This window comes from Nannobrachium achirus (genome assembly GCF_963921795.1).
Source record: "Nannobrachium achirus genome assembly, chromosome: 21".
NCBI classification, from domain to species: domain Eukaryota; kingdom Metazoa; phylum Chordata; class Actinopteri; order Myctophiformes; family Myctophidae; genus Nannobrachium; species Nannobrachium achirus.
The window spans coordinates 22109582-22181670 of NC_137828.1; the positions used below are offsets into that span (position 1 = coordinate 22109582).

The window sequence follows — 72089 nt, forward strand, 5'->3', positions numbered from 1 at the left end:
GGCCTCACATGCTGTATGCTGCTCAGAGCTCACCCACACCGATAAAGAGGTTAGCAGTACTCCAGAAGGTACAGTACAAGCAGCCAAAGACATCGGCCCTCATTTATCAATGGAGTGTAAAAAATTGTCTATTTTTTTCACCAAATTTTGCGTAGGGCAACGTGTGCACGGCATTTATCAATGCTTCCTAAACAGACACACCTGGCGTACATTTGATCCCAGCGTTGATAAATGCGCAGGCTGAAATTTAAATAACACGCCCTTAATTATTCTCGAAACGCCCCGATTTTACGACCAGAACAACCCGAATACGACCTAACAACCAAAGAAAAGCCATGTCCGCGTCCCACACAGACCACGGTCACCACGCACACATGCACGCATGCACGCACGCACGCACACACACACACCTACACACGCAACTAGGCTATACTTGGAACAGCAGCATTTTGGTTTACACAGCAGTCTTTGACAGTGGAAACGTGGGATTAACCAACGGTACAATCTTTGACAAGGAGGCTATAGCACCGCAGCCGACATGAATGACACAAGTCACTGCCATGAATACTTTTGGATATTAATTTAAACCATTGCCTACCCGTGCCGTGCGTGCGCAGACAGAGCGCGTTCATTTGGTTACAAGCAATCATAATTCCCCATGGCCATGATCTCAAGGTTCGCCACGTCGGGTTTCATCATTAACTCCAGCATAGTGTACAGTATCTACTGTATAAATTGAGAGACCCCACGGTTACGTTTTGGATATTAATTTAACCCAATTTCGGCGACGAGCGCAATGCACGTTTGAGTGCTTATAGCGAGCATGTACCGTTCCTGCGCGGGCTGGTCTTCTCCCAGGTGGGCCGTGGACCATCGCCGTGGACCCCCAAATAAATCATCCGTAGCGTGCGTGCGCGGGGCTGGGCACAGCCAGGTTTGGAGCTTCGGGTTTTATCCATATTTAAAAGGACTCGCGTCACTGTATAAATTGGAGGCTCACGCCTCACGGTAGATCACAGCGGCACCGCGCTGGTCCCGAAAATGCTCTCGCATGCGTTCGTAGGCTATAATGTGCTTGTTCTGAGCCAGGTCTGCAATCTTAAAATATAGACTGTTAAAGCACTTAACAGTATATTGCTTCCATGTTGCTAGATTTTGATTGCTTGTCATTATAACTTGGAAATAAAATCGGCGTGCATGTCCATGATGTAGCTGGCTATAATATACTTTTATAAAATGTTATATTTTCACAGGATTATTTATTATTGTGTTGGATATACATTTTCGAGTGGATACATGTGTCCATTGCCTGTCAAATAGTAAGACAATGCTGCTCCGCACGTCTACAATGGAAAAAGTGGTGTAGGATGAATCCTACACCACCTCAGGACCTGACGTGAGATTTGATCCTACCCTAGACCAAAGTCAAAGTCAAGTTGAAATGATAAATGTCGAGACTTCCCTAAATTTCGGTGTACACCCAAATTTTGATTTGCACCACGTTGATAAATGAGGATCATGTGCAGGTGGAGGACACAGTGGAAGGCTGCCCATTCCCGAGGCTCAGTCTAGGAAGCGTAAAGCCAAATCTCGTCAGGGTGATAGTGGGCCACCGGCTTACATGGATCAGCAGCGCAGGCAGCTAGATGAAATGCATGAAGCAGAGCAAAATACAAACACTAGGAGTATGCAGCATTTGTTATAATCTGCTGAGGGTACAAGAAGAAGCTGTGGAAAGGGAGATTGCCCGGCTATGCAAACTGAGCAAATAGCTAATAGCTACTACTCAGATGTTCATGCAATTACTGGGCACCAATACCATGCGTCCTGGTGTGTCACAGAACAATGGCGGTAAATAACTACTGCAAGTACCTTTACGGTAGTTTCAGGTAATTTTACTGAATAGGTTTTTCAGTAGCCTACTTTATTTTGAATACATTTTGAGCTTTTTACTCCAACTATTACAATTACAAGATTTGAAAACGTGTTACTTAAAGGACTTTGTTTGCAGATTAAGATTATTACATTTACAAAATATATAATTGACCACGTATATACTTTTGACCACCCTATTTTATACTTTGGCTATTTGAAGCAGATCTACAACCTACAGTAGGTGCATTGGTGTGTGAATGTACAGTACATGAATGGGATCTTTTCATAAAGATGCTGCATTCGTAAATGCTGCAAGAGTCTGGTAATGATGATGGATTGCCCACGTCAGGACATACAGTACAACACAACATCAGTGGTGTAAAGTAACAAAGTACAAGCACTTTGTTTAGTTTTTCGGAGGATCGATATACTTTACTTGAGTTTACACATTTATCACGACACTATTTAAAAAAAGAAATGTATACTTTTATTCCACTACATTACTATTGGACACTTTGTTCCTTACTAGAAAAAAAAAAAATCTGAGTATAATTGTAATTCTCTCATCATTATATTGGATTATCCGGACTGTTCGTGAGAACAAAGTTTGGTTGGCTGTGAAATACTTCACTGTGTTTAGAAACTGATTCGGGGGGAAAGTGCAACATCACTTTAGTCCACGAAACAAAGCAAACAAACCAAAGCAAGGGTCTTCAACAGGGGGTCCGGAACCCCTAGGGGGTCCTCAGAGTTACAACAGGGGGTCCTCCAAATTTTTCTCTGATAGAAACTTTTTTCCTCCTTTTTCTTATTAACAACTTGAACCCTAGTGTCCAAATTCTGAGAACTTTAGCCAAAAATAGCAGATCTACAAGCTCAAAACGCCTCGCACTGTGAAGTGTTGTGAGCTTGTATATCGTTTATTTTCTGCAAAGAGGTTTGGTGTATAGGGGAAAGGAGCAGACTAGTACAGAGTGAAAGGTAAGTTTATTAAGTATTGACGGTTCAAGTGGTTAAATATCTGAAAACACAAATTGACATGAATCCAAAATACACTGATGATTGTGCTGTCAAACAATGAAACTATATGGAATCTATGAAAAGGTTGTGGGGGTCCCTGCTTCATCTCTCTCTCAAGTTAACTACAGTACAGGGTCCTTGGCCTGAAAACGTTGAAGACCCCTGAACTAAAGGTATAGGAAAACGCCCTGAGAGGGTTGTATCAATGTACTCTTAAAAGCAACAACACCAAACCCTGTACAGTAAGCAATGTTTCACCCATTTCAACCAAAAGATAGCAAAAAAAGGCAACTCTTCGTGTTTACACTCCCTCTCCCTCTCTCTCTGTTATTTTTTCCTGCACTAGAATGATGGATCTCTCCATGGGAGATAAGTTGCTGTGCTCTATCATGTGCTGCTGCCACCTCCGCCCCACTTTCCCTGAGCTATCATGGCAGGCCTGTCTGAGAGGACCGTGATAACAGCGGGCCTGCGACGCACAGGTAAATCAATCTGAGCAGGGGACGGGACGGCTCTGTGTGTGCGACGTGTGTGTGTGTGTGTGTGTGTGTGTGTGTGTGTCAAGCCTGCATATCGTCACTGACGGGCAGAAACCTCGTATCTCCCGAGTTTCAAATGTGTCGATTTTTCGCAAAGCAAAGCCCTGCTTCATCATACAAAGGCCGTCGCACAAAAGTAGTGAAAACAGCTGATCTACAAGCACACAACGCCTCGCGGTGCGAGGCGGTGTGTGCTTGTCGATCGGCTGTTTTCACTAGTTTAAATCATTTTTAAAATGCTAAATGCAAAACGAACGGTTTTGGACATACAAGGTTTTCATCGGACAACGACGATATGATTTGACTTGGTTGCTATAACTGTCGGAGAGGTGCTGCTAATAGTACATGTGTATTATAAGCATTCTTGTGTGAATGTTGAAATTGTTGAGATTCAGGGCCGTTCTCATTCTCATGATGTTGCATCCTGATATTGTTTTAATCATGGACGGGCACAGAGGGGTGTGTGCTTGATGTGATGCCTATCAGAATCGCATATTTACAGTATGAAAATACATCTGTTGACAATCTGTTGAGAAGATTTGGGGGAAAAAAACACAAAAAGTCTGAAATGGCGCCGTGAGAACCACAGCGCCATTTCAGATTCAGATCAGATGTTGGCAATATAATACAGTATTATGTCTGTGTGTTTGTGTGTGTTTGCGCGCGCACGCGTGTGTGTGTGTGTGCGTGTTCATGCATGCATGCTTGCACACATTTGTGAGTGGGAGTGTGCATGTACCTGTGCGTGCGTTTGTGTGTGTGTGCGCTGTGTGTGCATGTGCGTGAATGAGTGGTCGTGAGCCTCATTAGCCTGGGTGACATGCTCCATTTTCTCTGCCTATAGCTGCAAATGAGGCCGCAGTGAGGAGGATGACATCACCCCCCCCCCCCCGCGCGCCCCGCCCCCTGTTCTGTCCCTGTACCTCCATTTGCTGTTCTATCATCACTGTCGGCTAGAAATGTCCAAAACAGTTACTTTTCAGAAAATGTGAAAAAAAGGACCTGCGTTACAATAGATCCAATGTAGTATTTAGTCACAATTAAGCTCTTGTTAATACTGTCAATATTTATGAAACCCACAGACACACTTTAACACTGCAACTTTAAAGTAAAAAAAAAAACTTCAAAATGTTTTGAAAATAGCACAAAGAGCAGATATACAAATGCGACATCGCAACGCGCTGTGAGCTTGCAGATCTGCTATTTTCACTACTTTTGTATTACTCCGAAACAACAAGAAAATTGGGCATGGGGCGATTAAATATTCTGTCATCATGGGCACTCGGTATGTTAAAATAGTATGGAGATATGAGGTTTCTGCCCAACAGCATCGCTTGCTGAACAAGTGAAGAAGTGATTGCATGCACTATTTAGGCCGGAAGGAAAGTAAAAAGTTCGGCTTTAAAGCACTTCAGTTCACTTCTGTCTGTGAAACATTTCACTCCACTGATTGAACACTAATGTCCTTCAGGAGTGTGTGTGTGTGTGTGTGTGTGTGTGTGTGTGTGTGTGTGTGTGTGTGTGTGTGTGTGTGTGTGTGTGTGTGTGTGTGTGTGTGTGTGTGTGTGCGTGTATGTGTGTATTCATAAAGTCCCCATCCCAACATGCTTAAGTCCTCACAAATATAGTAATAAGCATGTGTGTGTGTGTGTGTGTGTGTGTGTGTGTGCGCGTGAGGATCAAAGAGGCTGCCAGTCATTGTGCAGGTTTTCTTTTCTTTTCTTTTTCGTTCTCCAAAGCAGCAGATAAGACGTCACATCTTCACCTTTATGTTTGTCTTATCAGATAATTCATCTACTTACAGTAAAGCTTTCACGTCTCCAGCAATTTTGGTCTGACATTTAAACATTTTTTTACCCGTTGCCAAATCTTTACAGTTTATCTTTTACCACTTGAAATGTCATAAAAGTAAACGTCTGATTCAGATAAGATTTTTTTTTTAAATGGCCACCATTTTCAGGTTCTTCATGAGCTAGGTGACAGTTTACGTTTATGTGTAATGCAGGCATGAAGAATTAAGGGCTTTGCACACAGGACCGTTGCGTTTTTTCCGTTTGCTGCATGATTAAAAACGCATTGGATTTGGTGTGCAAGGCTGTGCGGAATCCACTCTGCGGATCCGAAAAGGAGACATAAAAGGAGTCAATGAGTTTTTACCGCATGCGACAAGACGTACAAATCGAAAAAAAGAAAAAAACAAACAAAAAAAAAAACGCACAGCCGCAGCCACCTGCCGCATGGCAAATTCGGAGCCGGTGTGCATGAGGTCATAGAGAATCATTGTTTTCTTTAAAAATATGAAATCGTCCGTTTTTTCTGTACAAAAAAACCCCAAACAAAACACATACCAAATGATTGACTCTCTTCTGTAGCACAGGGAATCCAAAGCTTCAAAAAGTACACCGCACTTATTTTATTTGATCTGCTTTTCGGTCGCAAATGGGATATACGGTATATGTACTGCTATAATGCATGCATGAACCCCGTCATATTCATAATGCACACATGTAAATATGTGTGTGTGTGTGTGTGTGTGTGTGTGTGTGTGTGTGTGTGTGTGTGTGTGTGTGTGTGTGTGTGTGTGTGTGTGTGTGTGTGCAAGAGTGTTCGTGCATGCATGCAAGTGTGTCTCAAGTGCAGTGTGAGTGGCAAGACGTGGGTCACAAGTACCATAATTCCCGTACAGCAGTGTAGCTTAATCTGTATGAGACAAGGGGCCGGCCGGTAATTAGAGCCTGTCCGTCAGTAATGCTTGATTGCAGCCTTGTGAAGCCGTCAACCGCATCTACCCAGCGAGGCTGGTTTCACATCTCTATGTCCACAAGCCTATGGATCATCCACAAACGCCCTTTTCTGACGGCTTAAGTGCTCTGATGCAGTTGTCACACAAGTACCGTTCCTATTCATCAACCGCTTGTATTTCTGATCATACGTGTTGAGTGATGAGCTGTGGAAGTTTGGAAGAGAAAAAAAGTTTGGAATGCAGTACATTCATAGCCGCATAAATACGATTCATCTGAATTCCCCCTTGTTTCAGACAATGTCATTGATTGGTCTGTAACTTCACATAGTTTAAAGGTAGTCGGAGAGGATCATTGTCCGTATAACGTTGGAGTCTATCCCTGTTAAAATGTGTCCTCTGTCCAGCCTCACAGAGGAGTACAAGAGCACCAAAGTCAGGCTGGAGATGATGCTGACAGAATCTCGAGACCCCTGTGCAGGTAAAACCGCTACTACCCTTGCAAACAGGAGGAAGTGGACTCCAGCTGCAGCTACACACCAGGCCAAGTCAGCCCTTAAGCAACGGGACATCGTCGGACACATGCAAAGGGGAAGAGGAGGCCTTGGTCTCGGAGAGTGTGAACCATCTTGGTATAAGGCACCTCCAGCTCAACGGCGAGGTGCTGAACAACGGGGCTGGAAGGCCACAGTTCGCCCCGTAGAGGTGTGCTGCAGAGGCTTTGTGGGCAGGTCAGCTACCAGTCTCCTCAAGGACATGGGAATCCGAGGCCAGGCCCAACGTCAAACCATCAAAGCCCTGTCCTGTGCTGCTGAAAGAGCAAGCCAGTGGCTCTGGATCAGGAGGAGAGACAACAGCTGGGCTTCGAAATGAAAGCAGACATCTAGAGGGGGACAAGGAAGAGGGGGGCACACCTGGGATGCCAGGGGTTGCTGCTGAACCCTTCTGAGGTGTCGTGGGCCTAGTCAGCGACTAGGGCGCCCACCTGACGACCCCAATGAAACCCTTGGCCCCTTGATGTTATCATCCCCCCCATGGTTCTCAAAGTACAGACAAGGATTGTAACACCAGTCCCAGTCAGGTATGCGGTCAGGCACAAGCATGGCTCAGGGAGGAGGACGCCCCTGCCATGCAGAGTCCACTGCACTTATGGGTAATAACATCATATCTTGTGTTTGTAAAACCAAACCTCTGGGAGATGGATTGCTGAGGTGGAGCGCCACACCTCAGCTCCCAGTACCTAATGCACAACTTGCTGCACCCAAGTGAAGGGATGAATAGACAAAGAGACAATGAATGGATGATGCAAGGGCAGAATCGAATAGAACATTGCTCTTCAACATGGAATCCGGCACCCCTAGGGGGTCCACAGAGTTACTACAAGTGGGCTGCCAAATAAGAAAAATAAATAGCTAATCTACAAGCTCACAAATCATGAATCCAACACAACACTACACAACACTGATGATAGTACGGTCACAGTCTATAAAGCTACGGTATATGAAATCTATGAAAAAGTGTAGTACGCAACACAATTTTATACAATGTAGTACTGTATGGAGTGGGGTCCCTGCTTCATCTGTCTCTCAGCTCAGTTCTCTTCAGGTCCTTGTTCTGGAAAAAAAAAAAAAAAAAAAAAGAACTTTAAAAAAAGGACGGATGGAAAGAAGAAGGAAGGAGGGACTGGATAGATGGAGTGATGAATAGACAGAGGAACCAAGTGGGTGGCTGACTGCAGTGATGGAAAAAGTACCCACATGTTTTACTTAAGTAAAGGTATCAATACTGCACTGTAGAAATACTCTGTTACAAGTAAAAGTCCGGAATTCAAAATTAACTTGAATAAAAGTACAAAGGTGTTGGCATCAAAATGTACTAAATGACTATGTGTGTGGATGGACGGACGGACAAACGTGTGAGTGCAGAGAAGGACAGAGCTGGGAAAGATGGAGGGCGATGGATGGATGGATGGATGTCAGATAAATGGAAGAATTGATGGGTGGAGATGAGCATGGATGGTGCATAGATGGAGTGAGCAAATGAACGATGGAGGCGAGGTGTACCGGTAGGTGAAAGATGGGTGGATGAAAAGATGAAAGTGGTACATTGATGAGGAAAGAAAGAGATGGATGAGCGATATACAGTTTGACCAGTGACAAATAATTATTTAAAAAAATGTGAATATCAAAGTCACTATTCGACGTTGTTCACCGAAGTCGAATATTCGTTTTTTTTTTGCTCTTTAAGAAATATATAATTTATAAAGCTTGGCTAGATAGGAAGTCATAAGAATGAGTTGTCAATAGTTCTCAAACCTTTTTAGGCAATAGGCTGTGACCCCCAAAATAAACATATTTGAACTGGGGATCCCCACCCTGACAAGCACTTGGAATTGTAGGTATTACATTTAATGTGACTCGGTTCCACAGATAAATATTGTGAAAATAGCAGATCTATAGCAGTCCTGTCGAATATTCGACTATTCGAATACTTTGAGGTCGAATAATTCGAATACTAAAAATCACTATTCGTGAATGCCCTAGTACTTTCACATTAAAGTACCAAAGTCTGACATCACTGCCGTTAGAGGGCACCATCCCCCTATGGTTAACGGCATAATTCTTTCTCATGAAGATCCCACAGGGAAATCTTGGTTTGTGTCATATAATGATATAATATTCATATGGATATGAAGCATCAACTGACGGTGAAAAAGTAGTAGTTTTCCTGAAAATTTCCTACAAATCCCTGTTTTTCCTTTCTAATTTTGATGGAGAATGGAGCGTATTTAAACCCGCAAATGGCAAAAAAATCAATCCACCTTCATAGATTTAAAGGAGAGGACCGTTCATAAAGGGTTTCCTACTTTTCAGTTGTCTCACCTCAGATGCTGACCAGTGGTCGAGGTCTTGATTTTATCTCCCAAAGTATTGTTGTGATTTTCGGCCAAAAAAACGAGTTCCATCTCACAACGGCGATTCGTGGGCAAAACCAAAATCGAGTATTTAATCATGTCAAAATAACAAAATAACGCCTCAGGTCTCCTTCTCAGACTCTCAGCAGGGAATGAATGTCAACAAACTGCACGTGACCGCGTCACTGTTGCAAACCAGCCGTAAAGGCGAATGCTGTGTCTCCATGGAGATGTTTCTACCAGCAGGGGCGTAGTTTTGCAATCTTGGGGAGCTTCTCCTACCTAAATATATGGAATCAAGCGATCTCTGCAGTTCAATAATGTTACAAACCCCTTCTGTATGACTGTATCTACTGCACGTTTATGTTGTTGCATATTCATGAGCCATTGGCATTGATTGTTGCAACTTGTCACACTCTAGTAGTCTATTCAGCCAATGGAGGCAAGGCAACAAAGAACATTCCAGCGACAATAACGTGTGAAAAGCCTAGTACAAATTTGAACCTTTAGACTTTAGAAATTGTATTTCTATTTTCGACCCTTTTGTTTTATTCCTTGTGAATATATTTCTGATATAGTGTCTTAGCCTATATTTCAATTTGATATAATGAGCATATGATAGATAGAAATGTAGTGTGTATTTAGTATGCTTTTTCTATTTATCAGATACATGTTTTTCATTATTGTCGCATTTTGTCAATAAAAGAACAGCTATGAATAGGCCTACATATCCACTTTTTTTTCCTCATCCGGAAATGCTATAATGTCCATTATCTATGCTACTACATTGATATTTATCTTGACTGTTATCAATAACCTTTATTCTGATTTATAGTAACCAGGGGTGTAAAGTAACTAAGTAGATTTACTTTTCTAAGTAGAAGTACTTTACTTGAGTATTTCCAATACTTTTACTTCTACTCACTACAACACTGATTCAAATATTGTACTTTTACTCCACTACATTTATTTGAAAACTTTAGTTAGGCCTACTATATAATATTATAAAACAGGTTCAAATTTGTACTAGGCTTTTCACACGTTATTGTCGCTGTTGCCTTGCCTCCATTGGCTGAATAGACTACTAGAGTGTGACAATATCAACAATCAATGCCAATGGCTCATGAATATGCAACAACATAAACGTGCAGTAGATACAGTCATACAGAAGGGGTTTGTAACATTATTGAACTGCAGAGATCGCTTGATTCCATATATTTAGGTAGGAGAAGCTCCCCAAGATTGCAAAACTACGCCCCTGCTGGTAGAAATGAAAAACATCTCCATGGAGACACAGCATTCGCCTTTATGGCTGGTTTGCAACAGTGACGCGATCACGTGCAGTTTGTTGACATTCAATCCCTTCTGAGAGTCTGGTTTTGCCCACGAACCGCCATTGTGAGATGGAACTCGGTTTTCCGGTTTGGCCGAAAATCACAACAATGCTTTGGGAGATAAAATCAAGATCTCGACCACTGGTCAGCATCTGAGGTGAGACAACTAAAAAGTAGGAAACCCTTTATAGTCTAGGACCTGGCTAAGATATGTATGTGCTTAATTTAGGAGAGAATATCTCAACTGTTCTTGGCTAATATGACCCCTGGCCCTGGGAACAACTTAAGAACTGTGCGAAATTCTCTATCCGGGGCGAAATACCCGAAAATGACCACGCCCTTTTAAAAATGACCACAACTTCCAATATGGCTTTATCTTCTAAACCGTTGGAGCTACACGTTTTCTGAAGTGCTCAAAATGTTCAGAATACCAATGTTTAGGGGGACATATACATGTGTAACATTTCTAATTTCGATATTTTATGACAAAACAACTAAGAAACGCTAAAAACAGGCAACTTCTTATTGTCCAGGGCCTTAGGGACATTTTTTGCACTAATCAGTGTAAAACAATCAAACCTGTCCCAGATGTAACCCAGAGCATGCTCTAATGATTTAGGAAGGGTGCCCAGCGACTCTTCAGGGTCATCATTGTGGCCAAATCCAATATGGCTGCCATCTCAAAACAGTTTTGGCTATAACTATTGAACCAGATGAGCTACAAAATGCAAACTTGGTGTCTATTTCATGTTTTCTGGACATTTTAAAAATGTTCGGTTACATTTTTTTATTTCACAGTAAAGAAAAACATAAGAAAATCTGGGCACATCTAAGTTGGAGCCATTTTGGCAACCGGCACTGAAAGAGAGATGAATGAGATGGTTGGACGGACGGACGGACGGACGGACGGACGGACGGACGGACGGACGGACGGACGAGAAACAGATAAGTGCATGTTTAGGCACCCTGTTGACAATATGCCTTCCGGTTGGTTCCAAGATTTCTAGCGGAAGTGTTGCGTTTAACAGAAGTTACGTTAGGGGAAAACCGGGAAAGCTCACCTCCGGGGAAGCTCACACAGCGGAGGTTGAGCGCTTTCTGCCTTATATTGTCACCAGGCTTTTCTCTTCGCAGATGAGTAAAGCCTGGCTACGCGAGGCTAATGTTTAGGAGGGATGGAAAATCGTAGGAGGGATCAAAGCAAAGAAAGGGCTGGATGTATGGATGGATGGATAGGAGAGCTGGCTAGTACCAGACAGCCAATGCGCAGTTTTTGTTTATTTTATTTAGACCTTTTATGCCACGTAGCACTTCGAGATTTGTTAAATGTGTTACAAATAAAATGTATGGTTATTATAGTTATTACTGCTATTGTGTGTGCGCTTGAAACGACACATAAACGGATTAGATAGATGTATTTGACATTAAACTGCCATTTTTGTGGAAATAAACACCAAAACATATCAATTGACATGATTAAAGAAAGATCAGCACAGCTGCGGCGACATATTAAGAACACTGCTGAGTTGACAGGAGAAATCAATGCGAGTTGAGCCCCAGTACAGACATTTATTATTAACTCCCACAAGACCTTTACCAAATATGTTTTGACATTAAGATAATGTGCTATCCAATCAATATGTATTTCACAGATTAAACGGCACATATTGATTGGAAGAGTCAACTAATCTTTCATTGGAAAAACTTGCCCGGTGACTCATGAACAATAGCTACCGTTGTGTGTAGGGCTATGGCATTTTTTCCTCCCCTATACTGCAGTGAAAAAGCAATGTATATTTTATTGGACTTGGACCCACAGGTTCTAAATGAATCGGTTATCGCTATCATCTGTAACCTACAGTATGTATTTTCAGAGCAGCAATGCTGGGTAGACCACATTATCATGTCATAACTGCGTTCCAATTCAGGTCCAACTAATTGTCATATCACACACCATATGCATTCCTGTATATCTACTCTCACGCCTGTGGGAGTAACATAATTACACAGAATATTCACACTAGCAAATTTGATTATCGCTGCGATGTGACTTCAACAAGCAGATTTCAACAAGCAGAATAAAAGATTGATACGTACTTTAACAATTACATAGACCCATTAAATAAATCGAATAAACATCTGGTTATGTTTTCTTTGCAATCTAAACTTGTGTCAAAATGTGTAAATCTTTTGCAGATACTAGTAGGAACCATAAACGTTTCAAGATGTTAAATGATATCCTGAGAACCCCATGACAACATACCTAGATCTATCTTCTTCGTTTTGCTAAAGTGCACCAGAGTAATACATTCAACTTAAAAATGCAAAGAAAAGGGATAATACCACACCACACCAACAAAAGGCCCCCCCTCCCACACTCTGTCTTGACTCTGAATTTTCACCATCGCTTTAGGGGGACTCGAACAACACTAGAGTAGACAAAAAAGACAGATTCGTATGGGTTCATGACATTCTACAAATAAGAAAGGTCCTTTAACATAGTTTATAGCCTTTCAGAAGTAGTGTTTGTTTAGACTTTTATGATGATGATGATGATGATTGTGAAGCTTTCAACCCAAACCCTGTGCAAAGTCAACTTGATGGCAGACAACTGAAACTTGATGGCAGACAACTGAAAACAGGATAGGAAAAAAAAAAAATCTATATTTGATTAAAAAATGTATATTTCTTATCTATGTGTGTGGCTATCGGGGAAGAATCTTGTTATCTGCAAACGCTCAACCTTGACGACAAGGTTATATGGGATTTAGTGATGGTCATTCCATTGCAATCTCCAATGTTTCACCGTGAGCAGAGGTGTTCAGTTTGAATGCAGGTGGCTGATATGAATTTCATCAGGTTACTCTCGATGGTCAATGCTGTTCACACACGCACACGCACGCACGCACGCACGCACGCACGCACGCACGCACGCACGCACGCACGCACACACACACACACACACACACACACACACACACACACACACACACACACACACACACACACACACACACACACACACACACACACACACACACACACAGGTTTTCTCTGAATAAGACACGGTTCCTGACCGTAGGAATAGTGATACCTTCCGTATCACTATTCCTCACCTCTAAAAATTAAGAACGCAATTACAGCGCCACAAAAGGGGAGGCGACGGCTCGTTCTCCACTGCACGGCTTTATGATAATTAAGCGACGGGAGGTCAAAGGCAGTATGTGTAAAAGTAATCAGCCAGTCACACTTTATGCATTTTAAACAGGCAGATGAAAGGTGAGTTATATCCTCTCGTGCGGCTCTGAGTCGAAGGAAAATATTGCAGGGGGGAGGGGGGGGGGGATTTCAAACATTTTGCCATTTTAGGAGAGGACGTCTGCTCAGCCGAGATACGGAGAAGTTCACGACCGGGGTCTGAATATCGGCGTGAGGCCCGCATTCATGTTGAAAGGGGCCTTGGTGCTATTTCCAGCCATGACAAGTGCTGAAATAAACATGATGATGAGTCTCCCGATCGCTCGATTCGCAACACACAGCCTCAGCTGTGGACTGCCTGCTGCAATGTATACCACAACCTTTGTTCCTGAATTGGATGTCAAATTGGTGTCAACAAAAATTATAATATGGTAGTTTTATTGGAATGATTGTGTAAAATAACAAAAATCTAAATATGTGTCTAAAGCTGAATGAATATTAAAGTAAACAATTAATTGGCCGGGTTTGGGAGAAATGCATTTTCAAACTTCTGATAGCATTTATAACTGCATTTTACTGCATCTTAGTGTAAAGACATAGATTCATATAACATATCATGTCTCTTCCACGGAACGCAGACAATATGCTTATATTGTTGACTCCTAAATTTCCATTATAGCCTACGCATAGCCTACGCACGCGAATAAACTAGTATGTTATAATTGCCTATCAATATATCCAAAAAGCAACTGTATGTCAACGGCATTCTTGACTTATAAATACACCCACCCATGCCGTTCTCACCCTAGGCATAGCAGATAATTTTCAAACCTGTATTCACTTTATATAAGCAAAAGTAAACTTCCATCGTCTTACAATGTTTTAAACAAGAAAATAAAGGTACTCTGTAACATTACAGACTAAAGTGTAAAAAACACTTAGCTCAACATATTCAACCGTAATACCGTTATAGAAAACAACTCCTGGCTCTCTGCCCATGAATGCAAATTTTCCCATAACCTTTGCAAGTCTAATGTGTACCTTTGGTTTCCTTTGCATTGCTACAAGCACATTTTGAATGCTGGCTGGGGGAAAAAAGAGAGAAGACCAGCTAATTTGTTACTCTGCTTAGATTTACATTCCCTGGCCCTGGGAACAGCCGCTTGCCTGCTCCGGCCCATTTGTTTAGCACTTAACAAATGATATGATTGATTACTAGATATGGGGTTCCATAGCAGCAATATTTGTCTGAGGATGCAGGGAGAATTAGCAACAACTATGTATTTAGGCATTTGACTTTCCCAGATGGCATATCTGGGGCGATGAAAGACCTTTTATTAAAACACAATAAGGCCTTGCTATGTGTTGTAAAAAAAAAAGCATTTTAGGCCATCAAGGAGAAACTGGCACAAAATAAGTCACATATAAAAATACAGAACCATGAAATGATTGTTGTTGACAGCAACATAAATGCTTTTGCATTCATAGGACATCATTTAACCCTTAAGTGCTGTTCGGGTCATTTTGACCCGTTTTACATTTTCATTTGAAAAAAAAAGGTAGAAGTTAAAAATGTTTCCACCTGAAACTCACTGGCCTTAAAGATTCTTCTGAGATGAACATGTAAAAAAAATATTTTTGCACTACACCCATGCTACACCCCCCTCATATTTTTTGAACCTTAAGTGCTGTTCGGGTCATCTTGACCCGGAAGCACAGAAATACACAGTATTATGCCAAAACACAGACACACAGTCACCCCCACTTCTAACACCCCCCTTCCGAAGCCCCATTCTGAACCCTCCCCCCCTTCCTATAAGCATCAGCAATATTGCCCACTATTAAATGAAGTAGTTTTTTTTACATGGATTTCAGCTAAATCAGTAAAAACGCCTAGCTCTTTCAGTGTTTAATGTGATATAGCAAAGCAGAAATGCAAACATTTACCAAATATATCATATGAATTGTTTGGTATTGAGTCAAAGTCAATGTATCATGATGATTTGTTAAGTTAAAATTTATATTAGTGTTGTTTTTTTTAAACCAAATATCCACCGGGTCAAAATGACCCGAACAGAACGAAGGTGTAGTGAATCTGAACAGAACTTAAGGGTTAAACTGATAACGAGTAAGTGTATTTCAGGTCCAAACACAGTAAATTAGGGGGTTACTAGTACTTATCAGCTGTATACTGTATGAATAATGAACATGCTGATAGGTATTGATACCCAGTAAATGATCCTCAGTCGTTCAAAAGAAGGGCTTAATAATGTAATTGCAGATAATATCCTGGGTCTTTGCAATCCCCATTGTTTCGGCTTTTGCCTTGGGGCATGCCCGGCTGTGTTTGCCAGGAATACGGCTCACAATGTGAGGCTATTTTCACAATATTTATCTGTGGAACAGAGTCAAACTAAACGCAACGCCTATAATTCTAAGTGCTTGTAAGGGTTTTGATTGATTGAATACTTTATTAGCAGTTTGCATAGGAAAAGAATGTGGTCTACTAATAGGATTTAAACCCATGAAAGAAAGCACTATGGATTGGGTGGTGGGTCCCCAGTTCAAATATGATTCTTTTGGAGAGTTGCAGCCTGGAAAGGCAACCACTTTAAACCTAGTTTTAGTTATTTTTCGTTTTGTTGTTGTTGATGAAAACAATCATTGGAAGAGTTTCCAGATTCAGGTAGGCTACTGTGCACGCTGCCTCCCCAGTACATGAGCGATCACATTCATTCATCTCACTCACTAGCCAGGCAAGACTTGTGATCATCGCTGTCGGACAGAAAACTTGTATCTCCTTGCCTTGTTTATTATTATTTTTTATATAAATGGCTTTCTTAATGCCTTATTTTATACTTAATGTCCTGTCCCCATCACACGCCTTGCATGAATCAACAGGCAGATAAACTTCGTTCCCAATCACCACACAGACAACGACGTTCCGGTAAAGTCTTTATGTAACTGGGTAGGGTAAAACTGACAGAAAGAAAGACACATTCACAATGAGTAAATATCACAAATAGTCGGGGGACTTAAGGATATCTCGCGCTAATCAGTCTAAAAGCGCGAAATTTTGCACAGCTGTAGCTCAGGGCATGCTCTAATGATTTAGCTAGGGCGCCCGAGTCGGCGACCTTCAGGGTCGCCACAGCGGCCAAATCAAGTTGGGCTCCCATTGACTTTCTATACAGGTGGAAAATAGCCAGAAAAACTTTTTTTTCCTAGATATTTAAGTAGGATCTGAGGGGTCTAACTAAGGGTTTGTCATCATGCTGAATCCATTGCAAGCATTTATTTTGCACAAAAACATTCCTTGGGCTAGAAATGGCATCAGAAAACGATGCATATGGGTGAGCATTCATTTAGTCGGAGGCCTTAGGGTTTTTTTTCTCGCGCTAATCAGTCTAAAAGCGCCACATTTTGCACAGATGTAGCCAAAGGCATGCTCTAATGATTTAGCTAGGGCGCCCGAGTCGGCGACTTTCGGGGTCGCCACAGCTACAGAAAACACCCAAAAAACTCTGAAAAGTGATGACTCATCACTTTTCATCACTAAACCATCATTTTCTTGGGCCATTTGTAGCCCAAGGAATGTTTTTTGTGCAAAACAAATGCTTGCAATGGATTCAGCATCATTACAAACCCCTAGTTAGACCCCTCAAATCCAACTTAAATACCCAGAAAAAAAGTGTTTTCTGGGTATTTTCCTCCTGTATAGAAAGTCGATAGGAGCCCAACTTGATTTGGCCGCTGTGACGACCCCGAAGGTCGCCGACTCGGGCACCCTAGCTAAATCATTAGAGCATACCCTGGGCTACATCTGTGCACTTTTAGACTAATTAGCGCGAGATTACCATGTCATCTCCCTTAGGCCCCCGACTAAAAGTAATACAAATGTTAAAGAAAAGCCTTCAAATGTTCCATAAAAATAGGTTAAGGTAAATATAAAGTTGTGGCATACAGTGTATCAGAACACATTTCTAATACAAGAAGCAGGTACAAACATTTGACCAAAAAGAATACAGCGTCTGTATTAAATCCACATGAACTTGTACAAATGTCTCTTACTTGTAAAAACATGAACAAAATATAAACTCAAAAGCATTTTAGCTCTTACCAACGATGCTTTCAAAGACCTAAACGTCAAACGAAGAGAGCAGGCAAAGCATGTCCTTCACTGGGCTTGGTAGTGGCAGAAATGAGCAGATCTACATTCTGTTAGTCTGACCAGCTGCCTCAAACAAACTAATCACACACCTTGATGGTCAGCCTGACCTTACAGTACATAACTTAAATGCAGTTACATAACCCAAAATACAGGGGGTGCTAAACATCAAAATTAAATACTGACTGTCAAGGCAGCACTCTTAATTGTAAGCCAATGTTGCACAAAATCAGTAAAATTGCAGATCAACAAGCTCACAATGTGTTTCATTGTAAGCTAGTGAGCTTGTTCTGCTACTTTTGCTATTTGAAAAATAATAACAATAACAAGAGCTTGTGACTTAATAATAATAATGATCCATTAGAACACAGGTAATTTATTTTCCATTTCCTGAAAAGTAATGGTTTCGGATATTAAAAACGTTTTCCGCCTGATAGCAATGGGATGCCATCTGATGGCACCACAGTGTCACTCTTCTAAATACTAAAGATTGTATTTAAGGCAGGGGTCTTCAACGTTTTCAGGCCGAGGACCCCTTAGTTGAGAGAGAGATGAAGCAGGGACCCCGCATAACCTGTTCATAGATTCCATAGTTTCATCGTCAGTGTATTTTGGGTTCATATAAATTTGTGTTTCCAGATATTTAACCACTTGAACCCGACCTTTCACTCTGTACTTAGTCCGCTCTTTTTCCCCTCTACACGAAACCTCTTTGTTGAAAATAGCCGATCTACAAGCTCACAACGCCTGTTGAAGACCCCTGATTTAAGAGATAGTTCACCCAAAATATTAGCTTTTTTCTATCGATTACTCACCCCATGGAGAGTCGAATTCATGGATATTTGTGTGTTTTTTTTTTTTTTTTTGCATTCCTAAGCCAATCATTTGATGACCAGCAATGGTTCCCTGGACCTATGGAGACACAAAGCACCTCCTTTGTTCCCTATGGAGACACAAAGAGTCTCCCAAAAGTATTGGCTTAGGAATGCGACAAAAACTAAAAAAATAAAAAATCTATGAATTCAAGTCTGCATGGGGTCAGTAATCGATAGAAAAACTGTCATTTTGGGGGGAACTATCCCTTTAATCCCGTCTTGCAATGTGTGCCTGTGATCTATGCCAGTGGTTCTCAACCTGTGGGTCAGGAGTCAGGACCCTCAGGGGTCCCCAGATGATTAACTTAATGTGAAACATTGTTTTGTCAGTAAACAAACCAACATAAAGTTTAAGTGTACTAGCCCTTACCCGTTCAAAGATATGAGCTCTGAAATGATGTGCAGTGTGTGGGTTATGGGGTGTGCACTGTGCACACAGTATATGAGGGATGGAAAGTAACTTTAACTGGTGCTTACATGATAATATGTAGGAGCATCAATGTAAGAAATACCCGTTTCGTTTAATGGCTACAGAGATACTGTGTACCGATCTGCATGATTTTTGGACAACATCTATAACGGGGCCAGACAACCCCCCCACCTGTGTGCGCGCACACACACACACACACACACACACACACACACACACACACACACACACACACACACACACACACACACACACACACACACACACACACACACACACAGCTGGTTAAACATGTTGCCTCATGCTAGATGCAGAATAGATAAGCCTCATGTTAGATGCAGAATAGATAGTAGATACACCATAAAAATGCTAATATACAGCATATGATTTGTGAAAGTGACAAACGGGCTTCACAGTTATGTCAGGTGTGTTCATATGCTTATGGTGATGCGATTTCAGATCAATTGCTCCAGCCATTGAGGAGAAACGCTGTGACAGACACTCAGACACTCAGACAGACAGACAGACAGACAGACAGACACTCACTCAGACATTCCGAAAATTATATGTTAGATAGAGGGTATCAGCACATTTCTAAATTGACAATTTAAGGAGTTTTTAATAGCTCTAAAATGACAATGAAATATTCATCAAATCGTGAAATTGTCAAATAGTAGATGCAGAAATTGTGAAAATAGCCGATCAACATGCTCACCACGCCTCGCAACGTGGTGAGCTTGTAGATATGCTATTTTCACAACAGAACCGTGTTATACAAATTGTAATGCCTCAAATCTTAGTGCTCGTCAGGGTGGGGGGTCCCCAGTTAAAATTTGATTATTTTGAGAGTTGCGGCCTGAAAAGGTTGAGAACCATTGATCTATGCTTCCCAGTCAAAGGTGCAGCATACAAGTAGGCATCCATCTCAAGTTGCTGAACTCCTAGGTGTATGACGATAACATAATCTCCATATTCATCTGTCAGTTGCGTGCCATTTAGCAGATCATCATCACTTCATGCAGACGGACAGTGCTTATCCATGTGCCTTAGCTGCGAGATCCGCATCTCTTAATTGCTGTTATTTCGGCAGACAGCGGTATTGATGGCTTCGGTCAGCCAGATCGGCAGCTGCATGAATCGTTATTAGCCAGGCGGTCAGAAGGGGCCAGCAGACAGAGGAGGAGGCGGAGGGGAGGGGGATTCAATAGCCCTGCGCTAATACAGCGTTATGCAGCAGGGCCCAGGGGGAGATGATCCCAGCTCAAACAAGAGATAATTAACCATCTGAGGCTGACTGTCCTCGGGTCAGCAGCTAGGTAAGTGCGAGAAGAGAACACAGACAACCGGACAACAGGGATGGTCAGTGGAAGAGCTCTTTTTTGTGGACTGTGTGGTTGAACCTGACAAGCACTGATACCCTGCACCTTAATCTTGTGTACAACAAGCTGATATTCTTCTTGAGCCTTAAAGGGGCTACACCATGCATAATAAAACACATACTTAGTTTATATAAATATTGGCCCATATTACGTTTTTTTTATACAGCTTTAAGACTAAACAACCACTCAGATATAGAATTTTCATGTTCTGTCTGCCTGTCATTCCAAGCCTTTTCAGATGAAATACCAAAATGCCCTTTGTTGGCAAAGGGGTGCTACTGAGGGAGTTTGTCTGTTAATCACTGCCCTCCTCAGGGAGGGACAGCGAATGCATTTTCCGGCAGCGGCACATTGCCGCGGCTGTTGCCGGAACTTCTGGCAGTGCCGCGGCAGGTGCCGGTGCCGGAAAGTGTATTGGCGTCCTCCAAGTTAAACACTTTCCCCTGCCGCTTAACGTCCATTGTATAGCGTTAGCCCACAAAACCGGTTGTTACACACGGAGTGACACGGACCCTGTGTAAATTCCTCCCGTTTTCACAACGTGCCAGGCTGCCAGCTGTAGCTCTTTTGTGCAAAGACAACCTCCGACAGAACCAGTAGTGGGCAAGGAGGTAGGGAGAGCTTCACTGTGTTCAGCTGGACCGCGCTGAGTCGGCTCATGCGACCGCCGCTAATTCGAATGACACCCGCAAATGGAAACAGGCTAAATTCGCTTTGTCTTAATGCGCATTTCTGATAATTCGCTTCCTATTTTCGAATAGGTTTATGGAAACATGACTAATGTCTATTTCTCAAATTGTACAGCACTTGTGGGGGAGTGGGGATATTTGGCCCTCACAAGTATTGCAAGCACACGCACATGCGCGCACACACACACACACACACACACACACACACACACACACACACACACACACACACACACACACACACACACACACACACACACACACACATTTCTAATATAGAACACACTGTGCCTTCGGGCAGGCTAGCGGAAAGTAAATTGAATGGCATCAGAGGCGTACTGATGTGCTGCAGCAAACTGTTATTGTGGGCTCAGCCCAGGATGAAACATCATGTTCATTTTGTGTTAAAACACTGTATATTGAGTTGCTCCGGCGCCGCAGTCAGTCCATCAACCTCCCTCTGCACTGCCGTTGACGTGGACCAGAGACAAGGTTCAAGGTTCGTTTATTTAGTGTCCCCGAAGGGCAAATGGGTTGCAGCGGCATAGACAACAATACATCAAACAATACAAACAACAAAATACAGAACACATGTGGCGGACAGATACCTTAAAATAAAAAAGTGCACATTGACCATAAAGTGCATGCGTTAAAGTGCCATGCAATAAAGTGCACATTGTCCTCGAAAGTGCATCTCTTATAGGAAAGACCAATAAAGTGCACATACTGTATGAGGAATAGGTTATCTCCTGGACCTACCTATTTGTTGTGGCACCAGCGGCCCGCAAACAATGACCAGATGGAAGGAGTTCATAATTGTTTATGTAGTGGGTGAGCAGCACCAGAACGGATAGACAGAGCTTTGCTGAGCGTCCTGTCTGTTGAAAATCTGTCCTAAGCTGTTCATCTGAGTGCCAGATACTTTAGAGGCAACTTTTACAATCCTCCCAAGGGAATTCTTATCTCTGACACAAAGATTACCATACCAACAAATAATCGAAAAGGAAATGACAGACTCGATGTAGGCACTGTAGAACAGTTTCATCAGAGTCTTGTCGACATTGAACTTAGCTAGTTTCCTCAAACAGTATAGGCGTTGCTGACCTTTTTGATACATCATATCAGCGTTAAGGTCAAATTTCAACTTGTGGTCAATAATTGTGCCTAGATATTTATAGCTGTACTGCTTGTCCATTGACAACACTCTTCTTTGGAGATGGTGTGGCACATCTAAAATCAATGCATATCTCTTTTGTTTAGAGACATTACCCTTTGATAGTTTTCTCAACCAAATGGTAGAGCACATTTTAAGTCCATATTTCTCATTGAAAACAATGCTGAAATTAACTCAACCTCATTCAGCCATTTCTACCATTTGGTTGAGGTGTTTGATGGCCAATAATATCCACCTGAGGGTGCAGTGACATCACACACCATGCTTTCCAAGTCATGTGACACAGAGGAAATCTGACACAAGAAAAACACCCCTGACAGCTTGGCTCTCTCCTGCAGGAATTTCAAAGTTAGGAGGATTCTCTTTACATAATATCATCTCAGAGATGTTACTGAACATGCATATGTAACAAAATGCAATAAAAATAAATCTAATAATGGTCAAATCATTTTTTGAAAACATGCTTTACCAAACGGTAGATGTGTCCGTTGATGGTAAAGGTAGTGCAAGTAAAACTAAAGTATTAAAAACATACTATTTACTATGAATAATTACAACTTCTACTCATTCATTGTTGTTATTATGAAACATTGAATGTTTTGTCATTATAATATATGCTGAAATAGTTCTAAAAGTACGATTTTATTCTTGTTTAAAAAATATGCTCTACCAAACGGTTGAGATGTCTGTTAGTGGTATTGAGTAGTGTCCAATCAACATACACAGTACACCTGTTCACCTATTCAACCCTAATTATCAAAGTTCAACATATTATCTAAAGTTCATCATCTGATATTTGTTTTGTCACTAATATGTCAAGAAAATGAAACAATATTTTTCAATTTGCCATTATCCAATCTTCAGATATATGCCCCCAAAATACATGAAAATGTGGCATTTTTGCGCATATAATGCATAATTTGCATATTTAAAAATAAAGTTTCAGAAAACTTGTAATACATTTTTTGTTTGTTTTAATGTAAGTAATCAACTGGAGAAGTGTCATTGTTCTAGCTATCAGTTAAAGTTTTTTCTATCAAATGCACCCTTAACAATAACGTACATCTCTACCGTTTGGTAGAGGCTTATAGTTTAAAAACTGCTGGGTGTATTGTAAAAAAAACAATTGATTGTTGTTATTAATGCCTAAAGGGAATAGAAAATGCAACGAAATAATTTTTTGACAGCTTCTTTCTTGGTGGGAACTTCAAAGGGTTAAGTTGCAAGAAGGCGTTGTCGCACCAAGACAGGAAATCATTGAGGACTTGCCCGTGACTATTCTCATCATTATTGAGCAGGCTGATGATGACCGAGTCATCAGCGTACTTAATGATGGATCTGTTTTGAAAACGGCTGACACAATCGTTGGTGTAAAGAATAAAAAGGCAGATAAAACACACCTCTGTGGCGAGCCCGTAGAAGATGACAGAAAGTTAGACAGTATCCCATTAACCCGTACACGTTGAGATCTGTTCGTTAAAAAATCAAGAATCCAGCCCACCAGACAAGGATCAACACCAAAAGAACAAGACAGTTTCTCAACCAAAACATGGGGCTGAATGGTATTAAACGCTGATGAAAAATCAATAATGAGTAACCTTGCATGGGTTTTACTACCTTCGAGATGCTTGTGCACAAGGTTAAGTAAAGTGGTAGTTGCGTCTTGAACACCCCTTCCAGCCCTGTACGCAGACTGGAGTGGGTCAAGTAGATGCTCAGTTTTGGCCACAAGCTCAGACTTAACTAGTTTTTCAAATTGCTTCATGATCAGAGAAGTTAAAGCAACAGGTCTACAATCATTAAAGGACAACTTTGTTTTTTTACAACAAGGGTTCATATTTTAGATTGTAATTAGATAGACTACAAGTCGAGTGCTAAATTGTTTCCATTTACTGCTTTCGATCGTTTTTTCGTTTTTCGATTTTATCGATTGTAGGGGCTGGGGGCATGCGATCAAGCTGCTTTTCTGTCTATTAAGACACAATAAATCGGCGATTTATCTAATAGTATTTACTGTAGCCCCAAACAATATCCCCACAAAGGAACACCGTGCCTTTAAGCCTGACAGAGATGGAATGTGGGAGGTAACTAGTCACTGCTGACTCGATGCACAAGCGACCAGCGACTGCATTCATTTCTTCGCCGCCGTTCACTCACAGTCACAGACTACAAACGCCTGTCTCTTTACCATCATCATGGCATACAATATTTTTCAGAAGATGATAAGGATTTATAATTTACCTGATGGTCGTCTTTATTTGTTTGAGCCAAAGAAGAACACAGATGAAGATCTTGCCACTGTTATCTTGTCAGACAGATGCAACAGCCAGCCAGTACAAACTTGAATCGTTCTGCTAGCAGCTAATCCAATAAATGAATACATCTCTATTGACTTGCAAATCACCCAATTTGCAAAGATGGTTGAGAAAGACACCCATCAGTCCTGTCGGTCTGTTTCACACCTTCCAAGCAGCTTGAATGCAAACAATAGCACACAAAAGAGCACATTCCAAAGGAAGATTGTGACTTTGTCGAAATGAATACTGTAAACTCCAAAGTCTTTAGCCCTCAATGCTTCCATGTCCATTTGCAGAATCACTAGTGATAGTTTCAACGTATGTGGGCATTGCAAAGGGAGTCTGTGTAAACTAATCGTATATGCTTCCATTGTAGCCTATTATTAGCACAACAACGGACCATTATTGTGTAGGCTTCTTGTGAATTATATCCTTGTAAATAGTACACCATCCTTGCAGTAGAGTCGATGTAGGACATTATAAAATGTTTTTAGTACGCCTTTCGAGTACTTTCTCCGAGCTGGGAAGAAACAACGTAGAGAAGCCAACTTTAGCCAAGCTGCCCGAGTGCCCTGCTGCTCATTGCTAGAGTGAGGCGGGGCTCCCTCCCAGTGCTAGAGTAGCAGGCTCGTCTTCCCACACATTCCAGACATTCCATTCATGCAGCTGGATTGAAGGCTGCATGTGACTTGGTGAAACGGTGAATGATAGCAAAGATTTTGCCGGCTTATACTAGTCTATAAACATACAGTATTAGCAGCCTGTTCGCATGCCCCAAATCCCTGCCGGCCGTTCAGTAAAAACAGGAAAAACGAGCGAAAGCAGTAAATGGAAACAATTTAGCACTCGACTTGTAGAATATCTAATTATAAACTAAAATATGAACCCTTATTGTAAAAAACAAAAGTTGTCCTCACTCAGTGCCAATGACGTCTCATGACGTCTTTTTTCTTTTGGCCCTGGGTGCCAATGACGTCTTTGACGTCTTTTGATCAAAGGCTATAAAAATAAAAAATAAAAAAAAAATCATTTTTTAAATTTTTTAAAAATATGTCAAAATGACCTGAGGTTTGTGTGTTGGCTCCCTCGTTTAGCTGATTGAGAAAATGTGTGTTCATTCTAGTGGATGGACATTTTTTTTTGATTCAAACAGCTCTATCTCTGGAACCATTTGAACCATAGTCTGTTTCTGTGGGATTTTTTTTTTTTCATTGCATAGTAAAGAAAAACATACAAAATCCTGGCACAAATACCTTGGGGCCATTTTGGCCCTTGGCACAGAAAGAGTTAAGCGGTTTGGGGTTACTGCTCTTGGCAACCGGCACTATAGTGGACTGCTTCCAGAGAGCCGGCACCTTCTGCTGGAAGATAGACAAATTAAATATATAATAGAAAATAGGGCCTAGCTGCACAGCACAGGTCTTAACACTTATGTTGCAATGATTTTTTCTCTTCAATGTCTCGCGTTGCCATGGTTACCATAGACTTCCATGTAATTGTGCAATTGTGTAAAAAATGCACGCCCATGCCTAGATGATGCACCACGTGTGTAGATGCTGTTCACAGCTTTCAAACAAAAAAATCCGCTTGGAAATCCGTTCAGGCATTCATGATTTATGGGCCATTATGTTTTCTTCAGATGTAAACAAACATGGCTGCCATGTTTGAAAGAATGTGTTGGTATGGGGGTTAAACATGCAATTTCGCGATCGCGATCATGCCTAACACATTTCTGGAGGTCCAAAAAAAAAATTGAAAAAAAAAAAAATTGATTTTTTTTTTCATTTTTTTTTTCAAAAACGGCCCAAACTCGGGAAACTCGGGGTTGGCACAGCGTTGGTATCAATACAAACTCGGGAAACTCGGGGTTGGCACCAGATGTGTTTTAATCAGACGTCCACCAATATTGTCAGGGCCGGGACTTTTCCCAGGCTTGCAACCTTTAAAGGCCTTGATAACACTCTGTTCGTCAAAGAGAGGTTTTAATGGGGGGGCTGACAGGACACTGTTTCTCATCTCGCTGTGTTTATCACTGAAGTCATGGACATCAAATCTATTATTAAAAACATTTAGGCTCTGAGCCAGCTGTTGGTCAGAGGTGAAGTTGGGCAGCTCAACCTTTTTCCTTTCTCCCACTTTAACCCCCGTAAATGCTTTCATGGCCGCCCAGGCAGAGCCCAGGTTGTTTGATTTCAGTTGGCCCTCAATCTTATCCTTATACTTCAATTTACCGGCCTTGATTTCTCTCTTAATTTCTTTTTTCAGATTGTTCAATTCTATTAAGTTCCCCTCCTTAAAGGCTTTGTTCTTCCAGCGAAGAAGTGATTTAAGGGACTTAGGTACCCACGGCTTGGAGTTGGGATAAACTTTGACACATTTATTAGGGATGACAATACTTTCACAGTAAGAAACCCAACTAGTGACAACATCAGTCAACTCATTAATGTCAGCAGATGATGCACGAACATATCCCAGTCAGTCAGAGTCAAGGAGACCCTGTAGAGTCTGACATGCATCATCATCATCATTCCAGTTTTTATATCGGATGCACTGCACTTTCCCCTGTTGTAGTTCAGTGCGGTAGACATGGATGAGATGCACGCAGTTATGGTCAGATGCAACCAGGGTCAGGGGGGGTTAGGTGCATCCGGGGAGATTAGTTGTAACTTTTGTGTCACCTGAAATATCAGCTCACAGGCCTTAGTTTTATTAGCTCTTGGGTGGATGTACACTAATGTAACGAATATCTGGGGCAAACTCCCTAGGCAGATATGGTGGTCTTAAAGAAACGGCAAGTAGCTCGATATCAGGAGTACACATACTCTCTCGGATGATAACAGATTTAGAGTTACACCATTGCTCGTTAACATATAAACACACACCCCCTCCCGTTGACTTGCCCGTGATTTCGCCATCTCTGCCCAGTCGGATGGGGGTCCCGAACACGTTGATCGCCCAGGCGGAGTCGGAGTCGAGGTCGGAAAAAAAGGTCTCAGTGAAGGCTAGGATACATGTGTCCCTGACACACCTGAAGTCGTGATTTTTGTGGACCAGCGTATGAAGTTCCTCCTGTTTTGTTGCAGAGGGATTGCGCGTTAGAGAGGATGATGGAAGGCAGCGGAGTACGAGACAGCGGTTGTTTCTTCCTTAGGCGAACGCCACCTCTTCTCCCTCGCTTCCTAGTCTTACGCTGTTGTCCTCCCGTAGAGTTTTTGTAGTCGGGTCTCAGTAGAACATCTGGAGTGGTCAGAATAAGATCCGCAGGTGGGTCCTGCTGTGCGTTCCAGCGGAGTAAAAGCTCTCTGCTGTATTGAATACGGCTTGGTCGGCTCGAAGACAATTGAGTTTGACCAAGTCCCCAGGATAGATGAAGCGCTAGCAGCACCAGAAACAAAGCAAAGGAGTCCATAGTTGAGCTCCTTGGTCCGAGGCAGGAATGCTCCGGGAAAGAATTGTCTTTATTCTCCGGGCTGAGGAGCTCCTCAAGACGGCCCGGCTCCCGTTAAAGTTAGGCTAGCCCCACTCTCAGGTGTAGGCTAGCGAGAGGATCAGTCACTCTCTTTAGTGAATAAAAAGTGGGAGACTTTCTCCTCATTCCTCCAAGTCGACCAGCACAAAGGTCGGTTGGCAAGACACTTAAAAACTTAAAAGGTAATGCGCTACGAGCACATTAGACAAAGATACACGTTAAAAACAGTACAAACAAACAGGCCGTCTACTCGCTGCTGGTCGCTGCGTGCGCATGCGCCCTGACGGAGAACTCCCAACCAAGCGGGCGTCACGGTGACAGTAATGCGGGCCGCGCCAGTCTCAAGATCCGCGACCTTTCAAACTGCGTCGCGTCTACCGAAATGACTTCATTCACAGACTGATCTCATTCATATTCATTGCATGTATTTATTTGTATGGTTAAAAAAAAAAGAAAACATTGCTGAATGTAGGAATAGTTGAATAGCTGACATTTAATCAATAAATGCAAATGATGCCTATTATTCTCCCACTCATCCGTCCTGCAGAGGAAAACATGAGTTTGTAAAGGTAATTATGGAGCACAGGGGTCCTGCTAAGGGGCACTACGTTTGTTGCAAAGATTTTCAGGTCTTATTGGCACGTTCACGCACACGCACACACACACACACACACACACACGCACACACACACACACACACACACACACACACACACACACACACACACACACACACGACAGACAAATCTGAGAGTGTAGGGCACACCATGTGGCGCTAGAGGCGTGCATCTCAACCCAAACTCACACATCGTCACTGTCGGGCAGAAACCTCGTATCTCCAAGTTTCAAATGTGTATTTTTTTCCCCGCAAAGTAAAGCACTGCTTCATCACACAAGGCCATCGCAAACAACGCCTCGCACCGTGTGCTTGTAGATCGGCTGTTTTCACTAGTTTAAATCATTTTTAAAATGATAAATACAAAACAAACGGTTTTGGACATACAAGGTTTCCACCCGACAACGACAACATGTTATACACCTTTGCACCTTTTATGTATGCAGCCTTAAGGCTGCTAAGACTACCTACTGCTCTATCTGTTTTATTTTTTATTTCTTTAAGTTAAGCTTGTGAGCTTGTAGCTGGCTATTTTCAAAAAAGTCGCGAAAGAAAAGTTCCTTGACATGAAATAGTTTGAGAACCTATTGCTCATATGCTTCCCACCTGAAAAACAAGGCCAGTTGTGAACACTGGAACGTCTGCCCATGCCCCATTTTTTACCGTATTCTAATTATATGGCCTGTTTTAAATAAAAAACACTTATTACTAATGTAACATCTTAATGACAAACTCAAGAGAGAGACCACTAGAGAGACCAGTACGGTACCAAGGGAGAAATCAGCACCACCTGTTTCTTTCTCGGCCCCGGCATGGGGGCTCAAGCCAAACAGCACTTGATTAATCATAGCGGTGACAGTCCCTTCCACCAAGATACCAAATTTAATTATGAAAGCGATAAATAACGTTTTCTAGGACTGCGTAGATCATCTTTCGCGGCCGCATCGTCCACAACAAGTGAGTAATCTTCCCTCCGGGGGCCCTGTGCCATCGCATCCTTTGGGGAGCAGGGTGGGGGTTGATAGATGATCGAAGCCGTGGCTTTTTATGGCTGAAAGTTTTATTTATGGAGCGTCCATAATAAACCACGTTCATTATTAACCGTCTGCATCTTCAAATGAAATAGCGATCAAGCAGACTTTTTTTTTTCTTTCTCCCCTCCTTTTCTGTGGAAACAAAACAAGAATCAAGAAGAAACGAGAAGGTTGGTTGATGTTTATTTTTTTTGGCGGGAACCGTTTCATTTGAGAACAGTAAACATAATTTACGGTATATATGTATAGAAATATACGTATATAATGAAGCCAAACGATTATTTGATTCTCATTGTTACAGTATGTAGGCCGGATATAAACCAGTCGGTTGATTTATATTCATCATTTACAATTTACTGCACCATCTGCAGCGCCATAAATCAGGATGGAGAATATTTGCTTTAGTCTTTACTCCCATGCTCTCATCCAATCCATTATTGTTAAAAAAAAAAAGAAAAAAAAAGAAAAGCAGCAACGATATTTAGATTTCTCCTGGGATTGCTTCCAGTCCTTTTCCTGATGTTATTGCGAGGTCGCAGTTTACTGTGAGAAATGGCACAGCTTGTCCGTGTCAGTCTGGACGTGTAGGCCTACACTTTTTACGGTCTATGGGTTTGTCGCTCTGACATCACGCTCTGATGTCACTGTGATGTCAGGGGAACCACTCTTAACAGTCTTTTTTGTTGATGCGCCTGACACTGTGGTTCCCCTGACACATCACTTTGACATCACAGGTGGCATCACAGCGATGTCAGATACTCAGAGCAGGGATTCTGTTAGGAATCTCCTTATAAGGGCATAAACGGGATTGTATCCCAGATGATGCCCTGTTAGCAGTGCTTAATTTGAGGGGGAACATGTTCCCCCACCTCTTTGATTGGATCCGGCACCTAATGTATTTGAATGGATCCGGTGGATCCGGCACCTATTTGATTGGATCCGGGACCTTCCCTGTCAATCAAAATAGTCCTGTTTGGTCATTATTTAGAGACCTTTTTGGCTGCAGCATTTTTCATGTTTTTGTTCAATTTCTTGCAATTTGTCTGATGTGGTGCTTCATACTGTAGTAGGTGACAGTGACACGCAATAGACAAGCTAATGCTATATACATACATGGTGTCATAGAATTTTGTTAATATGCCAGATATTCAGATTGATCATTACAAATTGATAGATTGACTGTGTTCTTATGTGCCACATGTGCCAATTGTTGCTGCTAATGTTATACTGGGTACGGTAAATCTAGGTAAATATAGGTAAAAAAACGATTTTTTTTAAGAAGAAGAAAAAAGCCAAGGAAAAAACCCTGTAAATTGTCGTGCGTGCGGCCTGTGCGTGCACCCAGCCTGTGCGTGCGCACAGGATCCGGCACCAGGAGAACCACACTTAACAGAATCCATATGGCCAAGACAGATGGCACGACCTCGGAAAGGGTGAGGTCGCTTGTCGCCCTGAGGCGTCTTACTGGTTTAACTACTTGAACCCCATTTTCTGGGAGGGGGGACATTAGCCAAAAATAGTCAATCTACATGCAAGCTCAACACAAGGGGGAAAAGGCAGTCCAAGTATAGAGCCATAACTTTACTAGAGGGCTTAAATGATAGCCTGCATTATACTTAACAAAATAAAATAAATGTGCCTTTGATTCTCTCTCGTTCTTTCACATTTCAAGCGCTTCCTTTCTCGCCTTGTTGTCTCGAAAAAAAAAAAAAGTATTCAAGGATGACGATGACAGTTTGTGGCGCCGCGCTGCTCTCTCTCACAGATAGATCCTGGCAGGCTGAAGGTTATAAACAGCAATAGAGGCGGAGTGAATTTACGCGGGAATACTTCCGAGTGTCAAGATATATCAGAGAGATTCACAAGTGAAGGGAGGAGAAGGAAAGAAAAGGATCGGGAGCGGATGAGAGGAGGAGGGGGGGGGGGGGGGGGGAATCAAATAAATCCAGCGTCGGAGGCTGGCAGACATTATGTCCATTTGTCACCTTGTGCAGCGGCGAGAATAAAAGGCTGGTATGAATGGAGTCTATTACTGAAAGAGAGAGTCACTAAGCTGCTTGCCACTGTTGATTTCTCGCAGCAGTCGATAAATTGAGCAAAAGGGGGCCGGAGCGGGGGCCCCTTCCTTCCTTGCATGTTCCCCCCTTAAACAGCTCCGCATCGGTCGCCGTGTCGCACTTTTCAACCAACGCTTGAGCGGCTTCCCATGATTGCTATTCTCCGTATTGATTCACTGTATTGCTGTGTGCGCCATGCAGAAAATGCAAAGGAGACAGCCGGTGCCTTTTTAGGCACTATAATGGTTCCTTCTGCTATTACAGTGCACTTTACACCGACATTAGTTCTCAGCAGAGGTGTCTACAATTCTAGTGACAGATGCCTAAGGTGGTACTAAAACTTTGTCATGTCAAGGACCCCCAAATTGACACTTATTAGCCCGCTGACACCCATTTGAAAAGATATGCCAGGGACCCCCATGAGAGAAGATCTCTACGGCTCTAGCAGTGATTCTGAACCATTATAATTTCAAGGACCCCCAGTTTGGCCTGCATTAGGCTACGGAACCCCATTTAATGGCTTTTCTATCTCTGAGACCCCAATTTATATTGTAAAATCAATGTTAATTTAACTCAGAGAGTGTACCAATTCAACCAAATGGACCCGTTATGGTCCATTTGGTTCCATTTGTACACTCTCTGAGTTACATACCCATAAGGGTGCATCTGGTTCCTAACTATCATTTAGCCGGGGACCCCCTGGAATGCCCTCTAGGACCCCTTCGGATCCCCGAACCAATAATTGTCTATAGAGCATTGTTTCTCAACCTAGTTAATTTCAAGGGCCCCAGTATGGTATGCATTGGGCCAGTGGTTCTCAACCTTTTCTGGATCGAGGCCCACTTGAAAATCGCAAAAGTGTTCACGGCCCACCCATCTGACCACTTTAGGATCAATCAATCCATTGTGTTCCGGCTAGGCTCAACATAATCTATATACTGTAGGCTACTGTAAGTTGCTATTTATCACACTTTTTCTCAAGGTTTTAAAATGAAAGAAGAATTATATTTATGTTTTATCAATAAAATATTCAAGTTTTGACCAGATAACGGCGAGACACTTAAGAAGCACTGACTGTAACTGACTTTATTAGTTTTTACCTCCGTTTACCGTACATTGCTTTGTATTGTTGATGCTTCTTTCTTGTTTTGTGTGCCTTGTTTTTTGCTGTACACAACAGTACTTTTTTCTTTTTCATACTCTTACCTGACTTTCCCCCATGGAATAATAAAGGTATCTATATATCTATCTCTCTATTTGCCAATTACTTGGGGGCCCACTCCCAATATCCTCACGGCCCCCAGGGGTCCTTGACGCGTCTCCAGGGCATCCCCACTCCCTGGCCAAATGATGGCTAGTTAGGAACCAAATGGACCATTATTAGTCTGTAACTCTGATTGTACAAATGGAACCAAATGGACCAGTGAAGGTCCATTTGGTTCCACTTGGTTCCAACAATTTAACTCTCTGAGTTAAATTAACAAACCATTTCATTGTGTAGATTGGGGTCAAAGAAATAATACAAAAAAAGCATCAAATCGGGGTCCGTGGCCTGATGCATATCAAACTGGGGGGTCTTTGAAATAGTTTTACTTTTTTCCTACCTGGCTCCTGCTTTTTTCACCTCATTCTGAATTCCCATCGACTTTTTTTCATATTGTGTGAAATAAGAATTGTGTTCCAAAAAATGATCTCGGCAGTTTGACTCGTATGGATACGAAGAATCAACTGATGGCGAGAAAACGCTAATGTTGATGCTGCCAAATTAGTTATACAGTATTCTCACCAGAAACAGACTCATGTATCAAATATGAGTAACTGACTATCGTAAACCATACAGAGCCACCTTCTCGACAACAATATCGCAGAGACAGCTTGTTTATTTTTGGACCACAATGCTTATATGAGACGATTTTAAGATGACCCAAGGTTATTCTCCATAGAGAAATGACTCCCGGGGACCAGGGGATGAACGAGTGACGTCAGGACTTCGCTACTCTATCACTGCTTGCACGGGAAAAATGTTCTGTCCCTGGCATATCGTTTCATATGCAGACCAATATGTATCAATTTGGGGGTCCCTGATTGAGTCCGAAATTTAAACAGCACGTGGCACAGTAAGACATTAAAGGAATTTGTTTTGTTTTTTTACAACAAGGGTTAATATTTTAGATTGTAATTAGAGAAAAGAAAAGATGAGTGTTAAAATGTTTTAATTTACTGCTTTCTATCGTTTTAATGATTTTAATTACTTGATTTCAGTGGTTGGGGGCATACGTACAAGTGGCTAAATATGTCTTTTTAGACACAATAAGCCAATTCCCAAGATGCACCACAATATTTCATGGGCAGATGTGACTTATGGGGGCTAGTAGTGTTACTGTAAATAGTGATAAAGAAATCGGCAGCTTATTGTGTCTAAAAAGGCATATTTAGCCACTTGCATGCATGCCACCATCCACTGAAATCAAAGTAATTAAAATCGCTAAAACCATGGAAAGCAGTAAATGAAAACATTTTAACACTCATCTTATCTTTTCTCTAATTACAATCTAAAATATGAACCCTTATTGTAAAAAAAAACAAAGTTGTCCTTCAAGGCTAAAAGGATAACTCAACAAAGTCCTGAGGACTTGTTTCCATTGTGGTTCTATGTACAAAAGTAAAATGTTTGAGAACCACTGCTCAAAATACCACAATGGTTTTAGCGATTTTAATTACTTTGATTTCAGTAGATGGGGGCATGCATGCAAGTGGCTAAATATGTCTTTCTAGACACAATAAGCCGCCGATTTCTTTATCACTATTTACTGTAACATTGCTAGACCCCATAAGTCACATCTGCCCATGAAAGATTGTAGTGCATCTTGGGTATTGGCTTATCGTGTTTAAAAATACATATTTAGCCACTTGTACGCAGGCCCCCAACCACTGAAATCAAAGTAATTAAAATCACTGAAACGATAGAAAGCAGTAAATGAAAAAATTTTCTTTTTTCTAATTACAATCTAAAATATTAACCCTTGTTGTAAAAAAAAAATAATCCTTTAATGTCTTACTGTGCCACATGCTGTTTAAATTTCGGACTCATGTGCTTTTATGGAAGGTGAAGTGTTTCCTCTCTGCGGGCTTTCACTGCATCCAGAGTAGACTATATTAGGTCACCATGGTTACTCAATATGTTTGAGTGAGTCTGGGTTGTTATGGTTACCATTGTCGCTAGTCAGAATTCTTGGGAGTTTAGGTCCCACATCATGGACTCCATTTTGTCCATGGCTCACCCTAGAACTCCATAACAGGTAGAGCTTTCTGACACATCTAAGTATGACATCATGGGATCCATATCTAAGTACGGCTGACCCTGAACTCCATATATGGATGACTCATTATGACAACATTGGGGCGACAGAGCATCCCCCCAGACAGTATAGAAGGAGGCACAGTCTCAGGGTAAGGCAGATTCAACCAACACGCTAGAAGCTCTCCCGTGGTTTTGTGCTCTCTTTGGAACTAGCCTCCATAACTCCTATCTAGAACCTTCAACTCCCTTCAGCTGTATCCCCTCTTCGTAGACAATCACTGCTTATATAAGTTCTAAACGGACAACGTGCGGCAGGTCCCTAGACAACCATAGTTCTATTTGTTTCTTTTACACCCATCATGCCATTCGTTGACCTAAAGTCCTGGTTGGGCATCGACATGGACAGCTGGATCCTCATACAGAGTGGGGAGCAGCCCTACAAGCGAGCAGCACGGTGCCATGCCTTTGAGAAGGACTGGATCGAGTGCGGCCATGGCATCGGGCAGACCCGCGCCAAGAAGGAGTGCAAGCTGGAGTACGAGGACTTCTACGAGTGCATGCACAGGCAGAAGACCAACAAGCGCCTGTATGAGATCCGTAAGCAGAGAGACAAGCTGGTGAAGGAGGGGAAATACACCATCCCACCCCAGCACTCAGGAAAGGGAGAGAAGACACCCTGAGTGAGGGAGCACACATACTGCCAGTGTTCACCCAATTATTGTCCCTCTAACCTGTTCAAGTTCACAAATAGTTGAAAAAAAAAAAAAGCACCTGTGATTGATACATGGTATCAAACATGACACGTGCATATATCTCCTTGTGCCGTTCTGTCCATGACAACAACTGTGGTGATGTCTGTCTCTGCGTACTTTCTATGACGTTAGCCTTGTGTGACGTCAGATACTTGAAGGATTTGATCAAATCAGTCAGTAGTCAGCACACCTTTAAAACACCCGAGATCAGTTCCTTAACTTATTCCAAGCTGCAGGGGCAGTGCACTTGAAAGCAGTTCAGTTTGAGCTTTAGGGAAAATCAGTAAAAGGGCGTGGCTTGGAAGTAAACTGTACTGTAATGCGATGCGAGAGTGTGGTCTAGCCAACACCAACTCTACTGTGGTGGTGCACTTCTTGCCTTTCCTGGCTTTGCCCTGGGTTGGCTCCCATAGACTATAGTGTCAGTTTGACATGATTTGCTTGCCTCTAGTTCCGGTGCCTGACCCACTGCCCTGCCAGCCTCATCAGGTCACTCAACATTTTGTATGAAATAACAATATACCCTCAAAGGTAGGAGAGAAGCAAATAAAGGATGGATTTATAAACACAAAATAATAATAATACCAGTGATCTACACGAAGCCAAGGAAGACCACCCGACTCACGAGCATAAGGTGTAAAGGTGAATGAGAAACCTGCACTGTGTGTCAAACCGCAAGGCACTGCGGTACATCATATGTAACCAGTGCAAGCATTAGTATATAGGCATATAAACTATGGTCACCATAATCCAATAGGGGAAATGGAAAGTGGCCTCATCCAGTTTTTTCTTGGCACACAAAGGAAAAAGAACAATTTATTTCTAGAATAAAATCCTAGCTTGAGACTAAGCTTCTTCACTAAGTTTTCAATGTGACATCCGAATGTTACGTTGTCATCAATTAAAAAAAAAAATAGAAATACTTTAACTACCTTTCAAGGTTACAATGCCAGAAGGAGCTCGGCTATCCATCTACCAGTTGAACGCTCAGAAAATGCCATTATGAAGTGTCATTGAAAGCAACCTTCCAGGGGGAGTTGGGAACAGTGTTTGTTTTACAAGGTTAGCATAAAAACAGGCCAATGTATCTTGGGTCCATCCATCTCAGGGATAACATTTTCTCTTAAGTTTCTCTCTATAAACTCTGTGGTATTTTAGCCAAAGGGCTGCGTGGGAGATGTGTGCTCAATGCAAATACTGTAGCATTATCAAAGTTATTTATTGTGGACTCCTGCATTATTTACCTGCTCTATTTCTGTGTATTGAATAAATCTACATTGCCCTAGTTTAGTTACGATGGGGTCGTTTATTAATGAAGAAAAGTATCTTCTTTGCAGGTGTGTGGCGCTTACAGAGAGCACAGCATGCGGCTCGTCTCATTACCGCAGTGACCTTACACCGATAGAACTGTTCCGTAAAGTAACTAAGTACATTAACTCAAGTACTGTACAGTTGGTACTTTTACTTTACTTGATTATGTGGATTCTTAGCAAATAATACTTCGTTTTTACTCCACTATACTTTTAGAATTTTGAATACAGGAATACAGGAGTGTTTCCACATGGTGGTATTGCTAGTAAAAACATCTAAGCAATGTGCCACAATTTGTCCTGCTTCTTGTAACACACGCCCTGTCTTCCAAATGACCAAACTGTGATCTTTTCCCTCATCCTTTATGTTCTGTCTGTCTCTCTCACTCCCTCCCTTCATAATGTATACACATCTTATTCATTTTTCCACACTCAATTAAAGGATCTGTCCCGCGGCCCTTAAATACTTCATCTGCAAAGATGGTAAATTAATATCCTGATTAACCCTCCGACACCTGAGCTGGTCGCCGGGCACCCGTGGCAACTGTAATATCGCATGTTGATTAGCATTTGATTTTTGCTTCCTCTACTTTAGCGCCCCAGTCCCGTGGGACTGCTTTCTGACACCAGGCCACGGGAACGGAACGGATACGAACAGATACAAAAGCAATTTCAGTGCAACTGTAACAAACTCTAATACAGAAAAAAGGGGGTAAATGTGTATTCAACATTTTAAGCCTAACCAAAGTAGTTGGCCTAACATAACATCCTATTAAATTCAAGACATGATTCTGAATAGAAATGAACTCTCCTCTGGGTACTGGCGACCTTAAAGAACGCGACGGCAAAGAAAGAGTTGCAGGTTGAGGTACGTTCTAATTAGTACTCAGGCTCACTGGAGGCTAACCCCCCTTCAGTGTAACATCTCCTCTGATTACTGGCATTACAGAAAATCAGCAGTTCATAATCAGTCTCGGATTCATGCTAAATTGCTCATTACGCCGTTTCTAGATGTCACTCTGCCTTCGAGTTTGCATTAATGCGGCTTAATCTGCAACTCCGACTGCGTGTGTGTGTGTGCACTCACACGTGTGTGTGTGTGTGTGTGTGTGTGTGTGTGTGTGTGTGTGTGTGTGTGTGTGTGTGTGTGTGTGTGTGTGTGTTTTCATGGGTGGTTTCGTGCCAGCACACAATCCTGTATAGCCTACTCACACACTTTCGCCACAATGTTATACAGAGACCCAAGAGGCCATTTGTTTAACCATTAACCCTCATACTTCATCATTTGGTAGGTTCTGGCCTTACTTGCTAACATGTGGGCTGTACCGTTGTTTCCTGTTGATATTGGCACATTTCACCCAGGTTAAAAAAAGAAATAAAACAATTCACAGGAGGCAAGCAGTGATCACCCCATGATGTGCACTGCAATGTAGTTTCAAATGCGCTACATTGCAGGCACTTTTTGAGAGTGAAAATGGAAAATGTGCCAAGCTCAATAGGGAGCAACGGTATATGCCTGCCTCTCCTTGTCGTTCAATAGACTTGCGTTGTTCAAGTCAGACATGAGTCATAGACACAAACAAATTGTTTATGGTAACACGGTGCATGGTCATAACGCTAGAGGTACCAGTAATGGGGCAGCTTGTGTTAACTCGTCCAATAACCAATGTTTCAATGAGATATTTTATTTATAGGTCATTATCTCTTTGGAATAACCTGTCTCAAAACCTTGTTTTTGTCTCACGTTTAATTTCATCTACAGTATCTTGTTTGTTCATTTCAATATAATTGATCACTTTTCATATTTCTGATTTATTGTGTTATTCATTTTTCATTATTGTTCTGCATTCTTTTCTTTTTTCCTTTTCTTTAAGTTAATTCAGTATTGTGTTTTGTATGTGGACCCCAGGAAGACTAGCTGGTTGCTATGGCACCGCCAGCTAATGGGGATCCTTAAAAATGTAATCATTTCAGACTGGTGGACATATTACATTCACCCCTCAGTGTGTGCAGACTGTTGGTCTTGGAGCTATACATTGCTTATTAATTGTAAAAGACACAAGCTAAATACAAGTTACAATATTTCCCACCCTGTGTGTTTCAAAATACAATTAACGGTCTTGAAACATATTTGAACATGTGGACTCTAGAAAGTTATTTTCCCATAAAGGGATGTTTTTGTTTCTGCATCTGCAGCTCCACTGTCACTCTATGGGAGATTTTTTTTTCAAACAAAAATGCATTCAGCTTCGATTTAAAAGAACTGAGAGTTGCATCAGACCGGCAATTTATTTTGCTCCAGATTTGTGGCGCATCAAAACTGAATGCTACTCCTCCCTGTTTAGTTCTTACTCTGTGAGTATAAAGCTAGACCAACAGCAGTATTTTGAAATCAATGCTTTTTGACAGGGAGCCAGTATAAAGATATACAAACTGGAGTGATATGCTCCAGTTTCTGGGTATTAGTAAGGACTCAAGCAGCTGCGTTCTGGATCAACTGCAGCTGTCTGATCGATTTTTTTAGGGAGACCTGTAAAGACACAGTTACAGTAGTGTACTGAAGATGAAATGTTTGGACAAGTTTTTCTTAATCCGGCCGAGACATACAGTAAGTCCTTAAATCCGCCCCACTAATGAGGTGTCTAGATAATTCTTTGTGGCTTGGAGAATTGCTTTTCGCCACCTGCATTCAGCTTAGCGACACTCTCTTTTCTCTATTTTTACCCGCGTGGCATTTCTCCATGGACCAACACCTGACAACCAGTATGTGCCTTTTCAGCATGGACAGACACCTGACAATCAGCGTGGCATTTCTCCACAGACAGCCAGTCAGAAATTCGTATTTTCCTCGGCCATGATATAGAAACCTGTCAGTAACTTTATTTCACAAGGTATCTACTATTAGCGGAGCGGCTAACTGCCCTTTTCCATCAGAATCTTTCAGTTCATGATAAAAGCGTGAAAATTGGCATGAACAGTCTCCATGGGTCACTTGACAAGAAAATTGGCAGAGGCAATTGAAATTTCAAGATGGTGGCCATTTTTCAAGATGGCCACCACTGTAGTGAAGCAATTAAGTGATATAAGGGTTTATTTGATGATACAAGCATGGAAATTGGCATGAGCAGTCTCTGTGGATCACTTGACAATAAGCCACCCACAGCTACTTGACATTTCAAGATGGCGGCCATTTTTCAAGATGGCCACCACCTTAGGGGAGCACTAAGTGATATAATGGTTTATTTGGTGATACAAGCATGAAAATTGCCATGAGCTGTCTCAAAGGCTCATTTGACAAGAAAATGCTCACAGCCACTTTACATTTCAAGATGGCAGACATTTTTTTAAGATTGCCACCACCTAAATGGAGCATTAAGCAATATAATTGTTTAGTTAATGACACAAGCATGCAAATTATTTTGATCAGTCTCTATGACAAGAAATCACTTCCAGCCACTTGAAATTTCTATTTTAAAGATGGCTGCCCCCTGGATCCTCAAAAGATCAATTTTCTCATAGAAATGTGTTTATTTTTCATTAAGGACGATTTGGTGTCATTTTATTTTAGATTATGTTAAAGAACAACTTTTAACACATCATCAAAATACAACATGTGTTGATCATAGATAGATTAGAAAAGAGTGAATATCTGCACTACCAGGGCACAAACCGGATGGTGTTCAGATCGCACAGGATTTAAATGGCATTGGATGAACGATCGGACTAAGTGTAGGGGTAAGGCATGAACTTAGTTGTATCCCATACATCAAAGTGCTTGGTAAAAGGTGGTAAAAGGATAAACTACTGCTGCTGAAGACACCAAAGATACCAAAGATATCCATGTCAAGAGGCCAAGAAGATCCCAGCCCTCAAAAGCTTTGTGCTTTACCTGTGAAGATGAGAGTGAAGCGTCCCCCTTACAGGACACACATATGTTTTGCAAGGAGCTTCTTGTTGCTTAGATTCCTGGCACATTCATTAACCCTTTAATAAGTTTCATAATCATTGCGTCCTGTAAGGGGGACGCTGCACTTGCATCTTCACAGATAAAGCACAAAGCTTTTGAGGGCATGGATCTTCTTGGCCTCTTGACATGGATAGTTTTGGTATCTTTGGTGTCTTCAGCAGCAGTAGATGCTCTCTTTTGGGCCCTTTCCAGCTCTGTGTTGTTGAACTTAAGTTTACAGCTTGAATGATATTTTGCCCTGTCTTGTCAATGTGCTTTCTATGCCATCACCTTCATCTAGTCGGGTTGGACTTAGTAAGATAGGCAGAGCATTGATCTTATTTATAGTGACTCATAGAATAGACGATGTGACAACCAGGAATAGTCTGGTGACCACCGGAGAGACGGGTGACAGCTGGAATGTAGACGGCATCCGGGAGCAGGTTGGGTTAGTGCCTCAGCTTGTGTCTTCCGTGAGGAAGAAGCCCAACAAACCCACGGTTAGGAGGGCCATTCAAGCCGCAAGTGGAGCCTGCATGCAGCACCGCCACCACCATTGGGCCAGGTGGAGCCTACAGTACCATTGCAGCTCAAGAATGTACCACTCCTGAGTGAAATGTCTGGGGCTGGAGTCTGGTGCAACGCACAGGTCCTGGACCTGGTGTATTGGAGGGGCCCGGACAGGAGTCAATCCACAAAGCCTAGGCCCTCCATGCACAAGATTTTCCTCTCCCAGTTTCGGCAGAGTAGTTCCGGAGCGGTGGAGTGAATGGTCCTGTCTTTTCCCAATGGGACTGATCGTGGGTAGCTACTGGGACATAAGTCTTAATAACTTAATCAACCCCAGCTGGGTGACCCAAGTGAGGGGCATGATGTTGCGAGACCCGAATCCCTGATGAGCTTGGGCTACATCACTGAGGATACGTCCCAGGTGCATCCATGGGATGTTTTTTTTGTTATGAAATAATGGAACATTTCTTGCAATGGTATCATAACCAGTACGATTGTGCTCTCTGCTGAATAAACTGCTACATTAGTTTTTCCTCAGTGACATATTGACAAATGAAACATCTGTCCCAGTTAGTTTTCTCAAGTGTTATGATGGCTTCTGCCATGTCTTAGGCAGAGGCAGAGGGTTTATCCTTTTACCACCTTTTACCAAGCACTTTGATGTATGGGATACAACTAAGTTCATGCCTTAACCCTACACTTAGTCCAACCGACCGTTCTTCCAATGCCATTTAAATCCTGTGCGATCTGTACACCATCCTTTTAATTAAAACCCCATTAACCATGGCTCGGCTCTCCCGCGCTGGCACAACCTGTCAATTCAGGTGCGGCTATCTAACTAGCTGACATTGAACCCCATTCTGAGTTTAACAGCAGAGATATATCACCAATGTGCCCTGGTAGTGCAGATACTTTTCTAATCTATCTATGATCAACACTGTTGTATGTTGACATGTTAAAAGTTGTTCTTTAGCATAATCTAAAATAAAATGTCACCAAATCGTCCTTAATAAAGAATACATACATTTCTATGAGGAAATGGATCCTTTGAGGATCCAGGGGGCCATCTTGACATTTTCAAGTGGCTGGAAGTGATTTCTTGTCATAAAGACTGCTCATACCAATTTGCATGCTTGTGTCACTAACTAAGCAATTACATTGCTTAATGCTCCATTTAGGTGGTGGCAATCTTGAAAAATGGCCGCCATCTTGAAATTTCAAGTGGCTGTGGGTGTTTTCTTGTCAAATGAGCCTTTGAGACAGCTCATGGCAATTTTCATGCTTGTATCACCAAATAAACCCTTATATCACTTAACTGCTCCACTAAGGTGGTGGCCATCTTGAAAAATGGCCACCATCTTGAAATGTCAAGTAGCTGTGGGTGTCTTATTGTCAAGTGACCCACAGAGACTGCTCATGCCAATTTTCATGCTTGTATCACCAAAATAAACCCTTATATCACTTAATTACTTCACTACGGTGGTGGCCATCTTGAAAAATGGCCACCATCTTGAAATTTCAATTGCCTCGGCCAATTTTCTTGTCAAGTGACCCATGGAGACTGTTCATGCCAATTTTCACGCTTTTATCATAAATTGAAAGATCGTAGCACTTAGCTGCTCCGCTATATCTACAATATACTGTACATATTGCAGTCAATGCTGTTTGCGACCGAAGGTCGCAGTTTAGTAAGAGAAACGGCACATCATGTCTCCGTCCGTCCGTGCACGCTTTTTTTACGGTCTATGGGTTTGCCGCTCTGACCTCACGCTCTGACATCACTGTGATGTCAGGGGAACCACACTAACAGAATCCCTTTTATGCCCATATATGGAGATCCGTGACGTCATCAATAATTTAAGCCCATATCTAACAGGACTTCATAAGGCTCTCTTAGAGTTAACGGTTACAGTAAAATGAGTATTAAATAGCTCTATATTCTGATAGTAAAATCCTGGGTGTTCATTTAAGATAAGTGATAGCAGAAGTTAGTTTTTCTTAATCCAGCACCAGAATCCATTGAAAAATCTAATATTTGATTCATTGCAAACAGAACAATTGCCAACTTGTTTGCGATGGTTTTTATAAACGTTACTTATAACCATAACTAACACCATACCAAAAATCTAAAACGTATCACCAAGTGCACGATTTTCACGGATTCCCTCCCATACATATTTCAGCCATTTGAAAATAGCCGTTTCAAATATTTTATACATTTGAAAAGTTGTGAAACGGGACTTTCTGAGTACTTTCTACTTTTGTTACTTTAAGTACATTTTGATGCCAATACTTCTGTACTTTTACTCAAGTAAATTCTGGGCTTCTACTTGTAACAGAGTATTTCTACAATGCAGTATTGATATTTTTACTTAATATGGAAGTGCTCAGTTCTCCTTGCCTGAATCGTGCTGTTTGGTTCCTCATTATCACCCCTCTGCTGATTTGGACTCAATGTCAGAGATCGTTTTGTCCACTGATTGAGTCACGTCATTCATTGAAGGGAGATATTCAGACAGATCTACACTGTTAATTTGAATTGTTTGGGGGTGGAGGGGTGGGGGGGGGGGGGGGGGGGGGGGTGTTCGGTGCTGATGTACTGCTGTATCAAAAGATCTTTAATTAGTGGCTTCTGTGTGGAGAGACAGATTAAATGCAAAACAAAAGGCACGTTTGTGCGGCGAGAACAGAATACATTTAATTACCATGTTAATTCATAATAAAAAGGTAACGCACAATGAGACAGAAAGGTCACATTGTTGTCTGAAATCGCTCTGCTTGTGACGTATCAGGGTCTTTGGATGTTCATCCATTGTTGGCACAGTACGTTGCTTGTTTACGATAGTCAACTTTTTTCATTGCATACAAAGTATCAAATGCCTCAATTAAATTGTTTGCACAAAGCTATAGAAAAACTACTTTATGATTGACCTTTGATGACATATATAATAGTTATTATACACAGATATCTACAAATATGTACGCACACTCGCACAGGAATTGTGTTTGTTTTGGTGCAGGGGAGAGTTATTTGCAGGTCTTTCAGTCCAAGTGCATCAAAAAGCAACTGGGTTAAGGCAGCGGAAGCTTCTGATTGGCTGCACGGAGGTGCCGAAAGTCAGGGGGGCGGAGATACACCTAAACCTAACCTTAACCCTAACCTCACGCTGGTGAATGCTAACCTGGTGAAATGCTAACCTGCCGACGCTGGTGAATGCTAACCTGGTTAATGTTAAACTGGTCGGACCAACGGTGCTTAACCCAGTTGCTTTTTTGGTACACTCGGACTGAAAGACCTGCAAAAAACACTCTCCCGGTAGAGGACACAGTATTTTAACAACCAGTAAGACTCCCTAATCGGGAGATAAGCGACCGTCAGGTCGCAGCGTGATTTTAGGCCAAAATGTGTAGAAGTGTGGAAAAATGTGATGGTGGCGCTATATGGGACAGATGCATGTTGATGAGATGAGTGTAGCCATACTGTGTACAGATTTGCGTGATTTTAGGGCAAAATCTGTAGGAGCAGTGTCCACAAATGTGTTTTAAAAAATCGGCCTGAAGGTGGCGCTAAATTGGACAGATCCATGTTGATGACATCAGTGTAGAGCAAGTGTGTACCGATTTGCGTGATTTTAGGGCAAACATTGTAGGAGCAGTGTCCAAAAATGTGTTCGAAAAAATCGGCCTGAAGGTGGCGCTAAATGGGACAGATCCATGTTGATGAGATGAGTGTAGACATACTGTGTACCGATTTGCGTGATTTTAGGGCAAAAATTGTAGGAGCAGTGTCCAAAAATGTGTTTTGCAAGAATCGGCCTCATGGTGGCGCTAGAAGAGGGCCATGTGAGAAATGAGGGGTGGGGTCTCCGCGCCACCGAGGCGGACGAATAGGTACCGGCCCCGGCTCTCCCGGACGCTACTAGCCCGAGTTACGGCATTTTATGTGAGCTGCAGTGTAGGGGGTCCTCCACTGGGGGTGTCACCACTTTTGCATCCGTTCTGGAGCACCAGGAGTCGGTGGTCCCCGGGAATTCCCCGTGAGCAGCCCCGTTGGGGTGGTGATTTGGTCATTTTTGCACATTTGGTCATTTTTTACACCTGGGGGTCCCCCAGGGACCTGGGGGTCCCCTCGTAGTTTGGCAGGCAAGGAGTATGTGTGCAAAATTTGGCATGGATCGGGGCAACGGTTGCGGAGATATGAGCAGGGCAAAAGTGTGACGTGTGACGTGTGACGGAGGGACAGACGGACGGACGGACAGACAGACAGCCGGTGGAGGTTTTGGTAGTAAGTGCGACCTGACGGTCGCAAAAATGTGATGTTTTTGACAAGCATCTTGACTCTGAGGAAGATGCTTGTCAAAGAGTCTGTCAGTCATGTCACTCACCCTCTGCAAAAACCATGCAGACTTGCTCCAATATTACTTTGGGTAGTCTATTTGAAGTGCCCAGGTAAACTGTTTTTGCATGTTATAATGTAGCTCTCGTTTCATGATGTCATCTTTGCACTTTAGCACGTACTCACACGCGCACGCACGCACGCACGCACGCACGCACACACGCACACACACACACACACACACACACACACACACACACAGTTATATTACTGCGACCGCCACCTTCTAAGCCGCGGCAGAACCCCCTGAACCCCGGTACTGCCGTGCAATCAGCGTTTTATTTATAAACATATTTAAAAAAACAAACACACCAAATGATAAACAACGCGCGCGGGTCGTTCAGTGCAAGCCAGCAGGACGTGCACACACTACGTGTTTGGGCGGCCACTTACTTAGAAGCTGCTGCTGGCTGTATTTCTGCCGTTCATTTGCATGGAGCGAGATGGGGTAATCCGCGAGAAAAAACAGCGTTCGAAAGTACATTACGTCCTCGTCGCACGCACATCGATCTAATTCCATGTATTCCACTCATTCCGAAGCCTCCATTTCGCCTGTCGTCTGGTCGAAAAACACGAGGGGATGGGCTAAACCAGGCTGCAGCACACACAGTGAAGGGGAACGTAATGGCCGCTCGTGGAGCCAGTGGCAGAGCCAGCCGATGACGTCATCACGTTTCTGACGTGATCGGATTGCACAACATCTCTTAAAGAGACAGAGCACGACCTGCGACTGTATTTTTCAAAAAATTATGATTAATTTCATAAATTACGGCGAAGTACGGGAATAGACGATTGGCTGAGGGGACCCAGTAGGAAGTCCGAGGGAGTGCGGCCAGGCTTAGAAGGTGTTAAAGTGATTGTATTTCATTCAAATAAAAATATAATTGGTACATTTTCCATTCATTCTCCTCACTAGAATGTGTGCTGACCATATAAGGACTTCCACCATGGCCCGTGTTACGAGCATAGCTAGATTTGGTTTTCAGAGGTGGCCAACCAGTCCTCGACCAATCAGGGTAGAGTATGGCCGCAGTTATGTTATGATGTTTAGTTTGATGGTCAAAATAAATGTTTTGAGAACCACAGTCGCTAAATGCCTAGATTGTAAACTACTGAACTCAAAAATGCCACAGTCTCGTAGTAAATCAGTATCATACATATCCTGAAGCTGGAGACGTAGGCCTATCGATATTCAGTGATTGGGTCTAATGATCAAAACGAAAACATTATAATGGTGTAAAAACTCTATAAAAAACTAAACATTTCCACGCTGTAAGGCCAGTAAGGGACAAGATGACCCCTGGCCACTTTCATTATCACTGAATACACCTTTAATTTAAAAGAGTTTTGTGCCGGTAAAATATAAATCAGGCTTGATGATGCTATCTCTACGTTGTGTAGGATATGAACTGACCTGGCTGTAGCCCTTCTCAGCAGCGCCGCCGCCAACCAGCAGTGATCTGATGTTGGGTGACACATCACAGCATTCCCTCCCTCTCCACAGACTCGGGCGGTCCGCTGGAGCCTGGTGTTGTACCCCGCAGTCGCCCACATGCCTGGTGTTGTATCTCACAGCCCGCAGTCGCCCACATGCCTCCCAGCTCTGACAGCCTGCATGAAGAAATAGGACCAGAAATGTAGAAAAAAAAAAAAAAAAAAAAATGCAACTGTGCTCACGTGAAGCTCTCATAACACGCAGGGGGAAAAAAGCAGAGGCCTTGAGAGGGGTTTTGTACGATTTTATGTGACTTGCAATATATTGAAAACTGGAAATAATGCCAATACTCCTTGGTTTGCTACCTCGGTGGGTCTCAGACACAGAAGGAGCGTGTGCATTCTCCGGTAGTGACAGGTGCGGCAGTATAGGACTCGCGGCCGCCGCAAGGACCGGCAGTTGGACCGGCAGTCGGGGTGCGTCGCCGGCAGTAGGACCGACATCGCCGGTAACTGCCGTGGCAGCCACCAGCGCACGGACCGGCAGTGGAAAGTTTACAGCAACGGAGGCGCGTGACGGTGGTTAGGTTTAGGCATAGCTTTACTGAGGTTAGGGTTAAGGTTAGGTTTAGGCATAGAACAATGGTCCGGCAGGTGCTGCGGAAATTAAATAAGGATATTGGGCCTTATTTTTGTCTGTGCCTTACCCCTTATTCCTAAACTTCTTTGCCAAACATTTGAAAAACATTTTAAAATAAGGGGTAAGGGTTAAGGCACAGGCTAAATATAGGCACCAAGTGTTTATTCCACATTTTGCTCCAACCCCCTCTGAATCTCAAGGACCCCTGGAGGTCCCCATACCCCAAGTTGAGAACCAGTGGTTTGCTACCTTCGGGGGACCCTTCCAATACGGTCATTCTCTTTTGCATTTAATACGCGTAAGTGTGACAAGTACCTGACGAGTACCTCACCTATAAGCCCTATTTTTTTTTCTTCTAATTTTAAAATATTTTAACAAAACAAAATCTTTTATGGTCGTCACTGGCACAAAATTATTTTCAGACGGGTGGTCCAAGCATTTTGCACTGACCAATGGACACTTTTTTGATTGACACTGCACTGATTAGTAGTATTATAAGTATTTTTTATTTGTGTTATGACAAGATAATGGTGAGACACTTACAGTATGAAGCACTGAATATTATGTTACGGACAATTTATTTGGTTTTACCCCCGTTTACCATTGCTCTGTATTGTTGAATGTTTTTTGCTGTATGCAACAGTACTTTTTCTTTTTCATACTTTTACCTGTAACTTTGTAACCTAACTGCTGTTCCGCCTCTGGGCAACTGATTTCCCCTCGTGGGATAATAAAGGTATCTAACTATCTATCCATCTCTATCTGTTTGGGAAACCCTGTTCTATTACGACGGCAAACTTGACGTCGATGTGAACAAGTGGCCTCTCTCTCTCATTCATTGGCGCTTTTAGTCTGCCAGAGCCTTGAAGTTGCCCTTTCTGCTGATTGACAGGCTGAGTGAACTGTCAGAACACCCCAGCAGCAGCAAGTTAAAGTTCACAGGGACGCTGCCGTCAATCGTCATGCAGCATGCTTGTATGATGCCTGCTTCATTTGCCCACAGAGACACATAGAGCAGTGCTTCTCACAATGGGGTGTGGGGAATGTAGAATAACTATTAAAATGTTTAACAACACACATCGTTGCTTCTGAGGGTCCCTGGCACAACATATTTTTAGATGGGGGTCTGGGACCCCTGACAATGACAGGTCTGACCTGACATCACTGAGATCACCAGACAGAGAAAGTGAGATTTTCCTGCACACAAGGAGACACACAGTGAATACCATTTAATTGAATTGTGACATGTTGAACAGGGAAATACCACGTTCCGGTGATCAAATGTTCAGGGTTCAAGTATTAGGTTTTTTTCCCTCCCTTTGACTCATAATATTACAGTACATAGACAATTAACATCCACAGACAGAATTAATCCAAAATCCTGCTAAAAGGTGATTTGAACGCATACAGGAAGTGTGGGCACCTAAACATTGTGGGCACCTCAATGTTAAATTGGCTATTTTAAAAATATATAAGTCAATTGTAAAATAGTCCCAAGTAATGTAATGTAATGTAATGTAATGTAACAATGTAATGTAACATGGGCATACGGGGACTGCTCCTAAGTCCGAAGGTTCATTAGTCCGAGGGTTCATTAGTCCGAATTTAGTTAGGGTTACTGAGGTTAAGGTTAGGGTTAGGGTTAGAGTTAGGCATAGTATTCTTAACAAATTCGGACTAATGAACCTTCGAACCAATGCCATGGCACCGGGCATACATGGTCTGATAATGATGTACCGTGCTTGTTCAAACCATAATAACAGGCTAGCCACAGCACAGGTTCTGTAGCAAATGTAGAAATTAATACATGTCAAATGTTCAAGCATGTTCCAATAATGTATACCTTACATACTTAAGACCATTTCACAAATTATTATTTTGCATTTTTGGACAAATTGCCAATTTAACTTTGGGGTGCCCACAATGTTTAGGTGCCCACTCCTCTGGTTACAATTTGTAACAGTAGTGAGCATATCTGAACTTTTGCTAGCTTTCCCTGTAATAACTGTCTGTACCACAACACCGCTCAGCTCATATGAGTATGAAAGCTCAACAAATAAAACAATTGAGTTTGGGAATCAGAATGAAAAAAGAAAAACAAAAACACAAAGCCAAGGAATATCTCTCAATACATTCCCACCTCCACCTCTCTTGAATAGAAAGAGATACTTTATATTTTACAGTACATGAAAACAGTCACTCATACATCCACCTGGAAGTTAGCCCCCCATTGGCTGCATTTCCAGCCCATCAACATCACTGCACATAGCATCAAAGAGAGCACTTTTTTTAGATAAGCCATACATACTTAAGTAGTGTGAAATAACCTAGAATTCCTGCTTTTGCCGTTTCACACTGCGCTGTATTCTGGCAGCATGGCAGCCTTAACGAAAGCCAGACACCTAAATAAATAAGTGTGCAGGAGATGTGCAGTTGAAGCTGTATTACTGGGCTGACGGCTTAAGCTTAGGGAGAGGCAATGAGGGACAAATTTAGCAGCTGATCTTAGAATAACTAGGTGGGGATAAGGCTTATGAAAAAAGTGCAAATGGGTGCACTTCTGGGCGGTGTGCTTAAGGCCGAAGATGAAGTGCTGACTGTCATGTTTGCAGCTTCGAAAAAGAAGTTTTAATGAACTCGTTTGTATATATTCTCAATCGGCAAAGGAAGCTGAAGGAGGGATTAGTGGAATCGTTGCGTTTGCTTTGACTACGCGCCGTTCCGGTGATCCAGTTTATAGCAGAGTAGGAACGGCAAGCTCCATAAGACCAGTTGACGACATCTTTTCCACCCAATCTTCAACTTTAATTGACCCCTTTTTTAAGTGTTATAATACCCATGCTCCTCGTGGTGATCGAGCCACACACACGGTCGGTAATGGCGAAAGAGGGAAAGAAACACTGGAAGGCTCCATCTCCATGTCAGTCTGGTGTGACCAGGACATCTGTTCCATGGGAGATATACGCTACTCCTCCTCCCCTCCCTCTAGATATACTCCCACTCCTTCCACCTTCTCCAAATGGCCAATGGAAATGGAAGTGCAAGTTGCCGTTTTCATCTCCTCCTCCAGTGGAGTCGATACATCACTGCTTCTGGAGCTATTACCGATATGCTCCGGCCAAGTGGAAAACCTCTGTCTGTCTGCTGCTTATCAACAGACAAACTCTCATCAAACCGAAAACTTCCCCGCAAAACGATGTGTTGCAGACCTGACAGTTATTTTTTTTATACTTTCAGTAAAGAATGTGTTTTTTTGGTTGTTTTCTACCCCCCCCCCCCCCCCCCCCACCCACTTTCCATCATATGAATTGATTAGTTAATTAGTAGCAGTGATGGACAGTAACTTAACATGGACATTCACTTGCGTGCTGATAGTAAAAATGTTTTAGTGTATTACTTTACTTGAGTATTTGTATATTTGATGACTTTCACTCAAATATTCTCAAGACAAATATTGTACGTTTGACTCCACTACATTTCTAGGGAGGGAAAAAGTACATTATGAATTAACCACTTAAAGGAGTAGTTCACCCCCAAAATGACTTTCTTTCTATTGATGACTCACGCCATGGAGACTTGAATTCAATTATGTTTTAGCATTTTTCACATTCCTAAGACAATATATATATATATATATATATATATATATATATATATATATATATATATATATATATATTTTGTAAATGTACCCCCATTGATTCTGGATGGACGGAATCAATGTGGGTAAATTTGTTGCAATGAAATTATTGTCTTTGGGTTGCGACTAAAACAAAAAATATATTATTGAACTCAATTCTCCATGGCATCAGTAATCAATGGCATTTTTGTCATTTTGGGGGTGAACTACTCCTTTAATATCAATTTTCAAATATAGTGAAAATAGCTGATTTACAAGCTCACAGCGGCTGTTTTCACTACTAGGCCTGTTTATATTGTTGTTGTTGATATGATATAAAATATAAAATGTACTTTGCAATTTGCACTTTTGAATACTTAAGTAATTAAGTAATGTTAAAGCATGTGCTTTACTTTTGAATACTTGAATCCAGTACTTTAACTGTACAAATGTGACTGAGCAACTGTATTTGACGAGTACTGTATCTATACTTTGACACTACAACATTTCTTGTCAAGCAACGTGATGTGCAACGTTTTTCTTTTTTGCCAAAGCACATACATGCTGTAAAAGACACATTTTAACTTCTTTGTTCTCTTTCTGCGTCTCTCTCCCAACCTGTTTAATCACTTCATCAAAACTGTTACGATGTGTTGCAGATCAGTGAGGTACAATAATTTATATCTAATTTGTTCGATCAAACTGAATGAACATGTTTGCTGTGTGAATAATACATCAGACACAATGGGAACAGGTTTTCTTTTGCAAAGGCAGGTTGTGGAGACAGAAATCCATTAGCCATCATCTCCAAGATCTATACACACATACATAATAAAACAGCTTATTAAAAGCTGCAATAAATGAACCTCAGTTTAAAGTCAAATGGATTTGGCAAAGGTTGTGAGGAGACACACATGACATGCACACACACACACACACACACACACACACACACACACACACACACACACACACACACACACACACACACACACACACACACACACACACACACACACACACACACACACACAGCCTTATTATGGCACAAGAATATGCAGAGCTGTCAGAAATGGATTAGCCTTGTAAAACAAATTAAGTTTCAATTGGAAAAGAACAAAGGTGTGTTCTAAGACCACCACCTACCGTACATACAGTAGATGCACTGCGGCACTACAGCTTAGCTAACAACACTGTAGAGCTCAACACCTTGATGTTAGATAGGAGAGTGTGGAGGGCAGTGATTTTTTCTTTTCTTTTTTGTCTCCGTCTCCTATACGTGGCCATGTGTGGGTATGCGTGCGTGCGTGTGTGTATGTAGCCTGAGTCCGTATGTAGCCTGCAATACCTTTGCTGACCACACATGTTAAGGGAGGGGTGCTGTTGTTGAGGCCAGGCACACACACAAACACACACACACACACACACACACACACACACACACACACACACACACACACACACACACACACACACACACACACACACACACACACACACACACAAAGTGCTTTATAAATAAAATGTATTATTATTTTATCATTTTTGATACAATGTGAAATACTTACCAGGATACTGTCACCAGGATAGTATCTTGGTGACAGTATCCTGGTCAGTATTAGACCATGTACCAAGTATTTAGATTTTCTTCCTTTCTTTTTCTTTTTCTTTTATTTATTTTTTAAGTTTTTTTCTCCAAAATACCTTTTTGTATTTTGTTCCCATCTCTGCCTGTAATCATATTGCTCCCTGGTGGGAGGGGATCTCTGTGTTGAGACCAGCTCTATCTATTTCTTGGTTTTCTTTTGCAGTTTTAAGAAGCGTGGGTTTTTCATCAGACTTTTCATCAAAATAGTGCAATTTCAAAGCCTAGGATGCCATTGTCTATTAAAATAATAGAATTCTCCACAGATGAGAAGAGAGTGAAATTCAAGGAAATGTCATTATGGCCAAATGTGGCTGGGATGCACACATTCATTCTGGCTTCCACATTGGCTAAATGGAAACTAAATATGAACGCTTCAATATTAATTGCAATTTATCGATTAGGCGTTCTTATTGTGTTGCGTAAAACTAAAATAACATTTTAACAGTTATCTGAGGAGTGTGGTTAATTCTTTGGAAAGTACTGCAGACATGTTGCTGACCAAGAGCAGCACGTTTTGAATGAACCTCAGTTTCCAAAACCTCCGTTTCCACGACATCCAAACATATCGTCGTTGTCGGGTGAAAACCTTGTATGTCCGAAACCGTTTGTTTTGCATTTATCATTTTAAAAATGATTTAAACTAGTGAAAACAGCAGATCTACAAGCACAACACCTCGCGCTGCGAGGCGTTGTGTGCTTGTAGATCTGCTGTTTTCACTACTTTTGTGTCACAGCCTTGTACGATGAAGCAGGGCTTTACTTTGCGAAAGAACGTACACATTTGAAACTTGGAGATACGAGGTTTCCACCCGACGGCGACGATATGCTGGCTCTCCTTAAAGAGACTAACGGAGGATCCGCCTGGCCCCCATTGGTTATTCCACAAACATATGTCCGGGGCCCCGGGTAGCTAATTTAGAATGTAATAATCTATTTAATCACAACTTATCGTTATTGATCCCCGCGTTAAAAGCTATTTACGATGAAGGCTTCGGGGCCAGGAGAGCGACGGTCTTGCTCCTCTCCTTGTCATTTATTTCCCATTCCGGCGTGCTGCCCGGAGGCCTAGCTTGTTGGGGAGATAACAAATAATATATTATGTGTCCGCTGTGAAGCTATAGGAGGGCACTCAGGAATACAGAGACCCTGGCTTTGACTGCTGAACACTAGTACTGTAGTACATACAGTCTCTGGCTTGATAGCACATCATAACTTGAGAATTTAAGAGTTGTGTGTGTGTGCACGCTGTATCAAGTATTCATGAGGCTACACAGACCTTTAGGGGGGCCAGGGGCTTTTATTGCGACCGTAGGTCGCATTTACTACCAAAACCTCCACAGGCTGTCCGTGGGTGAGTCCGTCACACTTTTGCCCTGCTCATATCTCCACAACCATTGCCCCCAACCGTTGACCCGATCCATGCCACATTTTGCACACACACTCCTTGCCTGCCAAACTACAACCTCCAAGGACCCCCCGAGCCCCAGGGACCCCCAGCTCCCTGGGGGACCCCCAAGTGTAAAAAATGACCAAATGTGCAAAAATGACCAAATGACCACCCCAACGGGGCTGCTCACGGGGAATTCCCGGGGACCACCCACTCCTCGTGCTCCAGAACGGATGCAAAAGTGGTGACGCCCCCAGTGGAGGACCCCCTCCACTGCAGCTCACATAAAATGCCGATAAGCGACCTACGGTCCTACGGTCGCTTATCTCCCGATTAGGGAGTCTTACTGGTATATATATATGTGTGTGTGTGTGTGTGTGTGTGTGTGTGTGTGTGTGTGTGTGTGTGTGTGTTTGGTGTGTGTGTTATAGTGTTACCAGTGAGATTAGGACCGGAGCGCTTGTTTTGTAGTTCACCTCATGGGCAGTCCCCGGAAGGAGCCGGTGCCATGGCATTGGTCTGACGTCCCAATTAGTCTGACGCTGGTAAATGCTAACCTGGTGAATGCTAACCTGCCGACGCTGGTGAAAGCTAAACTGGTGAATGTTAACCTGGTGAATGATAACCCTAACCTCAGTAAAACTATGCCTAAACCTAACCCTGTAGGACTAATGAGACGTCGGACTTATGGGCAGTCCCCGGAAGGAGGCACCGCTTGCTCCACCTTGCACCCAAAAACGAGCACTCCTGGTCTCAATCTCACTGAATCTCAAAAACACTGTGACACACACACACACACACACACACACACTTACTTGCTTATGGTTGTCCATCGATTCCGATGATGACGTCCACTTATGTCCTCAACGGTGAGTTCTTTCGTGGCTGAAGAGTCCTATTCTGGAGCCACATGTTCTGTTGCAGGTGGGGCATATGTAGGTTGTAGTTGTGGTAGTGGTACTGGCAGTCATGGGTGTGTTCCTCCTGAGTCTCTGCTGATGTCTTCTGACAGTCCTGTCCTCCTCCAGCCTCTGCGTTCCTTCATGACAGCGCTGTCGCCATGAATCACGGTCACCAGCAGCAGCCTCAAGGTCCTCAGGCCTGATCTTGCACTTCTTCAGAGAAGTCTTAAGCTGGTCCTTGTACCTCTTCTTCGGCCCTCCTGCTAAGCGCCGGCCATGATGTAGCTGGCCATACAGCACTCTGCGGGGAAGTCGGCCTTGAGGCATCCGGATCACATGTCCAAGCCATCGCAGTTGGTGTTGAGTGATTGTAGCTGTATGTGGCTGTATTGTGGCTGTATGTGGTCCATGCCTCACAGCTGTAGAGGAGGGTAATGATACAGACAGCATTGTAGACAGCAACTTTGGTGTGCAGGTGGAGGTTGTTGTTTTGGAAGACCCTGCGTCGTAGTCTCCCAAAGGCAGCCAAAGCCAGCTTGACACGGTTTTGTATTTCACCGTCAATGCTATAAGTCCTCAGAGAGGATACTGCCCAGGTATTTGAAGGATGGGGTTATTGCTAGTGGCTTGTTGTCGATGGTGAAGACGGGCAGGGTGTGTGGGATACTGGAGCTCCATTGGCAGACCACTTCTGTCTTGGTGATGTTGACAGAGAGACCCATCCTGCTGTAAGCCCTGACAGCCACATCAAGGATGGTCTGCAGGTCGTGTGGAGAGTGCGCCACCAGAGCACAGTCGTCTGCGTACTGCAGCTCGAGGACCCTCTCCATAGACAGTTTGGTAGTCGCTTGTAGCCTCCTGATATTAAAAAGGTTCCCGTCCAGTCTGAAGTCCACTGCCACCCCACTGCTATCTTCAAGCTCCTTTTGGAGAAGCTGTGTGACGCATAGTAGGAAGACATTAAAGAGCACAGGTGCTAGCACACACCCTTGTGTGTGTGCTAGCACAGGGAAAGATGTAGACTCTTGTCCTCCAGTCGTAACACGGGCCATCATCCCATCGTGGAAGAGCTCCCTGTTCACAGTGTCAAAGGCCTTGGAGAGGTCAATAAAGGCTACAAAGAGGTCCTTGTGTTGTTCTCGACACTTCTCCTGAAGTTGTCTTGTTGTAAAGATCATATCGACCGTACTCCTGTCCTTCCTAAATCCACACTGTGACTCAGATAGCATTGGCTCTGTGATGTTGTTGATCAGCCTCTGTAGCATCACCTTGGCCAGCACCTTACCAGCAGAAGAGAGTAGTGATATGCCCCTGCTGTTACCACAGATGGACCTGTCACCCTTGTTTTTATAGATGGCGACAATATTGGCGTCCTTCCACTGTTGGGGTATGCTCTCCTCGTCCCAGGCCTTCAGTATATACTGATGAAGAGTCCTTGTACACAGGTACCCTCCCTCCTTCAGTAGTTCAGCAGAGATGTTATCAATGCCAGGTGACTTGTTGTTCTTTAGAGCACGGACAGCCTTTTGAACCTCTGTGTAGGTTGGTGGCTGGCTGAGGTCATGAATTGGGGGACGTTCAGGCAGCTCTTCCAGAATAGTATGATCTGCAGAAGAATGTTGGTTGAGGAGGGCATCAAAGTGTTCAGCCCACCTCAACAGGATCTGGTTTTGGTCCTTCAGAAGTATAAGACCATCTGCTGTTTTCAAAGGTGTGACAGAACAGTTTTTGGGGCCATAGATGCTTTTTATGGAGTTATAGAAGTTGTGCATATCCTTTTTATCTGCATAGGTTTGAATTTCCCGAGCCTTATTTGTCCACCAATCATTTTGCAGGGTTCGCATGGTCTTTTGGGCTTCCCTTCGAGCTACCTGCCACTGCTGCCTGATTGAACTGGATGCAGGGTTATTCAAGGTTGCCCTATGCGCTTTGTGCATGTTGTCCAGCAAGCTCTTGATGGTGTCAGAGTTCTCATCAAACCAGTCTTGGTGTTTCTTGTCTCTGTATCCGACTGTTTGAGCTGCTGCCTCATAGATGGAGGCACTAATCGAGGCCCACTTCTGGTCCAGAGTGTCCTCGGAGCTCAGACCTGGTTCGATCTCCCTTAGCTTCTCGGCTAGGGAGCAGCGGAACTCATTCCTCACCTCAGCTTTTCTTAGCCGGGTGCAGTGTATGCGCTTCTTTCTGGACTTGTGCAGTCGCAAGGGGGGGCGTACAGAGATGTGGAGTTTGGCAATTATCATACGATGGTCCGTCCAACATTCGGCTCCTCTCATGGCACGGGTTATGTGGACGTCGCTGATGTCACTGCGTCTCACAATGATGTAGTCAATGAGGTGCCAGTGCTTGGAGCGGGGGTGCATCCAAGAGGTTTTATATTTGTCCTTCTGCTGGAACAGCGTATTAGTTATGGTCAGATCATGCTCAGCGCAGAGATTGAGTAGTCTCATGCCGTTTTCATTGACCTGACCAACACCATGTCCACCGATCACTCCGCTCCATATCATGTTGTTCCGGCCTACCCGAGCATTGAAGTCGCAAGCAGGAGGATCTTGTCGGTCTTGGGGATCCGGCGGAGTGCCTCATCCACTGACTGATAGAAACAGTCCTTGACCTCACTCTCTGATGGCAAAGTTGGTGCATAAGCACTGAGAAGGGTTGCATAGCGCTTCTTTGCAAGGGGGATACGGAGGGACATCAGCCGTTCGCTGATGCCGACAGGTGTTTCGGTCAGGCTTGGTAGAAGGGTGTTCTTAACAGCCAATCCCACACCATGCAGATGTTTGTTTCCAGGAGGGAAGCCTTTCCAGAAAAAGGTATATCCTTGTAGCAACTCATAATGTAATAACGGCTCATAATGTAATAAGGGCTCATAATGTAATAATTAAAATGTAATAAAAACTCATAATGTAATAATCAGCTCATAATGTAATAAAAAAACGAGCGCATAACGTAATAATGGATTTTTCAATAATGTAATAATGTAATAACGTGTTACATTAAGAACCTCCACATAGGAGGCTCATAATGTAATAAAACTTCATAATGTAATAATGTATTTGTATTACATTATGAGCTGATTATTACATGAGCTTTTATTACATTTTAATTATTACATTATGTGCTTGTTTTTTATTACATTATGAGCTGATTACATGAGTTGACATTATGAGTTTTTATTACATGTTTTTATTACATTATGAGCCCTTATTGTGGGCTCGCCTGGAAGGCGAGCACACGTATGTTATCTTCATTATTTATTTATCTATCAGTCAGTCAGTCAGTCAGTCAGTATCTCCTCAAAACTTTGGCGCGATTCATCTCCTAAACGCTTACACCTTTCAACACCATTCAAAATTTTATGTGTTCAGCTTACTGAGGACACGTGTGCGTGTATTTTTCTTTTTGAAATGTTTTGTAGTATAATTATAAAAAAATAAAAATGTTTAACTTTAAGCACCCAATGCATTTCCAATGGGTTTAGTGAGTGGGGAGAGAGTGTAGACAGAGGAAAGGGACCCATGTTTATGTTAAGGCGCTGTGGCTGTAATGTTCACACTTCAGATATGCTATTTATATCAATGCGTTCACACAGGTCTGCTCTCTGATTTGATCCAAATATCTAAGCTGTGTGATGTATAAAACTATAGTTATAGTTAAAACTATAAATAAATGTCCCTCTCCACTCTACTGATTACACAGCTGTGATTAAAGGCTTGGCTGTCATTGGCTGTTCTGTGGTGCTGCAAAGTAACTAAGTACATTTACTCAAGTATATACAAGTACTTGTAACTACAGTACAATTTTGAGGTACTTTTACTCTACTTTCCATTTTTGTTACATATACTCTACTATAAATACAGCATTTGACAGCTTCAGTTACTTGTTACTTTGCAGATTTTATTATTAATAGAAAAACATAGATGGACCACTTAATACTGCTATGAAGTTGATCTACAATGTGCACGCACACGCACGCACGCACACACGCACGCACGCACGCACGCACGCACGCACACACACAAACAACTGTTACTGTGTTACTGTGGAGACGTTTGCTTGTATTTGTCTTTGAGACATGTTTTGTAGTGTTTTAGAAATATTACTTAAAAATAATAAGGTTTTAGGATCCCGGGCAATGGGATTTACAGTCTATATCCTAGAACCTGCAGGGACACTCAGCCGTATTAGTGGTTGTTGTTGGTTGTCAGGGAGATATCACAACCAATGCATTTTCAAATCAGATCCATAAACACAATAAAAGTCATGCTCCACTCCTCAGTCTGGAGTGGCCACATAGAAGAACGCCTTGGTTATAGACATAGTGGACGACAGATGTGATCTGGGATTGTTAACCTACAGTATATGCACTCAATATACACCTCTAGAACACATACAGTACAGTAAGGTACAGTAAAGTACAAAACAATACAGTAAGGTACAGTAGAGTACAGTAAAGTACAGTAGAGTACAGTAAAGTACAATAAAGTACAGTAAGGTACAGTAGAGTACAGTAAAGTACAGTAGAGTACAGTAAAGTACAGTATAGTAAGGTACAGTAGAGTACAGTACAGTAAGGTACAGTACGGTACAGTAGAGTACAGTATAGTATAGTACAGTAAGGTACAGTACAGTAAGGTACAGTAGAGTACAGTAAAGTACAGTACAATAAGGTACAGTACAGTAAGGTACATTAGAGTACGGTAAAGTACAGTAAGGTACAGTACAGTAGAGTATGGTAAAGTACAGTAAGTTACAGTAGAGTACAGTAAAGTACAGTAAGGTACAGTACAGTACAGTACAGTACAGTACAGTAAGGTGCAGTACAGTAAGGTACAGTACAATACTGTAAGGTACTGTACAGTACAGTATCCTATTTGTTGGGTTGGAAGCGAGCCCACACTGTTTCGAAGGAACAGTATTTCTAGTTACATTATGAGTTGCTACACACCCTGCCAACTGTGTTGATGGAGAATGGAGCAACTATCTGCTAAACATGCAGCAAATGAATTCATATGGGGATCATTTAGCTGTACAAAGAGCATCCACAATTTTCAACATACAGTTCGTGATTGTATCGACACTAGGTGTTGATGCAACATCGATAATATCCCCATGTGGTCAGTATGACGACAGTCTGCCATTGCTAGTTCTGGGCCACTTTGCCGAAGGTCATGGGGACCATTATGTAAGCCTTGATGGACCAGTCACACACTTGATTCAAAGAGTCCAGGAAGCAGAGGAGAGTGCACCACTTCAACCTGTCCCTTACTCTGGCCCTAAGTCTAGCCCTCACTCTGGCCCTGACTCGGTACCTCATTCTGGCCCTGACTCTGTCCCTCACTCTGGCCCAGGGCCGGATTTATAATAGGGCTTGACGTGCTGAAGCTAAGCTAAGCTAACGTCGCTGTCTGTAATGACTGGTTACACTTAAGGGTTTTGAAGAAACGTTAGGTGGATACTAGTATGCACAACTCTAAAAGAACTGGTGCACTATTGTGTTGGAGTGCCTCAGTGCGGCTGCAGAGTTAAGGTGCTATCTATCCCTGATTGATTGATTGATTGATTGATTGATTGATTGAAGACTTTATTAGAAGTTTGCATAGGAAAAGGTTCATGACAGTGCAGTTCACTGGTACAAGGTCAACTAAATGGAGATCCTAGTAAGCTTTTCATCTTATTTGCACAGGAAACCTTCATGTATCTCATATATCAACTGAGACCACACTATTAAGTAGGGTGACCAGACATCCCGGTTTGGCCTGGACTGTTCGTTTTCAAGCTGCGTGTCCCGGTGTCCGGACAAATATCTCAAATAAATATCACTAATATGTCCCGCTTTTCAACATTCACTACAAAATTGTGCCAATAATATCTGTTTTTAGTGGTTGCATAGACATTTATCATGTTCTTTTCACGAAAATATGCTCAACTAACCAATCAGAAAACATGTACAAATTCATTGCGCGTATGAATTCAACACTGAGGCTGTTTGTCAATCACTCACTACCTGTTTGCAACCCTGCGGTGTATGTGCGCTTGCACGAATGTTAGAGAGCTACCTGATACTGTATGCTGGTGGAAAAGGGGGGGAAAAATCAAACCAAGTTTGAAGTGAGAGGTGGTGCGTGTGTCTCATAATGACATTATCCGTTCCTATCTCCTGCCCTGCTCTGCCCTCACTCTGGCCCTGACCCGGTACATCACTCTGGCCCTAAGTCTGGACAGATCGAAGAGGTGCTCTCTTTGAATCAAGTGTGTGACTGGTCCATCAAGGCTTAAATAATGGTCCCCATGACCTTCGGCAAAGTGGCCCAGAACTAGCAATGGCAGACTGTCGTCATACTGACCACATGGGGATATTATCGATGTTGCATCAACACCCAGTGTCGATACAATCACAAACTGTATGTTAACAACATTGTGGATGCTCTTTGTACAGCTAAATGATCCCCATATGTATTAATTTGCTGCATGTTTAGCAGATAGTTGCTCCATTCTTCTAGCAACTCATAATGTAATAAGGGCTCATAATGAAATAAAAACATGTAATAAAAACTCATAATGTAATAATCAGCTCATAATGTAATAAAAAACAAGTGCATAATGTAATAATTCAAATGTAATAAAAGCTCATAATGTAATAATCAGCTCATAATGTAATAAAAAATACATTATTACATTATGAAGTTTTATTACATTATGAGCCTCCTATGTGGAGGTTCTTAATGTAACACATTATTACATTATTACATTATTGAAAAATCCATTATTACGTTATGCGCTCGTTTTTTTATTACATTATGAGCTGATTATTACATTATGAGTTTTTATTACATTTTTCTTATTACATTATGAGCCCTTATTACATTATGAGGTCTCGCTCAGGGCAGCAATGTCAATGTTGTATCGCTTCAACTCAGCAGCAACTAGGGCTGTTCTCCGATGAGGTCTGTCACTGTTGCCAGCAGAGTCCAGAAGGGTTCTCACATTCCATGATGCCAGTTTCATTATTTTTTCTTTTTTATTTCGACCGCAGAATGGAATAACCCGACAGGCGCGGTAACCTGTCCAGGAAAGATTTGAGTGGACAATTTTTGGGCCACCTTTTCTAGGCCCCTCCCCAGTTGGGGTGAGCAGTGCGATCCTAAATAGGGCTGCTCAGTCGCATAGGGGTCTGCCGAGAGCAGCTGCCTCTCATTTCCAGCTGCTAGCGACCATAATAGCCCTATGCCGCTGACGTGTAGGGGTCCAGCTAGAGGCTTCCGGCTAATTCAAACCTGCCCCCGTCACCGAACACCCCAACGCCGCCAGACTCCGGTTGGTTCCAGGTGTTCTGTCACAAGGTCAAAGTGGAGACCTGCGCGAGAAGTTTTTAAAGTGCCACAGGGGCTGCGCATTCCTCAGTAGCACTTCTTGGCTGTGGAAGGGTGGATTCTAGTGGCAAGGGAAGCCCAAGACGACCAGCACCCTCCCCAGTTGCAGGCAGCTGCCGGTTCCTCCGTCTGTCGAGGTCCGCCTACACGTGCTGCCACCGCGTTGCTTTTCTCTCAGGGTGTGCTCCCCTAGCCTTTTGTCCTCCCAGACTAACCCCCAAGGCCCTACCAGGAGCATGAGCTCCCGACGGCATAGCTCTTAGGTTCATTGGAACGCGCAAGGCTCTCCACCACGACAAGGTGGCGATCCATGGAGAACACACACACACACACACACACACACACACACACATAGATATATACTTTTTCTACAGGTTTCTTTCCCTGTTTAGCCTTTTTTATGGAGAATGGAGCATATTTTTGCAGAAAGCCGCAAACGGCAAAGAAACCACTCCATTCCCATCAGAATCTACCTAGGTAGATCAGGGGGCAAAACGGGGCCATATGTTTTGATCATTCATCCAAAAAAGTGTAGTGAAAAAATAAAAAATGAAGTGGAAAAATAAGATTTGAACCCGAAAAAAATAAAATTTGAACCTGAAAGTCTTGAATTTCGATTTTGAACTTAAAAAAAAGTGTTCAAATGTAACTTTGATTCACTTTTTTAATACTTTTGAATACATTTAAAAAATAAAATTAATTTCACTTTATTATATATTTCGATCTTGGAGTCCTTTTTCTGTTTTTTATTTATTTATTTCAGATTCAGATCTTATTTTTACGGATTCAAATCATATTTTTTCGGTTTCAGATTTATTTATTTTTTCGCTTCTTTTTTACTTTTTCAACTTGAAAAGTTTCAAGTCAAAAATTTTCAAGTTTCAGGTGCAGTTCTGCAGTGGCAAATTAGGGCCAAAAGTCACGTGACCGACTGAGAGCCAATGACGTGAGGCCTTTTCCACTAGTCAATCCAAAGGCTCCAGGGTTGGCATGGCAACCAGGGTTGCCATGTTCACTAAAAGTGAGTTCTCTGGGCTTTCCTATCCATTCCAGTTTAGCAAATTCCATCACCAGTCCCACTCCCTCTCCCTATAAGTCCAAATGCCCAAAACTGAACAGCCCTACATAAATACCCCAATGAAATATATAAATTACAAAATGAAATACATAAAAAAGACATGTTCTATAGATCTATAGTCATCCATATTATGTTTTCAGATCTATAAGCCCATCCCATGTTCTATAGGTCTATGGAGTCATCATATGTTTTACAGATCTACAGGCCCATCCCCATGTTCTATAGATCTATGGAATCATCCATATGTTTTCAGATCTACAGGGCCATCCCCATGTTCTATAGATCTATGGGTCAATCCATGTTTCTAAGGTTCCATCCATATGTTTTAGAGATCTATGGGCTCATTCCTAGGCCCATCCCTATATCCTACAGATCTACAGATTTACCCATACATTCTATAGATAGTCAACCATGTTTTACAGATCTACATGCCCACCCCCATGTTCTATAGATCTATGGAGCCATCCATATGTTTTCAGATCTACAGGCCCATCCACATGTTTTATAGATTTATTGAGTCATCCATGTGTTTTCAGATATACAGGCCCATCCCCATGTTCTAGAGATCTATGGAGTCATCCATGTGTTTTCAGATCTACAGGCCCATCCTCATGTTCTATATATAGATCTATTGAGTCATCCATGTGTTTTCAGATCTACAGGCCCATCCACATGTTCTATAGATCTAGGGAGTCATCCATATGTTTTCAGATCTACATGCCCATCCCCATGTTCTATATAGATCTATGGAATCACCCATATGTTTTCAGATATACAGGCATGTTCTATAGATGGGTCAATCCATGTTTCTATGGTCCCATCCCTATGTTCTAAATATCTATGGGCCCACATATCTTACAAATCTAAAGGCCCATCCCTATGTCTTACAAATCTATGATGTTCTCTAGATATATGGACTACATATGATGCAACAGATGCAAGTCGCGAGGAATCCACTGGGAACTGAATTCCGTCTTTGCATTTCCATAATTATATGAAACTAGAAGCTTGGCTGCCCAATGAATGCTCCGCCCTTTAATGCAAACCCCATTATACCTGTTGGCATAGGACCCGTTTTGACCATCTGTTGCCTGTGTCCATTTATGCCCAATGCCCATTATATTGAGATATCTATATCTGTCTGTCTGTGTCCATTTTATGCCCATATGGAGATCTCTTTAGACACCGTGCCGTTTCCGGAAAAACACTGATGTATTTGAAGCCGGTTGGACGAACGGTTCTCGAGATACGCGGATCCTTTTATGATGTGATGTCACTATGAGTCAGCGCTTGCGCCGGTTCCTCAAGAACAGCCTGATGTCAATAATCAGCTCCACATACGGAGATTCCGAACCTTTCGCGCCGGTTCGGGTAAACCGTGTATCGGGTGGGGGTCGAGGCCGGGCACTACACTCCGTGCCACGGCGGGGAACGCGCATGGCGGGACGAACGGTTCTCGAGATACGCGTATTACATACACACACACAGACACGCAGTACACTCAGAGACTTCTCGCATTTATTGTAATATAAGAGTCGTACTATTTGTATTGTACTTCTTTTAAATAAAAAATGCAATACAATAAATGAATACATAAGGATGGTCCTGTAAACTACTTTTCATGACTACAAATGTATGGGTAAATCTGTAGATCTGTAGGATATAGGGATGGGCCTAGGAACAAGCCCATAAATCTCTAAAACATATGGATGGGACCTTAGAAACATGGATTGACCCATAGATCTATAGAACATGGGGACGGCCCAGTAGATCTGAAAACATATGGATGATTCCATAGATCTATAGAACATGGGGATGGGCCTGTAGATCTGTAAAACATATGATGACTCCATAGACCTATAGAACATGGGGATGGGCATGTAGATCTGAAAACATAATATGGATGACTATAGATCTATAGATCATGTCTTTTTTATGTATTTCCTTTTGTAATTTATATATTTCATTGGGGTATTTATGTAGGCCTATTCATTTTTGGGCGTTTAGACTTATAGGGAGAGGGAGTGGGACTGGTGATGGAATTTGCTAAACTGGAATGGATAGGAAAGCCAGAGAACTCACTTTTAGTGAACATGGCAACCCTGGTTGCCATGCCAACCCTGGAGCCTTTGGATTGGCTAGTAGAAAAGGCCTCACGTCATTGGTTCTCAGTCGGTCACGTGACTTTTGGCCCTAATTTGCCACTGCAGAACTGCACCTGAAATTTGAAACTTTTTGACTTGAAACTTTTCAAGTTGAAACCGTAAAAGTAAGAAGTGAAAAAATAAATAAATCTGAAACCGAAAAAATATGATTTGAATCCGTAAAAATAAGATCTGAATCTGAAATAAATAAATAAATAAAAAACAACTGAAAAAAATGTATTCAAAAGTATTAAAAAAGCGAATCAAAGTTACATTTGAACACTTTTTTTTTTCAAGTTCAAGATCGAAATTCGAGACTTTCAGGTTAAATTTTTTTTTTTTCGTTGGGAAAACGGTTTAAACCGCTTATTTAGTCTCATTAAATTCAGAAAAGCCCCGGCGTAATCTCGCGTGGCCAGACTGTTGCCCAACGCGATTTGCAAATGCTCCTTGGCTACGCAAGACTACAGTACTGGCAAAAGTTCCGGTTGAATGGGAAAACATTGCAAAACTAACGATTTAAGCGGTAGTTTCATGCCCTGGTGCATGTTTTATGTAGCCTGGGATAGGAAACCACAGTCTGGGAGCGTGGAACTACCTTTACTTTTTGGATACAACTTCGGGAAAAGTGTTTTCTACCTAGATGTGGAGAAGTTCTACCCCAGCCCTGGTATACCTTTATAGGACCTCATCTCGGAGCACAACAGTATGCAGCGACGGGTGAGGTTCTATATGGGGCTAGTTGTTACAATTGCTGTATATCAGGCATAAGTATAAACCCTACACTATAGGAAACTAGTATTGCAATATCGGTATTGGCTGATTTGACCATGCAATTAATATTTTTGGGGGGATCTCGGGCACTTGTATCGTGCATCCCTATGTCAGTCTTTGCCGAATATAGGAGAGAATTTGAGTAATACGTAATTTGAGGAATAAACAGTAATAAGGGATCAGGGTGCAATATATCCAAGGTTTAAGACACTTAAGCCCCCCATCCCCCATCCCTCCTGCTGATGCTATCCCACCTCACACACACACACACACACACACACACACACACACACACACACACACACACACACACACACACACACACACACACACACACACACACACACACAGCTGTGTGCGACAAGTAATTAAAGAGCCCAAATCGTGACATGTCAGAGCCCGTCCCTGCGCCTACAGCAGCAGGAAGGTGTCCTGGCTTATCACAGCCATATTGATCTGAGCCGCGGGAAAGCTTGGTCGAGGCAAATTTGTGTTCAGTTTGGGAGGAGGACACAGCTGTCAGACGGGTGAAGATTAGTCCGTCTAAAGAGCCTTCCTGACAGCACTGCTAAATATTATATTTTCACAGGCACATATACAGTAGCACAGGGAGCAAAGCCTGGCCCTCAGTGGTGTAAAGTAACCACGTACATTTACTCAAGTACTGTACTTAAAGTTACATTTTTAGGTATTTGTACTTGAGTATTTCCAATTTCCAATACTTCTACTACATTTATCTGAAAACTTTTTGCTAGATACTGTAGATTTTAATTATTATTTCAAAACATTCATTGGGGTGCACACACACCAAAATATGGTCGCCCGCGGATAAACTCTTTTGGTGCGCGGCTGACTAAAAACGCAGAGAGGCATTCTGTCCCGAAGCCAGCAACGCCAGCGACCCTGTCAGTCACTTCAGAACCCTCCCCATTCCGCCTTCCACTCACCCGATTGGACAGGGGGTAAAAAACAGAGCTCCAGCATGAATGCAAGGCGCGGCACGCAGATATCCTCCACTGACATGAAAATGCCCCCTTCCCATTGAAATGCATTGGCGGAGTGTGGATTCACACTAAAAACTCATGGGTCATTTCTTGACCCAAATCATGGGTCATTTGTGTTAGGTAAAATTTCGGGGTCATTTCTCAGAGCCACAACCCTTCCTTGAGTTATTGGGATATTATTTTGACCCAATTCCAGGGTTGTTCGAGTTAGGTAATGTTTATCTGGGGGTGACCCGTTTTTGGGGTTAGTGGTAACCCATATACTTGGGTCAGTGGTCTAGCTTTGGGCCAATCAGGGGACAGGCGCCATGAACCTGTTTGCAAAGCATGCTGGGAAAAGCATTTGTCTAGGTTTCCAGAGACATTTTCTAAGCTGTTGGGAGCTAAAAATGCTAAATATGTCATATCCATGTGTCTGTCTCGGCAAGCTGACTGTCATATGTCTGAATTTGATTTGTCAGTATTTGAGCCTAAACCCTAACCGTAAGTGCTTGGCTGCTAGCTTAGGGTTGAGCTCCCTCCCCCAGCTGGTCTGAAAGTGAAGAACTCATGGTAATTTTGAGATTAATTTGTTCATCTTCTCTGAACTATTCTGATTATAGTATTATCAACATTGTTGCATATATATTTAATTATGCACTTTTATGTTGATATTACTAAACTTTGAACAAATCATCTGAGAAGAAACCCTGAAACATTTCTGATATTATGTTAATATCAGATAATATTGGCATTGTCATTCTCCAGACCATGCATATGTAGGTTGTATTCATTTAGCCCACTCAACCCAAAACTTGGGTTATATTGACTACAATCTTGGGTCATTTTAAACAAATAATAAAACAAATAATTTCATCGGTCCCTATTTGACCCTTGAGTTGGATCAAAAATAACCTAAGTTGAGTTGTTTTTGACCCAGCAGTTTTTTCTCATAAGTATTTTGGTGTGTGTGCACCCTTAACTCCCCTACTGCCAGATTATTTATTTATTTATTGGGTCTGGTGCCATCAAAAAGCGGCTTACCTTTGCGACGTTATAGTAGATAGATAGACATTTTTTTATTTTTGTATTGTGCAATAGTGCACTTTGGTCTGCCAGGCAGCAGAGGGCGGCGTCATGCGAGAATGAATGTGAATTTGCCTGTTATGTGTTGCCGTACATTCAGACCAGTCACTGGCCACAGAGCCTCACAGCCAGAGAAATCAACAAGGAAGTGAATTGGTCTCCGTTGATGTTAACGCATAATGGATTTTTTACACCATCACCGCGGAAAATGTGTTTACAGTACACGGCGGCACGACCCCTCATCAGCTTCAACAAGGTAAACGAACGAACGAACGAGCGCCGTATTGGCGCGGAGGTCTCTTGAGAATTGGGGCGAACAGGAACGTCCAAAGCGGTATAAGAGTTAAGAAGTTCAACCCTATATGGAATATACATTTTGTCCATTTGAAAATAGCCGACCTACAAGCTCACAGTGCGTCATGATGAGCTTGTAGATCTGCCATTTTCAAAAGATTTTTAAACATTTGAAAACTCGAAATGGGACGTTTCTGCATAATGAGTCATTTTACTTTAGGTACTTTAAGTTTGTTTTGATACCACTACTTTTGTACTTTTACTCAAGTACATTTTTAATACCAGACTTTTACTTGTAACAGAGTATTTCTACATTGCAGTATTGATACTTTTACTGAAGTAAAACATTTGAGTACTTTTTCCACCACTGCTGGCACTCCTCTGTGCCAAATGATGGAATGTGTTGTGTTCTTCATTTGACAAAGCGTAGAAGACAGTGGTCTGAGAGAGAGTTGTGTAACATGTAGAGAAGCCTGTCCATACTTTGACTGAAATCGAACCTTTCGGGTCAAAAGGTCCGGTTCGACTTCAAAATGACACATTACACAGAATGAGAGTTCGGAAATGTGCACGTCGGAAATCGCAACACACCGAACATTTCGGAGATACTATAGAAAGGCCTTTGTACTAATTGGTCGGCTTTGTTAGAATTCCTCTGCACAAAATCCTACCCAAGCGGTAGTGTTACTACACCTTAAAGAAGGGGACTCTGTGGAGGTGTTCCCCATGACTATAACTGGCTAATCAATAAACCCAAAACGATGTAGCACTTTTATGGATATCTCTACATGTAGTCATGTAAATAGTCTTATTATTGTAAGGCACCAACACTAAACATTGTTTTGAAAGGTGTCATATGAACACATGCTTTCTTTTTCCTCTTATTCCTACTTTTCTTATTCTTTCATTTGCTATGTTTTTGACTGGGACACCAGACCGACATTCAGACGTCCTGAGATTGACGTCACCGCACTGGATTCCCGCGACCTTTCGATGATTGGCTGGATTGATTGACAGCCAAATATTTGCTTGCAAATGTCCCCATGTTCTGGGACGGCTTGAGCGCTGAGCGACTCCTCAGAGCGGACACAGGCGGATTTCGCTGGCAGGGCTGGGAACAGACAGATAAGAGTCACAGGAAAGACAGGACAGACAGACAGACAGACAGACATGACTGCCACAGCTTGTTTTTAAACACACTATTCATTGTAGCCAATAAATAGATCACATAGTTGTTCAGTATTGATTCATATTCTTCTGGACACACATACGTCATGTCCTAGTATATAATGAGCGTGCTTCGTTGTTTGGCTCAGTAAAATCTCAGATGTGCGTCTCAAAATATATGATTATTATTGGCAGAATCGCAGAAAGTTTAGAATAGGTTTTAATTTTGCACAAGATCGGTGGTTGTTTACCTGTACTACAATACTTCACCATAATGAAAACTGCTTGTTTTCACAAGTACTGGCTGGATTATTACCTTGTAATTTGCAGTGTACCTTCATGATTCCAGAGGATGAACCCCACATTCTGGTGACCACATGGAATTTCCTCTAACAACAACATTAGACCAAAATGTGTGACTGTCACAAGATAAGGTCTAGAGACCTTTCTGCTAAGACCACCCTCCGGCAAAAATGTCAACACTGCACACAAGATAAGTCATGGTGTGGGTGCTTAATTAGTGTGGTTGCTATAGGCAACACACTATTGTTCTAGGTCTGAGAACCTTTATTCCAGCTAAAGTGAACCTGTTTTTGAGCCGTGCTCCTGGAAGGAGCTAAGCCCTTTGTCCGGGCTCTGAAGCGTGGTCTACGTACATATGGCCTACATCTTGGCACAAAGCACTCAAAGTTTGTTGTACACCCAGGGTCCCATTGGCCAAGCTTCATGTGACGCTTAATGAAACTAGAAGTGAAAACTAGAAACATCAGTACTTCTGTGACTCAGGGACATCGGAGTGAAGTCAGGACTTCAGTGACTCAGGGAAATAAGGAGTGACGTCAGGACTTTGGTTCTCTATCGGCGAATCAGCTTCAAGTGTCGTTTGTGCAGCAGCACCAATAAAAGGGGCAGTGCTCAGCAAAGAGCATCGTTATGATCTGCTATCCACTGGAATCCACTTGGTTTCACTTACTTGAATCCATATTGATTTCATTTGATCCCACTTCTACTGTCCGTTATTGAGCATCGTTGTGATCATAGAACATTCTCCATTCTACTATAGAGTAAGATTTGACATTGAATCTGCATTGAATTAACTTTGATTTAATTTTAATCCACATTGAATCCTCATTGAATCCACATTGAATTCACTTTGATTTAATTTGAATCCATACTGAATCCACATTGAATTCACTTTGAATTCATTTGAATCCACATTGAATCCACATTGACTGAATCCGTCCATCTGGTGGCTGGGTGTGAGGATGCTCCGCTGGACGGTCCATCTCAAGGGGATCTCTCCCCAGATCCAGGGAGCCACGGCAGTGGCCGTTGGCCAGAAGATCTACTCCTTCCTGGGCTCCTACGACTCTAACGACACGGAGCATGGCTTCCAGGTGGAGGTCCACGTCTTCAACACGGTGACTTTGCGCTGGACCAAGCTTCCCCCGGCGACCGCCGGTCTGGGAGGGGGAGGAGAGCGCCCCCTGGATGTGCCCTCCTCCATGTGCCGGGGCCACAGCTCCGCCGTGGC

At 42.4% G+C, this 72089-nt stretch overlaps 2 protein-coding genes across 2 annotated transcripts in view; both read left to right on the forward strand.

The window, feature by feature from the left end:
- Positions 1-35468: 35468 nt before the first annotated feature.
- On the forward strand, positions 35469-35789 carry LOC308307103 (NADH dehydrogenase [ubiquinone] iron-sulfur protein 5-like; the record flags this gene model as incomplete). The annotated part of the gene is made up of 1 exon (XM_080752238.1): positions 35469-35789. One exon carries the CDS (start codon positions 35469-35471, stop codon positions 35787-35789), a length of 321 nt encoding a protein of 106 aa, XP_080608364.1.
- Positions 35790-71820: 36031 nt separating this feature from the next.
- The window catches only part of LOC308306641 (kelch domain-containing protein 3-like), a gene marked incomplete at both ends in the record, with an annotated part of 1200 nt that continues 931 nt past the window's right edge, over positions 71821-72089 (forward strand). The window contains one exon of the mRNA XM_080751682.1: positions 71821-72089. This exon is cut by the window's right edge and continues 931 nt beyond it. Coding sequence (XP_080607808.1) covers positions 71821-72089 — 269 coding nt within the window.